The sequence below is a fragment of the Engystomops pustulosus genome, chromosome 2 (assembly GCF_040894005.1).
Source record: "Engystomops pustulosus chromosome 2, aEngPut4.maternal, whole genome shotgun sequence".
Classification (NCBI taxonomy): domain Eukaryota; kingdom Metazoa; phylum Chordata; class Amphibia; order Anura; family Leptodactylidae; genus Engystomops; species Engystomops pustulosus.
This window is the reverse complement of record NC_092412.1, coordinates 107,182,310-107,241,021: the sequence shown is the minus strand read 5'-3', so window position 1 is coordinate 107,241,021 and position 58,712 is coordinate 107,182,310. Positions and strand designations below refer to the sequence as shown.

General features: G+C 43.6%; 2 protein-coding genes across 2 annotated transcripts; both read left to right on the top strand.

Moving 5' to 3' along the window:
• The first annotated feature begins 20,269 nt into the window (after positions 1–20,269).
• TASL (TLR adaptor interacting with endolysosomal SLC15A4) lies at positions 20,270–31,967 on the top strand. The gene is made up of 2 exons (XM_072135901.1): positions 20,270–20,382; positions 28,927–31,967. The coding sequence occupies exon 2, from the start codon at positions 28,929–28,931 to the stop codon at positions 29,802–29,804; it is 876 nt and encodes a 291-aa protein (XP_071992002.1). The 5' UTR covers positions 20,270–20,382; positions 28,927–28,928; the 3' UTR covers positions 29,805–31,967.
• Positions 31,968–51,056: 19,089 nt separating this feature from the next.
• Positions 51,057–55,617, top strand: CHAMP1 (chromosome alignment maintaining phosphoprotein 1). The gene is made up of 2 exons (XM_072135900.1): positions 51,057–51,347; positions 52,833–55,617. The coding sequence occupies exon 2, from the start codon at positions 52,875–52,877 to the stop codon at positions 54,801–54,803; it is 1,929 nt and encodes a 642-aa protein (XP_071992001.1). The 5' UTR covers positions 51,057–51,347; positions 52,833–52,874; the 3' UTR covers positions 54,804–55,617.
• Positions 55,618–58,712: the final 3,095 nt, after the last annotated feature.

Genomic DNA, 58,712 nt, shown 5'->3' with positions numbered 1-58,712 from the left:
GTTCCTCCCCTGCTGCCCCCATTTCTAGTCCCCCCCTCCCTCCCCCCCGCTGCGTCCAGTTCTAGTCCCTTCCCCCCCTGCTTCCCCCAAGTTTTAGTTCCCTTCCTTCCCGCCCCCCTTCCAGTTCTGGTTCCTTCCCCTGCTGCCCCCAGTTCTAGTCCCCCATTGCTGCCCCCATTTCTAGTCCCTCCCCCCCCCCCCCGCTGCGTCCAGTTCTAGTCCCTTCCCCCCCTGCTGCCCCCATTTCTAGTCCCCCCCCCTGCTTCATCCAGTTCTAGTCCCCCCCTGCTGCATCCAGTTCTAGTCCCCCCCCTGCTGCGTCCAGTTTTGCCCCCCCCCTGCCGCATCCAGTTCTAGTCCCCCCCCCCTGCTGCGTCCAGTTTTGGCCCCCCTGCTCCCCCCAGTTCTAGCCCCCCTGCTTCCTCCATTTGCTGCCCCAGTTGAAGCGCCCCTCTCCTGCCCCCCAGTTCCACCCCCCCCCTCCTATCCCCAGTTTTGGCCCCCCCAGTTCTAGCCCCCCCTGCTTCCTCTATTTGCTGCCCCAGTTGTAGTGCCCCTCTCCTGCCCCCAGTTCCACCCCCCCCTCCCCGCGCTGCCCCGAGTTTTGGTTCCTCTGTTTGCTGCCCCCAGTTCTAGTCCCTTCTCCCCCTGCTGCCCACAGTTTTAGTGCCCTCCTTCCTACCCCCAGGTCTAGTGCCCCCCTTCCTGAGCAGAAAACTTTTCTCCATTGGCATGAATAAACAGATTATTACCTATCCTAGGCCTAATCTATAACCAACTTTTTATATTGGAAACTGGACATAACAGAAAGTCAACTAATCTAGCCAATTTAATAACACAACCATGCCACACTGATCCGTTTTAGATTGTCGAAGCAAAATTCGTACAAAAAGAGGGCACCAAGAAAAGAGGGCACAAACAGAGATTACACACAAATAAGAGTGCACAGATGAGCAGGCAAGGTATCCCCGATTCTTCTGCCTCTGGGACTAGACTCTTGAACTTAAGGTAGAGATAGTACCGCACGTCCACCACACATGCAGCATAGTGCCTTTTTCCTTTCCGCATCTCCAGCATGTGTCCTGAATCAAAGGGTATATGGAGTGTAAGAGGGCTGGTACTCTGTACCATCTAGTGAGGATTTTGTAGTTGCGCTCCTGAGACACGCAGACAACTGAAATCTTGTGAGTGTACAAGAATGCCTTATCCCAATCTTCCGCGGATATTGACATACCTAAGTCTCTCTCCCACCCCGCCACATATGGTAGAGGTGTGGTGTCATATTCCTTCAGTAGCAGGCTATAGATTTGAGAAATACAGTGATCCGGAGGGGATTCTGATGCAAAAAGGTCTTCGAACGGAGTACGTTGGGAGTTATAAGCCGCTAACACTTACGGGCGTTTGAGGAATGCTTCCAGCTGGGACATTTCCAACCATGATAAGTTGGATGAGGTTGCGAGCTCTATCAATTCTTGATGTGATGGTATCGGGGCTTCACCTAACATGTCATGCATGCGTATGTCTTCATGGTTATATCGACCCAAAAATTCTATTTTGCTGGACGCCGGCGGAAAGTCAGGGTTATAAAATAGAGGTGTAAGCGGGCTCAGTGGTCGGGACAACTTCCCTTTTTGGATTAATGACCTCCAGAGTTTCAATGTTTGGGCTAAAAACATTTGCGGTTCCACCTCTATGCGCTGAAAGGGATCGGGGAGCTATATTGTTCCAATCGGACCCATTGCTTAGCAGCCAGATGATAGTGCCAGTCTATCAAACGCACCAGGACTGAGGCTTGGTGGTAAAGTTTAAAGTCGGGAACACCCCCTCCTCGAATTCCACTGTTTCAGGTAGCCCCCTCACCCTTATATTATTCCTTCTACTCCTATTTTCTGAGTCATCCAATTGATCCGATAGGTGTTTTATTTGGTGGGCTTGTGTCGCCAGCATGGCTGCGTGTGCATCTGTTCTGTCTTGTATGGCCATCTGCGCCACTTCAGTTGCCGCCGCTTTGGCTTGTAGCTGTTGGACCTCCTCTCTCAGTGTAGCCACTTCAGCTCCATAAGACTGTTCAAGGCGGGAAACATAACATTCCATATCTTCTCTTGTGGGTATCGCTTTGAGATGGGCTTTGAAGTTGCGCAGTTCGGCCAAGCCCTCCAAGACTTGTGCCAATATTGTGGCTTCAAAAACCAATTCCTGATAGAAAAGATCAGAGATTTGAAATTATGGTCAAGACCTGTTAAAGATCAATATATTTACTCAATTTGCATTTCTGCAAGCAAAGGTCTTTAGACCAAATTGGGAAAATGGAAAAAATATATATATAAAATTGAACTTTTATTGTATTAGTTTTTTAAAACCAGAGTAAAGTCTGTGTCTATCACTTTTCTGGGGTATATGTGCTGAACCGAACAGTCTTAAAAGTTTTTGTGGTGGTAGTGGGTTAGTGATAATAAGTGTTATGACACTTTATGGGGAGAACGTACTGTGCTGTAACGATAGAGTGTGTGTTAGTGACCACTCTTTTGCCTCTACCAGGGAGGGGAGATGCCTCTCCGACTCTGGTTGTGGGTACTGCTGGGCTAATATGGACCTCTAAGAATATCACAAAAGTCAGTGGTATCCACAAAGGGAACCACTGGTTGATGAGATGTATTACTTGTCCTCTCTATAATTAGCAGTCACGCAGTTGGTGGTACATATTGCTCAACCTCTCTATGGCTCGCAGTCACACATGCTCAATTGTTAGAGGTGATTCAGAGTTCACATACACACATAAGTAAACTTGCTAGCAAGTAGCTAACTCCAATCCTGCTGCTATTATTATCCCTAACTGGTACGGGATAAAGGTCTTGGAATCTAGCACTACGTCTCCTGAAGTGTCCAACTAACTGTATGAGTTCTTGGTCAGATCCTATTATATGTCGCTGCAGTCCGACACATTTGGACCATTGGACAATATTGTGGCTTGTTGTGTATCCACTGATGGAGACATAAAGACTGGCGAATCAGGTGGAGAGCCTGAGGAGCTGGCCATGTACGAAGTTGGCGTGGCCATAAGCACGGGAGACAGTGTAGCCACAAATAAACTGGGAAAAATGGTTGGTGAGCATGTAACATATGTCTGTGCTCTACAGTCCCATGGCACCGATAGGAGTGGAGGTGATGTGAGCGGCCGAGCAGGGGACAGCAGCTCCGGAATCAGGGCAGTTGTGTTAGAAGGTGGAAAATCCTGAGGTGACGCTGACCCGTCTCCAGATCCAACCGCGGCTATTTCCAGCGAGTCTGGGGTAGCTGTGTATTAAGTTGGCTAAAGATCCTTCCCAGGGACCTTTGTGTACCCCTGGACTCGGCATAACGGGGCAATATGTCCCTTGTGGCTGCACAGGAGGTAGTGAGGGGGCTTCCCTGGGGGCTGGGTGATGGACTACAGCCTGGACCATAATATGGTGCCTGTGCTGCATCTGAGAAGCAGGTGTGCCTGTCTGTTACTGTGTTGCCGTGCTTCCAACCTGGGTGCTGCTCAGTGAGAGGTGCGGGGGCTCTGTCATGGGGAGGATGGGGGAGCTCGGCCTGCCGACTCCTCCACTATCCCACTCCTGGGTCTCCGCGGCATCCCCTCTGTGTTATCTCCACCAACCTGTGGCTGTGTGCTGTGCTGCCCGGAATCTGCAGACGCCAGCTTGCAGTCTGCTTCGGGCGGGCTATCACCTTCCAGCGCTGCTGCAGGGGGTATCGCGGCGTGCGTGTCTGTCTCCCCGTCATGCGCTTCAGCAGCATTGAGCCCCGCCGGTGCCGTCTTCTTCTGTCCCGGACCTTGCTGTGAGCCGTGGTGAGTATTCGCGGGACCCGGAGTCCCGCGGCAGGTCGCAGGTGAGGAGGTCTGCGGAGTCCCAGGTCCATTGCTGCGGGCCGCGTTGGTCGCCGCCATGTTGGCGCCAGAGAGCCTCGTGGCGGCCGGAGGACAGGGTGACAAAAATCTGCCGATACCTCTGGTTGTTGCTCGAGGCACGGGTACTGGGGTACTCGGGGGCTCCCTCTTCTTCTTGGGGCCCATTTCTGCTGGCTGATGGCGCTGGGTTAAGCATATGGCAAGGGAGTACCTGGGATCTTGCAGGAGCTAGTGTGAGACGCGTCCTCTCGCCTCCATAGCCCCCTTGACGGTATAGTTAGTCGATAACACAGCATGGTGGCGACATAGTGACCAAGTTCCATAACGTATCTGGTGAAACACCCGAAAAATGAGCCTGACACAGCTCGTTTGATAAGGGGACGACATGTGGAGGCAGCCATGGAGACGACTTCCATGATTAAGAGTGACAGTATGGGGCATCCATATTGCGCTGCTATGATTGAGACTTCAGGTCTCTAGCATGGCGGCGACAGATGCGCCGAGTTCCATTATGTATCTGGTGAAACACCTGAAAATTCTGCCTGAAACAGCTCGTTTGATAAGGGGATGATGTGCTGTATATCCTCTCTCGCTCCAGCGTCTGTGGTATAGAGAGTTGAAAGGAAACAGCAGGGGCAGTATGCATGGATTCCTCTGAGGCTGCCTAATCTTGGGATGGAGCTGGCGGTCCGCTGCCAGGCGAGCTTTCGCCTGTCCAAGCCCCTGTCTCTCGGCTCCTCCCCACCCAAAATGGGCCTGGGGGCCAGAAACGTTAACTTTGAAAAAATTATAATTTTCAAAGCAGGCGGGGTCATTTGAATATTTCATCTAGGAATAGCATAGCGGTTCTATTTTTAATTGTTTTTTCGGAAATTTTTTTTCCGCTGCTATGATTGCATTTTCAGGTCTCCAGCATGGCGGCGACAGATGGGCCGAGTTCCATTATGTATCTGGTGAAACACCCGAAAATTCTGCCTGACACAGCTCGTTTGATCAGGGGACGATGTATGGAGGCAGTAAGGTAGTAGTAGATTAAAGGTGCTGCAGTTAAAACTATGTTAGTTGGATCTTGGGAAGGAGCTGGCGGTCCGCTGCCAGGCGAGCTTTTGCCTGTCCAAGCCCCTGTCTCTCTGCTCCTTCCCACCCAAAATGGGCCTGGGGGCCAGAAGCGTTTACTTTGAAAAAATTATAATTTTCAAGGCAGGCGGGGGCTACAAACAGAGGAAGAAAAGTGGAAAAAGATATCCACTCTGTCCACACTGGTGTAAGGTTAAAAAATGTTCAAAACGATATATTCAGTTCATCAAAAAAGTTAAAAACAGCACAACATCACAAGGAAAAAAAGCATGAGATGACGCGTTTCGGACAAAACAAGGTGTCAGTCCTTAATCATACCTAACATGACATGGATGTGAGGTTGTATATGAAGGAAAAGAGGAAACCGGAAAGGGGGAACTCCCAATGGAATGAACAGCTGTGTGTGAGGAGGAGAAAGAGTTAAGGTACCTGAGGTAGAGAGTGAAGAATCATGTGATATGGGTGCACGTGATCTGGAGGGAAAACCTCCCAGAAACATGCAAAACCGCAGTAACCGAGCAACCGCGGACACCATGTTGTGTACAGGTACAAAGATTCTATATATCAGAATAATGCGATAATGCATAAACGAGGGGGCTCAGAGAGGAAAGAGAAAGGATATAATAAGAATGAGATGAAATATAAAACATAAGAGTAAAAGTAAAATAGTGGTAGATGAGTAGAAATTAGTCAGTAAACACCTCAATAAATGTACATTAAATCATTTTTAAAGTTCATACCCTTTGGAAATCTAGTATCAAGGCGCATGATCCAATATGCCTCACGTATGTGTAAACGTTTTTCTCGATTACCACCTCTCTTGTCATGGGAAATGTGTTCAATAGCTATGATACTCATGTGGCGTACCGAGCCTTTATGTAAATCTCGGAAGTGTTTGGAGATGCCAGAAACACTGCGGACGCTGTTACCGCTATTAGTATTAGCACCACTGATGTGTTCTGCAATACGTGTTTTCAACTTGCGGGTGGTGCAGCCCACATATTGTACTTTACATGCTGTACAGGTAATGAGATAAATAACAAAAGTGGATTCACAGTTGAGATAAATGTTGATGGGGAAGGTGAGGTTATTGACACAGGAGGTGAATTTGGTGGTTTTACACATATATTGGCAGATGTTGCATCTGGTGCCGCCACAGCAGACATTGCCTTTGTAAGAAAGCCAATTGGAATTGGTATTCGTTCTGTGAAATAAATTGGGAGAAAGGGTGCTACCTAAGGTAGGTGCCTTGGTGGACACACACTGTATGCCATTATGTAGAATAGAAGCTAATGTAGTGTCACGATTCAGGATAGGTAGATACTTTCTGATGATATGTGAAATCTCCACGAAATCTGTACTGTATTGAGTGGTGAATGTGAGTCTGTTAACTTCGGATTCTTTGTGTCGTTTGTGAAACAGGTAATGCGACCTTTCTTGAGATTCAACTATATTTCGGGCTCTGTTACATAGTCTGGTGTTATAGCCTCTTTTTTGTAGCCGTTTGGTAATGTTACTACATTCGGCTATGTAAGCGGCTTCACTTGATGAGGCTCTCTTAGCCCTATTAAATTCACCCATGGGTAAATTTTTCGTGGTGTGGTTGGGGTGGCAACTATCTGCTCGTAAGGTGGTGTTACCGGAGGTAGGTTTCCTGTAGAGTTTGGTATGAATTGTGCCTGAGATAAAATCTCCCTGGATATAAAAGAATATCCAGAAAGGGTATGGTGGTAGAATTATGTTCGTGCGTGAAAGATAAATTGAACTGATTGTGGTTAAGGTATGACAGGTAATCGGCGACCGCCTCCCCATCCCCGCACCAGATGAGGAGGCAGTCGTCGATATACCTGCCATACCATTGTATAGAAGACAAGAAGGGGTTGTTAACAGAAAAAAGGTGGTCTTCTTCCCACATGGCCATGTAAATGTTGGCCAGGGTGTGTGAGAAGCGAGCACCCATGGGGCATCCAACCTTGTGTAAGAAGTAATAGTTGTCGAACATAAAAAAATTATTATTCAAAAGAAAAATAAGTACATCCAAAATGAAGTTCTGCAAAACCACAGAGAAATTGCTGTATCTGGCCAAGTGGGATGCCACGGCCCTGCACGCTCCCGCATGGGGAATGGATGTGTACAGGGCCGCGACATCACACGTGAGCCAGCTATTGTTCTCAGTCCAAGTGAGTTGGCTCATGGCACATAACACAGTTTTGCTGTCCTGTATAAATCCCGGCAATCTCGTGACAAAAGGTTGTAACAGAGTGTCCAGCCATGAGCCCAAACGTTCCAAGGGTGACCCAATGCCTGAAACTTTAGGACGAAATTTGGGTGGAAATGTGTCCTTATGCGTTTTGGGCAGTAAGTAAAAATGAGGAGAAATGGGGTCTGAAGGGACGAGGGATGCAGCAGTGGTTTCGTTGAAGATGTCCAGGTAAATGCCTTCTTCTGTAAGCTTTGTAAGTTCCCTGATGATCTGAGGAGTGGGATCATTTTTAAGTTTTATATATGTGGTATTGTCCTGCAGCATTTTTAAGGCCTCTAGATAGTAGAATTCCTTGTCCAAAATTACAACAGAACCCCCTTTATCAGAGGGGCATATAACAATGCGGTCATTTTTCTTAGGCTAGAGATGGCTTTCTTTTCGTAGATGGATAAATTGGACGTGGGTGTATAATAACCGCAGTTTCCTCATGCAATTTTCTGAGATCTTTTTCCACCAATTGCTGGAAGAGATCCATTTCTGGAGTTCTGGAATTGACCGGATAAAAGCATGGATTTTTTGTTTGTACAATGTCAGAGGTATCATGAACTATTCTTTGTGAGTCAATGGCATTGGTGTTTTGATCCTGCAGATGCATTAATTGACACAAAGTGTATTGTGTTTTAAAGTCCATGAAAACTTCAAAAGAGTTATTCCCAAGCTCATTAATGAATATCTTATCCGGATCTGTCCTCGAGTTGACATTAGCGACATTATCCATTTGAAAAAAGTGGCGTTTAATGGTGAGTAATCTGATGAATTTATTGACGTCACACAGAGTGTTGAAGAGGTTAAAACGTCTTGAAGGGGCAAATCCCAAGCCTTTTGATAAGACTGTGAGTTGGTGAGAATCCAAGATAGTGGCAGATAAATTAATGACACTAAGCGTGTTTTGGTGTTCTGGATTCATTTTCTTTGTGTCTGTCTCGTTGTGTATTGGTATTCCTGACCGGTGTGTTTTCTCTGCTTTTTCCCCGCCCTCCTCATTTTCCTCCCGTGCTTCTTAGAAAGGAGGGGGGGACCGGGCAGTTTTTTGGAATACTATTGTTGTCTCCCATGTTGGTCATTGGGTTGTTTGTAGTCTCGCCATTGTCTGATTCGTATTCAGATGAGGAAAAGGTTACATGATTTTCCCCAGTGTTTCTGCGTCTCCTACTACGGGCTCTGTGCCTTTGAGACCTTCTTTCCTCTCTGATGTATACGGTGTTTGTGGCGTAATCTTGGGAGTCACGGCTGAATTTACTTCTTTTAATTTGTATGATTTCAGCCTCCAATTTTTCCAAATTTTGTTCAATTTTGTGTACGATTTCTTTTAATTTCAACGAGGTTGTGACACTTGACAATTGTTGTTTAATAATGTTGATGTTTTCCTGGGTTTTTTTCCATGAGTGTTTTTTCTTGTGAAATGATAAGTGTCATTAATTTCAAGGAACACTCGGAGAGAATGTTATTCCATGCCTCAATGAAAGTGGGATCATATTCCGCCGTGGGATATTTTTTGATCCGCAGTCCTCTTGGGATCATATTGCGATCTAGGTAATTTTGTAAAGTTGTGGAGTCCCACCATAGTTTGAGGCGATGAGTTAGAGCTTTGTCCAGTTCTTTAGTAAGAGTGTGAACAGAGTTCTCGGAAACATCATTGGTGTTGTTTTGAGAAAAACTCATTTGTGCTTTATTGAGACGTACTGGGTTTAGAAAATCCTCCTCTTGAGAGTAAGGAGTGTTGGAATTTTCCGTATTATCCATAATGTTGAGTGCGAGAGAACTTAAATCAGAAGAAGTTTTTTTAGGTAGTATATGCACGACATGCAAAAATAAGTGAAAAAACAAAGTCTCTACATGTGAACAACTTGAATGTAGGAGGTGGGGAGCAAAAAAAGCATAAAGCTAGAGCATAGCAAAACAATACAGAAAAAGTAAAAAGAAGAAATGCTTATGCTCACCCACAAAAATGCATGTTGAAGGTTGCTCCGTGCTGGATAGAAGATGGATTGCGCTTGGTCTAGATCCAAGGTAAGTAGCAGAGGAAGAAAAGAGGAAAAAGATATCCACTCTGTCCGCACTGGTGTAAGGTTAAAAAATGTTCAAAACAGCACTTCTAAGAACCTTTTGTATAAGATCAAGTGTAGTAGTGTTCTTATAAGTTTGAGTTATGGCGGGTGAGGGGAATGTAAACAGATGCGCAAGAAGCGCTGAAATAATATCGGTAAATGATAAAAGTTTGCCAGTATATTTTGTGGATAACACAGCAGAGTGGCGACAAAGTTAACAAGTTTGATGTGGAAGCCATGAAAATAACCGAAAATTCTGCCTGACACAGCTCGTTTGATAAGGGGACGATGTATGCAGGCAGCTATATGGACGACTTTGGGAGGCAGCTATGGAGATGATGTGTGGAGGTAACAATGGAGACAACCTGTGGAGGCAGCTATAAAGACAACGTGTGGAGGCTGCTATGGAGACAATTAAATTTGGATAGTGCCTGTATGTGGCAGTCCAAAAAAGTTTTCAAACCAGAGGACCGGGTAGGTGGCCCTCCAGAAAAATTAAATACATAGATAGCTAGAGCCAGTTGGCCCTGGCAAAATATAGCCAATTTCCTTTGCTTTAGTCTACAAAGAGGAGGAGGAGTGCATAAATTATTCAGGTTGAGCTTCCTTCACCTCGTGGAGAATGGAAATCCTGAGAAATCCAGGCTTTATTCATCTTGATAAGCATCAGCCTGTCAGCGCTGTCAGTCGACAGGTGTGTACGCTTATTGGTGATGATGCCACCAGCTGCACTGAAAACCCGCTCAGACAACACGCTAGCGGCAGGGCAGGCAAGAACCTCCAAGGCGTACAGCGCCAGTTCGGGCCACATGTCCAGCTTTGAAACCCAGTAGTTGTAGGGAGCTGTGTGATCATTTAGGACGATGGTATGGTCAGCTACGTACTCCCTCACCATCTTCCTGTAAAGATCAGCCCTACTGTGCCGAGACTGGGGACAGGTGACAGTGTCTTGCTGGGGTGACATAAAACTGGCAAAGGCCTTGTAAAGCGTACCCCTGCCACTGCTGGACAAGCTGCCTGTTTGCCTACTCTCCCTCGCTACTTGTCCCGCAGAAGTACGCCCTCTGCCGCTAGCGCTGTCAGAAATACTGTTTCAGCTTGTGCACCAGGGCCTGCTGGTATTCATGCATTCTAACACTCCTTTCCTCTCCAGGGATGAGAGTGGAAAGATTTTGCTTGTACCGTGGGTCCAGGAGAGTGAATACCCAGTAATCGGTGCTGGAATAAATTCTTTGAACGCGAGGGTCACAGGATAGGCAGCCTAGCATGAAATCTGCCATATGCGCCAGAGTCCCAAATCGCAAGAATTCACTCCCCTCGCTGGCCTGACTGTCCATTTCCTCCTCCTCCAACTCCTCTTCTTATGCCCATACACGCTGAACAGTGAAGGACTGAGCAATGCTCCCCTCTCCTGTCTCGCCAACATTCTCCTCCTCTTCCTCCTCATCCTCCTCCACCTCCTCCGATATGCGCTGAGAAACAGACCTGAGGGTGCTTTGGCTATCAACAAGGGAATCTTCTTCCCCCGTCTCTTGTGACGAGTGCAAAGCTTCTGACTTCATGCTGACCAGAGAGTTTTTCAACAGGCCAAGCAGCGGGATGGTGAGGCTGATGATGGCGGCATCGCCACTGACCATCTGTGTTGACTCCTCAAAGTTACTCAGCACCTGAACAGATATCAGACATCCACGTCCACTCCTCATTGTAGACTTGAGGAAGCTGACTGACCGGACTACCAGTTCTGGTGGAAGTTGACATCTGGCAGTCTACAATCGCTCTGCGCTGCTGGTAAACTCTGGATAACATGGTTAATGTTGAATTCGGTGAGCGGGCAGTTGGAGGCGGCGCTGCGCTGCCCTGAGAGTGGCAGCATCTGTGCTGGACTTCCTGAAATGCGCACAGATGCGGCGCACCTTCGTGAGCAAATCAGACAGATTGGGGTATGTCTTGAGGAACCGCTGAACTATGAGATTTAACACATGGGCCAGGCATGGCACATGTGTCAGTCTGCCGAGTTGCAGAGCCGCCACCTGGTTACAGCCGTTGTCACACACAACCATGCCTGGCTTCAGGTTCAGCCCTGTAATAGCTCTTGGGCGGTGTGCCTTTTATCGCCTGGGCTCAGCAGTTTGAGCACCGCCTGCTGTCGCTTAGCGACGGCACTGCTGCTGTGCCTAGAGCTACCGACTGATCGCGCCATGCCCACGGATGGTAATTCGGAGGAGGTGGAGGAGGGGTGGGAGGAGGAGGAGGCATAGTAGGCCTGAGAGACCAGGGCCGAAGCAGGACCAGCAATCCTCGGCGTCCGCAGTATATGAGCAGCCCTAGGGTCAGACTCGGTCCCAGCCTCCACCAAGTTAACCCAAGTTGACCTTGTCAGAAACGGCATTGGTCAAGGCACGGATGATGTTGTCTGACATGTGCTGGTGCAGGGCTCGGTCTCTACCAGCCTATAGGGCAGCATCTCCAGGCTAAGTAATTTGGAGATGTGGAAGTTGAGGGCTTGGGCGTGTGGGTGGGTTGCACTGTACTTCCTCTTGCGCTCCAGCGTCTGGAGTATGGAGAGCTGAACGCTGCGCATGGAGACATTGGTGGATGCTGTGGAGGATCGTGGAGGCGAAGGTGTGGTTTTCGCACAGGAGATGTTTGGGCCGGGGTCCTGGGCAGGGGGCTGACTAGCAGAGGCAGCAGATGACACAGGGGAAGGAGCAGTGGTGTGCCCGGCCGGAGGTGAACGGCCTTGTTTCCATTGAGTGGGGTGTTTAGCATTCATATGCCTGCGCATACTGGTGGTGGTTAAGCTGGTAGTGGTGGAACCCCTGCTGATCCTGGTGTGGCACAGGTTGCACACCACAGTCCGTCGGTCATCCGGGGGTTTCTTTAAAGAACCTCCAGACAAAATCTAGCCCTCGCCACGGGAGCTTCACTACATGAAACATTTGGCGCTGATGCACCAGATCTGGCCCTGCCTCTCCGTCTGGCCCCACCACTGCCTCTTCCAACCTGTTCTCGTCGAGGACTCGCCTCCGTCTCAGAAGCACCGTGTTCACCCGGCATATCAACCCAGCTTGGGTCTGTCACCTCATCATCCTCCGATCCCTCAGTCTGCTCCCCCCTTGGACTTCCTGCCCTGACAACAACTTCACCACTGTCTGACAACCGTGTCATCGTCCGACGCTTCTTTACACACTTCTTCCACTACGTCAACAATGTCATCATCACCCACAGACTGCGACCGGTGCAAAACATGGGCATCGGAAAACAGCTCAGCAGCAACCGGAAGGAGGCTGAGGTGGAGGAGCTGGAGGAGTGCTGATTTCGGTGAAATGGGTGGACTCCGTGGAAGACTGACTGGCGGACAAATTGCTAGAAGCATTGTCCGCAATCCACGACATCACCTGTTCGCACTGTTCTGGCCTCAACAGCTCTACTACGAGTCCCAGTAACTTGAGACATGAACCTAGGGAGTGTAGCTCTGTGGCGTCCCCCTGCTCCCTCATCAGCAGGTGGTGTCTCACCCTGCCCAGGACCATGGCCTCTGACCCCTGCAGGAGTTGGACACCCACGCTCTCGTCCTCTACCCCTAGCCCTCGGGTTCAAGATTTTCAAAATTAAAGTGTAAACAGTAAAAAAAATGTTTTTGTTTTTTTTGTGTTTTTTTGTTTTTTTAACAAAACGATGCTATCCTATTGCTATGGCTACAACAGGATTTTGTGCTGTGCCTGATGACTTTTAGTTTTGAAAAAAAAAAAAGAAAAGAAAAAGCAGACTGTGCCTAATTCCATCAAACCCCTAATAAATTGTCCCACTTAGGTGTTTGAGATGGATATGTGTGTCACTTAAGAGCTAAACAGAACGTTCGCAAGTCTCCCTGCAAATTCGTCACAATATGGTACTAGCTGCACTACTAGTGCCAGCAAGCCCTGCCACAAGCAAAGAAAAAAAATATATTCTAGCCCTAACAAGGGCTGTTGGGTTCTTGTAGACTCACTCCTGCCTAACAGTAAGCTAATATAACACCCTAACGCTATCCCTGCAGCAGCAGCTCTCTCCCTAACGGCATCCAGACAGAGAATGATCCGAGCAGCGTGGGCAGGAACTAGTCTATTCCAGGGTCACCTGATCAGGCCAGCCAACCACTGCTATCGACGTGTAAGGGTACCACGTCATGCTGGGTGGAGTGCAGAGTCTCCTGGCTTGTGATTGGCTTTGTTTCTGGCCGCCAAAAATCAAAACTGTGGGAGATGCCATTTTCTCGAGCTGGCGAAATATTAGTCCGAGCAATGAGCAGCTTAGAGTACGCTAATGCTCGAACGAGCATCAAGCTCGGACGAGTGTGTTCGCTCATCTCTAGTGCCTTAGCTTTACCTTCAAAATACCTTGCCTTCAACCAAATGTTGCATTACAAACAATTAAGCAATAAATGTCTAAGTAAACAAACTACCAAGGCGCATTTAGATGATAAAGAATTGATTGCAAACACCACCCCTTTATTATCAGAAAACAATAAAATTCTCCTATTTTCAAAATAATCTCCCCAAATCACTATGCTTCCACTACAGGGAATAGTTCTAACAAAACTTTATTCTTTGTCACTTTGTTCAAATGCCAAGATTCCGGCTACCATTCTGCAGACCATTGCTTATTAAAATAAACCCATAACCACCACTACCTGCTGCATCAGTAAATAACGATAATGCATCAGAATCAATAAAATCTGACTGCAAACTACTGTGTCCGTTAAACTTATCCAAAAATTCCAGCCAAAAATAATGCTGACCTGACAGAATTTTGTCACAGTTTTCTGGTATAAAATAAGCCAACTGCAACATCCCCCACCGGGGCCTAGCCTTTTCTTGGGGCCTGGAGGCAACAGGGGCCCGGAATATCGGAGTGGCTGGCGGTTGCGGCCTAGGCACGCTAATGTCACGATGCTTGGTATGGGGACCGGAAGGCTGGTCAGGTGGTAGCACCTCTCCAATCACACTCCAGTTTACAGTGCAGAAAATCATTGGTCAATAACTTAACTATCCATTTAACTATTGCCTATTCAGGCAGAATCTACAGCTGCTATTACCTGAGATCTCCCTGCATTATCCCTTGGGTCAGTTGTGCAGGCTCACCAGATGGATCCTGACAGGTAGAGGGCCTTATTCGCAACTACTCCCTTGCCTATACATTGGTAAGGGTTTTGCATACATGGACCGGATGGGAAGAGACAACCAAAGGTGGCCAGCAGCATATGACCTTCAGATGATCCATGCACACTACAGCATGTAGGGGAGCGGGTGGTAAAGTGCACTTTTTGGGAAGTACAGGCTATGTGCAGTGTAGGGGAAGACAAACCGCGCATGGTCCTGGCTACAGGCACTGGGGTTGGTGTCGGACTGAGTACATAGAAATGAGGACTGTACTGTTGGTAGCTAACGCTCTTAAACCACACAAATACGAAGCTTTGGTTTGTGGCGTAAACCTGCGGTCAGGATTTGACAACCACAAATGCAAAGATGGTCCGACACAGTCATACCTGCAAAGCCTGACAAAAGTTAAATGCAAACTTACATATAGTATGAATACTATAGTAGTACAAATCATAATGGTCGCATTGGCTTAGACAGCCCAATGGGTACTCCGCTTTAAACGTTACATAACATTACTTGCAGCCTGGCTACCTTGGGTAGAGGATTAGCAATGTTCATTTTCCTAGAAAGAAAAGGGCCTATAATGCAAATAGAATGTCCATTTCTAGAAAGGAGAAGCATTAAGTGCAAAAGATACAAAACTTTTTACTTTGAGTATCCTAAAAGTCTCTCACAGAGCTCTTGCAGGTAGAGTCCATTCTCTGGGCTCAATCCTTGAGGCAGGAGAAAGCATGGTAACAACAAAGGGTCTCCTCTTCGGATGAGGGACAGAGTCCTTTGGTGAGGTAGCTCTGCGTCAGGAGAGGTGGGTGCTATCATAACACAAATGGGGTAAAAGTTGAGGACAGTTTCTGACTTTTAATAAATAAGGGGAGAGTCCCAGGATATTCTCTGGCTCTTTAAGCGCTAATAGGCGCAGCCTAACTGGGAGAAATTAGTAGGAAAATATCATATTTACAATGTACCTGTTATGGGCCTCAGTCCATCAGGGGTTTTCTCTTGCTGTTTTGGAACAATAGCTGCAGGCACGGGAGCAGGAACTGCAGCATGGACTTAATCAGCCTTGATGGAATCAGCAGTGTTGGGATCTGTCACCTGGACACCTGGTGGTGGAAACTGGAACTGCAGAGGTAGGTTCAAAAGCAGCCGGGATGTCATCTGGCGCAGCTGTAGCAAGGACGCAGGTCGCAGGAACAGATGCTATAGTGGGAACGGGTGATGCTGGAACACATTTCGATGTACCATGCTGGAAAGAGAGCATGCTCATGAGAAGGAGCATGAGGTCCAAGAGGCCGTGCTCCTCCCTTCCCAGGGGTTTTATGACCCTGGTCAGGGGGTGGCACCTCTCCAGTCACACTCCAGTTTACAATGCAGCAACATCATTGGTCAATAACTTACAACCACTTAACTATTGCTTGTTCAAGCAGAATCTACAGCTGCTATTACCTGAGATCTCCCTGCATTATCCCTTGGGTGAGTTGCGCAGGCTCACCAGATGGATCCTGACAGGTAGAGGGCCTTATTCGCAACTACTCCCTTGCCTATACGTTGGCAGGGGTGTTTCACAACTAATAGTAGGTGCACAGTAGGACTAGACCGTCTTATACTGCAACAAATTTATCATCTAGCACCAGACACTTATATGAATCTTGGGCAGCATAAAACTTTCTTACCTCACAACTCTTTTCATAAATCTGCCTCATTCCCTGCAGGGACAGAGAGGTCTGTATCCACCATCAGCATCATACCATCTGTGGAGGGACATTGTGGCTAGTGTAGTGTTATTATCTTAATCCTAGCTAGCGCCATGTACTCTCATATGTTCGGACAATGAATTATAATCTGGGGGGCAACCATATTCTCAGTAGGAGGAAACAGTTGGACAAGTTGGCAACTGTCCTCATTAGTAGATACTTCCACTTAGTCTCTGGAGAACTCCTAATGGGTCGCTCCCAATCGTACCCCGAGCAAAAGAGAAGGGTGCCACAATCCTCACTTACCCTTGTTACCTCCATTCTGTGTAATAGCAGTTATTTGATGCATACAGTCACATACTAAATGCACTGGGCTGATAAAAAATCATCTTGGTGTCTCCACTGACATCTAGTGGTAGACCTGGAGAATTACCATCCAATTTCATTAGTTGCATTTAACTTCTTAACGGAAACCTACCACTTCCGATGGTGCTTCTGAGCTGCAAATGCCATGCACCAGCTCAGGGTGAGCTGTTGCCGGCACTTATTTTCGTTATGTTTTTAAACAGATGTAAAGCGTTTAAATGCTTTTGTAATCTTTATATACCAAGTAAATTCACCACACTGTGGTCCAGGCTCTCTTGAAAAAAATTTTTAAAAAAGCTATAACTTCCGTCTTTTCCCGGCCCCGCAGCTTTGTCTTCTCCTCGTCTCCGTCTTCTCTGTCTTCCGGCCCGGGCGCAATACTATGACGGAGCAGTATTGTGGGCCGCGTGACATCATAGTGTAAAGGCCCACGCGGCACATAAACTATGACGTCATTCGGCCGTGACACCGCTGCATCATAGTGAAGCGCCCCGACCGGAAGAGCAGAAGACAGAGCTGCGGGGCTGAGGAGAAGAAGCCGGAGGGTGTCTTACCAGATGGTGTTTTTCTTGCATTTTTTAAAGCATCCAAAAAGTGGGAGGGGGGGGGGGTTGCCTGAAGCACATGCGATCCATTGCAAACGCATATGCGTTTTGGTCAAACCCCCTCCCACTTTCCTTTTGGATGTGTTTAAAAACACAGGGAAAACGCCACATGGGAAGGCACCCGGAAGGTGAGCATATTTTTTTTTTTTAAGGCTGATGGCAGATCTTCATATTGGGCCCGGGTACCGCCCCATACCGCCTATATGAAGATCCACCATTGGGTATCATGTTCAAATATAGATACATAGGAAGCCACGCTAATTCATTAAGCTAGATATCAACAAGTAAAAAGATTGTCCTATACCTGTTATCAACAAGGTATTCAATATTCCATGCCTTGTACTGCGAAGTGGTAAAAAATTCCAAATGCAGTGAAATTGGTGAAAAAATGCATTTGTGCCATTTTCTTGTTGGTTTGGTTTTTTCAGCTTCCACTGTACGCCCCAAATGATATGTCTTGAGGATTGTAAATTTATATAGGATTTATAATGCTTTCAAGCATATACAAAAATTAAAACCTCCAGTAGATACTTCAGTCATTGGTGTCATTTTTTGCAAGCTGAGATGATATTACCATATTGATGACAGTAAGGCACTTTTTATTACAATTTTTATTTATTTTTTTATTGGAAAATGGCAAAAGTGCCATTTTCAACTTTGGCCGCTATTTTCTGTTAAGAAGTTAAACGTTGGGAATAATCGTTATTATACCTCCAGTTTCCTCCCGCACTCCCATGGGGACAGGGACTGATGTGGCAAGCTCTGTGCACCTAACAGATACCTAACATATTTATGATCTTTACTGTTTATTTTTATAACTATTCTAGGGAAAGGGGGGTGATTTGAATTTTTATGGGTTTTTTTAAGAAAAATATACAAACCTTATTTGGGTTAGCGTCCATTGCTATAAGTTTCCACACGCCTACACAGCTGCCTAAATTGTCGGTCTCCATAAGGAGAACTCTTACTTCCCAACCCCTTTTTTTCATTTACCGTATATACTCGAGTATAAGCCGAGTTTTTCAGCACAAAAAATGTGCTGAAAAACACAAACTCGGCTTACACTCGAGTCAAACAAGACAGCAGAAAAAAAAAAGGAAAAAAAATCAAAACTCACCTTTCCGGCGGCCCCTTTGGGTCTTCTGTGCGATCCGTCGGTCAGCGGCCAGTCCGTGCGATGTCACAAGCACTGACATCAGCCGCCGCCGCTGCAATAGTATTGTGTGTGCCAGCCGCCGCTGACTGCGGGATCACACAGAAGACCCGAGGGGGCCGCCGGAAAGGTGAGTTTTGATTATTTTTTCTTTTACATCAACAGTGCGGGGTCAGGCTCGGTAACGGGGCACAGGGGCTGGCAGGCTATTGACCGGGGCACAGGGGCTGGCAGGCTATTGACCAGGGCACAGGAGCCGGCAGGCTATTGACTAGGGCACAGGGGCTGGCAGGCTATTGACCAGGGCACAGGGGCTGGCAGGCTATTGACCGGGGCACAGGGGCTGGCAGGCTATTGACCGGGGCACAGGGGCTGGCAGGCTATTGACCAGGGCACAGGGGCTGGCAGGCTACTGACCGGGGCACAGGGGCTGGCAGGTGGTATACCTGGGCACAGGGGCTGGCAGGTGGTATACCGGGGCACAGGGGCTGGCAGGCTGTATACTGGGGCAGAGGGGCTGGCAGGCTATATACTGGGGCACAGGGGCTGGCAGGCTGTATACTGGGGCACAAGGGCTGGCAGCCTGTATACTGTGGTACAGGGGCTGGCAGGCTGTATACTGGGGCACAGGGGCTAGCACGCTATATACTGTGGCACAGGGGCTGGCTGGCTATGTACTGGGGCAGGGGCTGGCTGGCTATGTACTGGGGGGCAGGGGCTGGCAGGGTATATACTGGGGGGCATGGGCTGGCAGGGTATATACTGGGGGGCAGGGGCACTGCTGGCTATATACTACTGGGGCACTGCTGGCTATATACTACTGGGGGCTGCTTACTATATACTACTGGGGGCTGCTGGCTATATACTACTGGGGGCTGCTGGCTATATACTTGGGGGAAGAGGCTGTGACCAGTGCATTTCCCACTCTCGGCTTATACTCGAGTCAATAGGTTTTACCAGGTTTTTGTGGTAAAATTGGGGGTCTCGGCTTATACTTGGGTCGGCTTATACTCGAGTATATACAGTATTTTATTTTTTTTTTTACTTTTTTTTCACATTTTAAAACTATTTTTTAGACCCCCTTTGGTACTTTAACCCTAGGTTGTCTGATTGATCCTACCATATACTGCCATACTACAGAATGGCAGTATATAGCGATTTTACTGACCATTTTTTACAATGTGCCACTGGCAGAGCAGGGCACTATGCAGTGACTTTGTATTGTGTGTTAAGTAGAAGGACAAGAGAGAGGTCCTTGTATTAACAACGATACATGGGCACACCAGCATCCCTGTCTCAGTACAAGGTACAAGTACAGAAGCCCACAAACCTGACTGCATACTGGATTATTACAAGTACATGGGAAAGGTTGACTTGTCTGACCAGGTGCTTCAGCCATACATTGTTAACTCATGTGTTAACATCTTGTTAATGCAGTGTTTAACGCATGTGTTAACACCCACATCAGGAATAGCTGAATCTGAGGGTGCAACCACACGTTCAGTTTTTCAGATGCAGTTTTTGAAGCCAAAAGCAGGTGTGGATGATAATGGGTGAGGATTTATCATTAAGAAGTGCTGCTCCACTACTGGTTTGGGCTTCAAAAACTAGATCTGAAAGACTGAACTTGCGGCTGCGCCCTGAATCTAATGTTAAATCTAAAAGAAATATCTCTGGAAGAAGCCAGCAGAATGATACAGATATTGTTTGAATTGTTGTCAAAGTGTCTTTCCAGCTGTGCTAAAACTAAAGTGCAACTGTAAAATTACTGACAAAAAATAAAGTATAGACTAATTTGTTTCGTGGCTACGTGCATGAAATGAACATAGATGGGCTTAGGTTTTTTTTTTTTAAAAAGGAAGGCAGTTTAGAAAATGAAATCTGAATTCAAGTTTAATAGTTTTAAACATCTTTATCCTGTGTCCCTCTTTTTAAAAATCCCCTTGTGTGTATCGTGTTTAAAAAAGAGGAAGTAGAAAATTTCACTTCATATAGCTAGGATATCAGCGTTAGGTTTATAACGTGAACACTTCCCCTTCAGCAATTAGACTAGAAGGTTGTCAGCTTCAGATCAGAACATTTGTTACAAGGGCAAGTCGGCCATTTAATATTAGTTTTCTACTGAAGTAACTACAATATCAAGGTAAGAATAAAAATTACGCTGTTATCCTCAAATCTCATTGAGAGAGTACGGTACAGTGTAATTTCCAAGAATAACTTTGTAATATTCTTTATTTTCAATATTCTAGAGAAGTATATATACCTTTCAAAGGCTGGGTGCATGATGCATTGCAAAGGTTACATTTGGCACTAAGGCTGTGTTCACACGTGGCATTTACATTGTGTTTTGAAATGCAATACAACCGCTGAGGAGAGGAGATTTGCCTAATTGCATCACACACACCATGGTATCAGCAGCTTGCCGACATAATAGTTTGTGCCCCGCCATCGGCACACACTATGATGTCAGCAAGCGGCTGACGTCATGGTGTATGTGACGGGACCACACAGGGAGCCAAAGACAGAAGAGGACCTGCAGGGGCGGGGGTAGGGTGTCGTAAAGGTGAGTACAGAGGTTTTTTTTTTTCTTATTAATTCTGGGCATGGGGCTGCAGGATATATACAGGGGGCAGGCACTGGCTATATACAGAGGGACAGGCACTGGCTATGCACAAGGGGCAGGCACTGGCTATGCACAAGGGGCAGGCACTGGCTATGCACTAATGGGCTGCTGGCTATATACTGGGGGCAGGCCCTGGCTATATACTGGGGGGAGGGGCTGGCTATATACTGGGGGGGCTGCTAGCTATAAACTGGGGGGCAAGTGACCAATGCATTCCCCACCCTTTGCTTATACTACAGTCAATAGACTTTCCTAGTTTTTGTGTTAAAATTAGGTACCTCAGCTTATACTCTAGTCGGCTTAAACTTAAGTATATATGGTGTATAATACTGTAGTGCTGTACTGTGTTGTAATGTTAAGGAAATAAGAAATATCTAACTCTCCATGCATGAAATGACTTGCACTGGTTGCCCATTTTCCACAAATAAATGTTGTTTGTATAATGAAACGTTATATAATTATGTAATATGTTGTATGTGTCAGTTCCCTATTATTTTCAAGATCTTGCATAGAGCCACAGACTGAGAAGATTAACCGTCATCTTGTGTTTATTCCATTTCCTAATAAATGCCCTTACAGTTGTGGCCTACTCACTAAGCTGTTTATATATTTAAAGCGTAACTGTAAAGCTAGTGCTATTTTTACCAAATTATTATATGTGATTCCTCAGGCACAAACAGAACAGTGCCTACTTTGTGCTGCTCGTCCTTTTCTTTCCAAAATTATGGTATTTTCTATTATGAAAATATTTGACAAAAATCTTTCTCATCAGAGGTGAAGTGGGCAGAGACTAAAGTCAGTCTATGCCCTCAGGCTGAGGCCACCTAGTTCACCCACACATCTCATGATGCCTTGTGTTCTCTCTAAAAGTGATTTAGCAGTAAATCCATTTAGTTTCCCACAAGTAAATCCACTGAACACTGTACAGTGCACATACAGGATGTATATGGTGACTAGCCTGGCAGCTTCCATCACATGGAGGAGCAGGAAACATGTAATAAGTGGTAGAAATCATAAGTAAACCAGTTACATGAAGTCTATAGCCTGTGCTATGTGACCACTAAAGGTTAATCGCTTACCTGCAGAGAGCTGATACTGACGGTGACAAGCATAAGGAGAGGAGAGAGACAGAGAAAGTTCTATAGAATCACAGACTGGGATGGAGGGATTGATGGAGAACAGGGAGATCTGGTACCTCACTATTCTGTGTAGAAGACATCTGCATTCCCTGTTCTGTACACATCCAGCCTGCTACATACACAGAGAGAGCTCAGTCACATGACCTCCTCCTCCATGAGCAGGGAGCAGCAGCTTCTCCCCTATCATGAAATCAACAGAGAAACAAAATGTAAACAAAGTACAGTTCAATAGGGCTTGTCAGCACATGGAGAGGAAGCAGCAATTGCAGCTATGAGGTAATCTGAGGGGGATAGCAAAGAAACTGCTGCATGTAGGTAACAAACATACCATATTTACTCAAGTATAATCCGAGTTTTTCAGCACAATACCAAAAAAACAAAATGGGGCTCATTCACTAAGGGTCCGCGGATCGCATTTTCGTCGGGCTTCCCGACGATTAGCGTTTTGCGCTGCATCACGTCAGGGATTGTGTCGCACGGGATCGGATTTTGGCCCATCGGCGGCAGAATCGGGCCGTCGGAAAAGCTGACGGATTTGGACAACACGTGGGATTTAATATTTAGAATTGTGTCACGAGACACGCACTTACATGCACCGGGAAGAAGTACGTGAACTCCGGCGGACCTCGGCAGGGAAGCGACGGATGCAGGAACTTGGGCGCACGATCTTCATGAATCACACCTGACTTCATCCCAGTCAGACCGTCCGAATTGGGGATTGCGACTCGACCAGGTAAGTAAATTTGCCCCAATGTGTACTCACCTTCCAACATCCACCCCAACCCCCCCACCAGGTCCTCTTCTTTTCAGCGATGTCTGACGCATCATGATGTCAGCCATTCACTGACATTATAGCCGATGAGCCGATGTCGGACAATGATGAAAAGAAGAGGACCTACCAGATTGAAGACGACAGAAGGTGAGTACACATTTTGTTTTTTTTCCTTCAGGCTATATACTGGGGTGGAGGGGCAGGGGCTGCTTACTATATACTGGAGGGAGAGGGATGCAGGCTATAAACTGGTGGAGCTGGGGCTGCAGGGGGGCTGTTGCTGCAGGCTCTAAACTGGGGGGGAAGGGCTGCAGGCTGTAAACTTGGGGGGGGGGGTAGGGGCTTAAGGCTATATACTGGGGGCAGGGGCTGGAGGCTATATACTGATGCCAAATGCCTGGCTATATAATGGGAGCAAAGGGCTGGCTGTATACTGGGGCCAAAGGACTGGCTGTATACTGGGGCCAAAGGACTGGCTGTATACTGAGGGCAAAGGACTGGCTGTATACTGAGGGTAAAGGACTGGCTGTATACTGGGGCAAAGGGCTGGCTTTCTATATACTGAGAGAAAGGGGCTTCTGGCTATATACTGGGACCATGAATTGGCATGCTATATACTAGGCTTATACTGGAGTCAATAGGTTTTCCCAGTTTTTTTGTGTTAAAATGAAGGAGTCTGAGCTTATACTAGGGTCCGCTTATAGTTGAATATATACGGTAATAGGCAATGTTGTTTTACATCCCAAGAGCTATTAATTTGTTGGAAAAAAAAATCCTTTACAGTTACTCTTTAACTATATTACAGATTTAGGGGAAAAAATGTAAGCTTCTTATACTGCATTACCCTGTGTCAACAGCAGGGTTTTAGGACTGGAGCCTTTCACAATCTTGACAACTTGTCAAGTTGACCAGACTTGAGTTATTAAAAATACTGTTTATTTGATATTTAAAAAGGAATCAAAGTTACCGTATATACTCGTGTATAAGCCGAGTTTTTCAGCACAAAAAATGTGCTGAAAAACGTCCCCTCGGCTTATACACGAGTCAATACTCGTGTCAGGCAACTAAAATTGACTAAAAAAATAATAAACTTATATACTCACCCTCCGGTGGCCCCGATGCGCAGCGCTGCTCCCCCGATGTCATCGCGGCTCCTCTTCTGGCTTCCCGGCTGTTCTTCCTTCAGCGTGCTGGGCGCCGCCATGCTCTTCTCGCGGGCGGCGCCTAGTATGACGTCAGCAGCGGCGCGTCATACTAGGCGCCGCCCGCGAGAAGAACAAGACGGCGCCCAGCAAGCTGAAGCAAGAATAGGAGCCGCGATGACATCGGGGGAGCAGCGCTGCGCATCGGGACGCACGGTGAGTATATAACTTTATTTTTTTATTCTGCTGGGGGCACGACTGTATACTACTGGGGGCACGGCTGTGCTGTATACTACTGGGGGCACGGCTGTGCTGTATACTACTGGGGGCAGGCTGTGCTGTATACTACTGGGGGCAGGCTGTGCTGTATACTACTGGGGGCAGGCTGTGCTGTATACTACTGGGGGCAGGCTGTGCTGTATACTACTGGGGGCAGGCTGTGCTGTATACTACAGCGGGCAGGCTGTGCTGTATACTACTGGGGGCAGGCTGTGCTGTATACTACTGGGGGCTGGCTGGGCTGTATACTACTGGGGGCTGGCTGGGCTGTATACTACTGGGGGCTGGCTGGGCTGTATACTACTGGGGGCTGGCTGGGCTGTATACTACTGGGGGCTGGCTGGGCTGTATACTGGGGGGTCTGTGACCAATGCATTTCCCACCCTCGGCTTATACTCGAGTCAATAGGTTTTCCCAGTTTTTTGTGGTAAAATTAGGGGTCTCGGCTTATACTCGGGTCGGCTTATACTCGAGTATATACGGTATATAATTAAAAGGGGAAGTGAGAATTTAGCTCTTTTGATAACTGTCATGTATCTATCTAATAAGCTATGTTTACATCCTCATTGTTATTTCTGTACAGGAACATAAATGTATTATTGCACCAAATGGGAAATCCACCCATTCAACTTTTCACTCCAGATCTGATAGACAGATTTCAGTGCAAATCCACTCTGGTATGAAAAAAACATTAGAATTAGTTGGTTGCTACAAAATGTCATTATTTTTAGTCAACAAGTTGCAAATGCTCTGCAGTCATTAACCCTTTCCCAACGCAGAACACCATCGTTCTAAATTCAGTAAATAAAGAGAGAGTTCCCAAAACACCACTATTCCACCCGCCACCATCACATTTCACATATTTGGTATTGCCACATCTGTAACCAGCTGTATAATTCAAAACATTTTTGGACCTGAATACCATAACATGTTCTAAAACAATTATCAAAAATGATACCATAGAATAGAAGAACCCATCATGCTGTCAATAAAAAAAATACTAAATGCTAAAAATACTAAAGTTTTTCCAAAAAATTTACTTCTGCTTTCAGACACTTCTGATAAGTCACCCCCAACGTGCCTCGAGAAAATCACCTCAAAATCACCTGATCAAAAGTTAGAACCATTTGAGCTACTCTTGAAAAACGTCCCATGTCACTAAGGTTCAAAACGGCCAAGTCATTAAGGGGTTAACAGATTTATCAAGTTGTCCTATCAGAAATCTGATATGCAAAACTCCATAGAGCTCCTAAAACACTTTACAAACTGGAGAAAGATAACTGCCTAATGATAAATCTGTCCAATTATCTGCCATCTCTCAGGTTCTGCATGAGGTTTGTCATTTTACCAGACAAAATAGGGCAACAAAAAAAGGTAGTTTCATTGTAAAACTACTGGCCGGAACCAAACTTCTAATTTCGTTTCATGTTTTTTCATTTTTGTACGCATAAGTGTATTACCTCCTGCTTGCATTGCACAATTATTTCCTGTTTCATTTATCTATACATAACTGTACAAGTTCCATTGAAAAAGATATATTTTCTAATCTTATCTTTTTTTCTACAGTAATATAAGAGCTCATTATATTTTTGCAAAAGTTAGGTTTTGCACTGTGAAATTATGCATACATTAAGAAATAAAACTGTATTAATACTTTTGGGATACAGGCAGTTTATAGCTTAAAGAGGACTTATCAGGTCAATAAAATACTTTAGCTACTCATACTAAAGGAAGCAGCTCCCTCGCCCTTCCCCAGTTATAGCACTGGTAAATCTCTAGCTTTATTCGAACATACCGTAAAGCTACGAAACACTGACCGATCTATGGACCTAGCTTACAGCGGTCCCTGGTATTCATGAGGGGGTGGTCTGAGGTACTCCCTCTCTTCAGATCCTCTTCAGGGGGTGCCACCCACATACCATAGGTGACTCCCAGACTCGATGCTGTAGTCACCGCCTCCTCAGACCGACCCCTTATGAATACATCGGACCGCTGTAAGCAGGGGCTGACTGGGAATTTAAAGTGGCCCTGGAAAAAAATGTAAAAGTGGCCCCATTCTGTGGGCATAGACAAAACAAGTTTACGTGATCATGTGATGTGAGAAGAAACTGTTTATGGATGGTCTAAATTAACATGTACAGCGCAGCAAAAGAGGCTCATACTGGCTCCTTGTACAGGAATAAAGCCTCTTTTTAAAAAGAACACAACTTGATACTGAATATACACAATATATACACAAAAAAAAAAAACTACTATAATACCTTCTCTGTTAAACAAGAATATAACTCCTATAATACTGCCCCTTAGGTACAGGAATATAACGACTATAATACTTCCCCCTATGTACAAGAATATAACTGCTATAATGCTGCCCCCTAAGTACAAGAATATAACTACTGTAATACTGCCCCCTATGTACAAGAATATAACTACTATAATACTGCCCCCTATGTACAGGAATATAACTACTATGCCAGTGATAACGAACCTATGGCACTGGTGCCAGAGGCGGCACTCAGAGCCCTTTCTGTGGGCCATCAGCCCAGGATAGAGTCCACCAAACAGGAACAAATCCATTAAATCTTCCTGCAGTCCTAGGCAACTTATGAGATGCTGCGCTCAGCACTATTTTACAGCGACACTTCATTGACTGTTTGGAACTGCGGGAAAAGTGAGAAGGTGTTGAAAGAACTGAATTATCTTTGGAGGTCCTCCTGCTGGACCAACCATTCTTCCTAAACAGAGAGACCCTGTAGAGAAGCAATGACAGTCCGAATTTGCCCACCTTCTTTCAACTGTATTGGTGGCTTCAGGGAGCCTGATACAATTGAAGATGTGGAAGAACAGGAAGCAATAAGCTACTACTTAAAATGGCACGTTGGCACTTCATGGTAAATAAGTGGGTTTGGGTTGTAGTTTGGGCACTCGGTCTCTAAAAGGTTCGCCATCACTGTACTATGCTATATAACACCGCCAGCCAGCCCCCCTCCCAGTATATAGCTAGCCCCCCCGCCCCCAGTATATAGCCAACCAGTCCCCCTGTATATTGCCAGCCAGCCCACCCTGTATATAGCCAATCACTTCCCCCAAATATACAGCCAGCCCCCCCCCTGTATATAGCCAGAAAGGCCCCTCCCCCTGCAGTATATGGCCAGCCAGCCCCCCAGTATATTGTCCCTCCAGTATACAGATAGCCCCCCCCCCTTGTAAATAGCCAGAAATCCCCCTCCTCCTGCAGTACATGGCCAGCCAGCCTCTCTCCAGTAAATAGCCAGCTTGCGCTACCCCCAGCATACAGCGTGCTGCCCCCCCTCACTGTATACGTCCAGCCCTCCCCCACCCCTCTCACTGTATACAGCCAGCCGCCCCCCAGCCCTCCTCACTGTATACAGCCAGCCAGTCCAGCACATTAAATTAATAAACCATGAACTCCCCTTTCGGACATTCCCCCAAAGCTCCGCTACTTTATGCACTCCGTCCGGCGGTGACAGCTCTGTGACATCAGTCGCTTGCTCACGTCATAGTCAGTGCAACACCGGCACACCCGGAGTTGTGTACCTTGTTAGATTTATTCTATGGGTCAATACGATTGCAATGATATCAGACATTTGTATCACCATTATATCGAGTGCCAACACTCTTTTAATTAATGGTTTATACAGCTTTTTGCAGTACATGTTTATTACATTTTATGTGGGACAAGATAAGGAAGAAAAATCATAACTTTTTGTGTTTTTTTTTCTAATTGTGCAGGTTTATTACTAATTTGTTTTATTATACGGGTCATTTTGGACATGGAGATACTATATATGTCGAGTTTGTATGGTGATTTTTAACTTAAAAAAAGTTATAAGTTGATTTTGTATATAATGGGGCTTTGGGGATTTTTATTTAATTTATTTGTTTATTTAGAAACATTTTCTTTTATTATTCTACTTGTCCTACTATGAGACATGAACAAGCTATTGTACAATGGCTTGTTCATTATAATGCCCTGCATTACTGATGACGCAAAGGTTGACACACTGCCTGTAAGGTCCTGTCACAGACAGGATTTCATAGGCATTTACTATGAACATTCCCAGGGTCTTAACTCAGACCACATAGATGCCATAGAGCCGATCAGAGCCCCCTGATTTCCGTGGCCTTGTTGACCGTAGCATTTGAAGGGTTAACGCCCTCGACTGAAGCTAGCTCCCACCGCAGTTGTTTCACGGGGGTGGCAGCTTCAATGACTTGGTGATATAGCATGCAGAGCGCCAAGAGGTTAACGGTGTGGTGTTTTCATTTTTTTTTAAATTAGAAGAAATTGTTTAAAAATATTTCTTACCTGACTTTCAACTCTATTTGCAGAATATTTCTAAACATAATACTTTTGGTGTCATTTTTTTATTTACAACAAGCAGAAAAAAGTTCCAATTTTTATTTATTATTTTGCTTTCACCAGTAACTTACTTTTGTACTATGAGATTATTGGCAAACATATACACAGAAACCGGTGAGACCCTTATAACAGCTATTCGGAATGTATCCACAAGAAAAATAGTATACAAAAGTGACATACTCTACACTATCTTTTGATGTCCTGTGGTATTAAAAGGAGGTCATTTATTTCAGTAAGGATTTACACAAATGTGATGACATCACTTCTGTAAAGAGTAAATTGATGGATGGACAGAAAAAGTTTTTAATGTTTGTAATAAATATTTCTTATATGTTTTGCATTATACAGATATGCTCTCCGAGGGATACCTATGTAAAATCCAAGCCTGCTATAACAATGATATCAGCTTGTTGCATGGAAACAAGGGGACTACCGAGCCAAAAGAAGTGGCTGGTGTATGCACCAAAAATTACTTATCTGCACATGAGACACGGAGCAGAAGGATTTTCAGGAAATTTGGTTCATTTGAAAAGCATAATGCTAAAATAACAAATCAGGATGCTGAGGGCTTCACCCAGGGAATGGAAAAGGGAATTATGTATGAATGTCAAGAAAAATGTTTATCCAGCATAAGTGGTAACTCAAATTCAAGTAAAGAAACCTATTTGGTTCCATCATCTTGTAAACATATCTGTAGAGACTATAATGACTTGCATATAGCTGGGGATCAGGTGATGGCTATCAACTCAACCATGAGTGATTTTACTTGTGATAGCAGCTCTGAGTTTTGTGAGGGCCCATTTTTGCAGTCTTATGAAATCCCATCTCATATGGACTCTTTAGGTGTCCAAGCAAATAATTTAACCAAAAAAAATAGTAAACGGTACTCTTGGAAAATACTCAGTGAAAAAGATAAAAGCATCGTGAACCATGAACAACCAATGTCAAATTCAGAGCTCAATGAGTACCTGGAAAGAAAAGTCATTGAGCTATATAAGCAATATATGATGGATATAAGCTACAATGCATCTACAAACCATATTATGACTTCAGAGGTTATCATGAACAACATCCAGCAGATAAGCATGCAACTTTCACGTGAACAAAACATGGAAACAAACAAAGCCAAAGACATGGTCATTAGTTACTTGCTGAGGCTTGCAAGTGAAAGACAATCTAATGTTATAAGCACCCCAGATCTTCAGATCTCATCGAATCTTGCTTAGGAAGTCAAATCTAATATGTAAAGCTAAATGTGTGTTTGTGTGTGTGTGTATGTTCTCATTGGAATGAGACTGCCGACGACAGACCGTCACTGGAATGAGACTGCAGGCGACAGACAGTCACTGGAATGACTGTCATGACAATGAACTGGTTGGATACCTACCTTAATACCTAAATGCTTATTCAAAATTAATTTAAAATAAAGTATGTAGGATGCCCGATCATAACAATGGGGTTATTTGTGTGAATGGACCAGTAGTGTAATATGGTGACAAGGCTCACATCACTTCTGACTGACGGAGATACCTAATTTTTTAAACCTAATAAGGGAGATTTGGTCATGCATACAAATCTAATGTTATAAGCACCTCAGATCTTCAGATTTCATTGAATCTTGCTTAGGAAGTCAAATCTAATATATAAAGCTAAATGTGTGTGTGTGTGTGTGTATGTTCTCACTGGAATGAGGCTGCCAGCGAAAGACAGTCACTGGAATGAGACTGCCTGCGACAGACAGTTACTGGAATGACAGTCATGACAATGAACTGGTTGGATACCTACCTTAATACCTAAATGCTAATTCAAAATTTATTTAAAATAAAGTATGTAGGATGCCGATCATAACAATGGGGTTATTTGTGTGAATGGACCAGTAGTGTAATATGGTGACCAAGGCTCACATCACTTCTGACTGACGGAGATACCTACGTTTTTAAACCTAATAAGGGAGATTTGGTCATGCATACAAATCTAATGTTATAAGCACCCCAGATCTTCAGATTTCATTGAATCTTGCTTAGGAAGTCAAATCTAATATATAAAGCTAAATGTGTGTGTGTATGTGTGTATGTGTGTGTGTGTATGTTCTCACTGGAATGAGACTGCTGGCGGCAGACAGTCACTGGAATGAGACTGCCTGCGACAGACAGTCACTGGAATGACAGTCATGACAATGAACTGGTTGGATACCTACCTTAATACCTAAATGCTTATTCAAAATGTATTTAAAATAAAGTATGTAGGATGCCCGATCATAACAATGGGGTTATTTGTGTGAATGGACCAGTAGTGTAATATGGTGACCAAGGCTCACATCACTTCTGACTGACGGAGATACCTACGTTTTTAAACTTAATAAGGGAGATTTGGTCATGCATACAAATCTAATGTTATAAGCACCCCAGATCTTCAGATTTCATCGAATCTTGCTTAGGAAGTCAAATCTAATATATAAAGCTAAATGTGTGTGTGTGTGTGTGTGTGTGTATGTTCTCACTGGAATGAGACTGCCGGCGACAGACAGTCACTGGAATGAGACTGCCTGCGACAGACAGTCACTGGAATGACAGTCATGACAATGAACTGGTTGGATACCTACCTTAATACCTAAATGCTTATTCAAAATGTATTTAAAATAAAGTATGTAGGATGCCCGATCATAACAATGGGGTTATTTGTGTGAATGTAGTGTAAAATGGTGACCAAGGCTCACTTCACTTCTGACTGACGGAGATACCTAAGTTTTTAAACCTAATAAGGGAGATTTGGTCATGCATACAAATTACTGCTGTACAAATGAGACTTCCAATGATAAGGCATCAATAGCCTGTCATGTGGATAAATATTAGAGAGAAAATCCATTTAAAAAGCCTGTTCATCTAATAACTCAAATGCAAGAGCCATTGCCAATGCTGATTCTTTTTATTTCCTCTGCATTGATTTATTTTGTTGTTTTGTGATTTTACAGAGTTGTCAATAGACCATTTACATTATATTTAGCTAGCCATTTCTTCCAAAGTTGTTTTAAAATGGGGTTATAATCTGCCATAACTGTGTGTTCATTTATTGTGTCAGAGGCTGGGCCCACTGGAAAATCTCCTAGTACAGTGCTAGTTCAAGCCTGAAAAAAAGCTTCCCTGTATACCTGGGAAACAGAGAGAGGTCACATTCATACGACCATTGTGAGCATTTTTGGAGAGACATGAAAATGGCTTCCACCAACATTCACCATCCGACTTGAGGGAACTGGAGAGGATCTGCAAGAAATAATAGCATGGACTTAAGGTGGAGTCTATTATTTGGGGTAATGAAGCGTTCCTTTGTGTTTGAGTAGCCCAGTGGCATCCAAAAGCACGGATAAATTGTAAGTACCCCTAATAAAGTATGCGCCAATTCGGCTCAACATCCAATTACATATAACCGATTGTGTCTCCAGAGGGAGATCGGGCCAAATTATGCACGTCTAGATTGAATAACAAACAATGATAAATTTTATTAATTTTAGTTAAAAACATAGACAAAACAAGTTAAAAGGGTTCATTACAGCGGTGGATGGGATACACAGGAAAAGGAACTCCGGGAGGTCACGACATACTATTGCACATATACATAAATAAACAGGTCAAACATATTGCCTGAAAAAAGAATGTCTTATTAAAGTGTGTATGGAGTAACGTGCTTACCCATGTGGATAATCAAGGTTAACGTAACCCAGGTAGCTCCTGCCCCAGGAGCTACCTGGGTTACGTTAACCTTGATTATCCACATGGGTAAGCACGTTACTCCATACACACTTTAATAAGACATTCTTTTTTCAGGCAATATGTTTGACCTGTTTATTTATGTATATGTGCAATAGTATGTCGTGACCTCCCGGAGTTCCTTTTCCTGTGTATCCCATCCACCGCGGTAATGAACCCTTTTAACTTGTTTTGTCTATGTTTTTAACTAAAATTAATAAAATTTATCATTGTTTGTTATTCAATCTAGACGTGCATAATTTGGCCCGATCTCCCTCTGGAGACACAATCGGTTATAAGAAATAATAGCAGAGGATCCCCAAAACTTGTTGTGCCATTCACAAGAAGACTCATGGCTGTACTAGCTCAAAGGTGCTTCTACTCAAAGGGTCTGAATACTTATGACCATGTGATATTTCAGTTTTTCTTGTTTAATAGCTCAAAATGCGGTTTATGACGTTCCCTGAGTCTCAGGCACTACCTGAGTCATTTTGATGTGGATAAGCTCATTCAGTTTGATGTGGATTAAAAGAATGACTTAATCCACATCAAACTGAATCTTATCAGATTTGTGTCAATTTTCTACCCATGTTCCTTTCATAGACAATGAAAAGTACCAAATAGAAGCACTAAAGCTTCTGTATTTCGCTTTTTTTTAACTTTTGTAAAAATGTTATTTGTGTTATATTCAATAATTTTTGTATGTATTAAGCACAGTACCTTTTATATATTAAAATCTTTTCTTTTGTTGCTAAATGGAGCCCTATTTACCTCCATAGAGTTCAGCTGAAGTTTTGAATTAATATCACTTGTTTACCACTAGACTGCAGTTAAAAACTGTGAGTAATTTAAAAGACTGTAATACGGCTTTAACAGATCTTTGCTGTGCTGTGTCATAATGGCAGTTTTATACAGTAAGGAAAATCAAGGTTTATATTTGTTAAACACAGTTTATATGTTCTTCCGTGAATTAATATGTTATATTCACCTCTCTGTGCTAAATTCAGATAGCTGTAATGTGTCTGTATTACATATACAGATTGCTATTGAGGGTCAAATTACTTAAAGATTAACAGTTACTGACAAAAAAATAGTTTTAGCACAGCTGGAGAGAGCCTTTGACAGTTATTCCAACAATATCTGTATCATGCTACAGGTTTCTTCCTAGCCTGAGATATACCTGGTATATTTAACATAATTTCTTAAGATTTAGCATGTTTGTAATTGGTCCATCTGAAGCATGTGCATTAATGAAGGTCTTTTGCCAGAACAATAAGGACTTTCAAATGATGCAGGACAGCATGTTTGTGCAACATTCTCCACCGGGGCCTAGCCTTTTCTTGTGGCCTGGATGCACCGGAGTGGCTGGCTAGTGCGGCCTTGGGCACGCTGCTGTCACGGAGCTTGGTATTGGGACCGGAGGGCTGTCCTACAGCATGGCAGGTCTCCAGCAGGTGGTGTGTGCAAGAAATATGGAGGGAGAGGCCGATGCAGTGGCAACCCCTGAGGTGTCTGGATGAATCCCTCGTTGATGGATGGGGAAGCCCATGGTGGAAAGGAGCCTGGATCCAGGGATTAGACGGTGGCAACATTGTGCAAATTAACTTACAGTTCTTTATTTAACAGCAGGCAACAGCCAAATGGTAAACAGATTTGCAAGCTGGAAGAGTCATGAGCCGGTCCACAGGAAGGTTACACGCAGCCTGGTAGTAAGCCCAGGCTGGGCTGGTAAAGATGGAGTCCGGGTGGTGGATCTCAGTTCTGGGCTTAGGTCTCCGGATTAGCCTGTAGTTCCTGGAATTTGGACCGTGGCTGTGGCAGACAGACCATGAGGTCTGGTTCTCTTAGAAGACCATGACTAAAACAGACCCTGTGCTTCTGCCCAGCAGGGGTTTATATACTCCCTGGTCAGGTGGAAGCACTTCTCCAATCAGCTTCCAGTTTGTATTACAAGAACATAAATGGACAGTCACATATCACAGTGTTAACTGTTGCCTCTAGTTCTCCTAGAGGTAGCATCTGGATGAGTTGAGCAGGCTCACCAGATAGCTTCTTGACAGGAGAGAGGGCTACTTACAACAACCACCTTGCCTTTTCATTGGCAGGAATATTGCATTTGTTATTGGAGGACCTGAAGCATGTGATAAGTCACATGCTTGTGACATCACTAAAGGTCCTACAGCACTTCCTAACAAGCCTCCTGTTGTCTCTAGCTGTTCTATACAGTTTCCCATGGTTGCCAAACAGCATGGCAAATGGAGATTAGCCTCGGGGCAAGGTAAAACTGCTGCTAGCTGCTAAACACTAAGGTAGCTAACATCCTATAACATCCTAGAAACTTATTTGCATGTTTTCCCAGAATCCCCTAGTGGAGGGTCAATAGCTATAATTCTCCACAACCTGCAGATAGCTAATTAGAGTAAATTAGATAATTGCTTGTTTTTGCTTAGTGCAAAGTTAGGAAAAAGTCTTTATACTTTACAGTTGTCCTTTAAGCTTAGAACATACTCCATATGATACAACCATATTAAAAAATCCATGATCTGTATTTTATTGATCATAACTATATAGTTTATGTGAAAGGAGAAAAATGAAGGAAGTTTTTCACAGCCAAGAGTAGGCTAGGAGGTGTGAATGTCGCCTTCAGCCTTTATTCCTAGTAATATACGATACGATAATACGTATCATTAACGTATATAGTTGCTTACATACATTACGAGAGGAATATCATTCCTGCATGTTGCTTGTTACTTAGTTTCTAGTTCCTTAGTTCAGTGATGGGCAACCTTTTGAGCTTGGTGTGTCAAAATTCGCAAAAAAAACGAGCATAACTCGGGTGGTGTGTCACCTTGACATAATTTTGTGATATTTATAGTTTAAATAACAAATATGTATAATTATTTAACTTCTAGGGTACTTTAATCCTAGGTTATGTGATTGATCCTACGATGTACTGCCATACTACAGTATAGCAGTATATGGGGATTTTCCACATTTATAACAATGTGCTGGACAATCTCTCAGCCTCCCGGCTACTGCACCTGGCCGCGTAGGAGCCGAGGATGAAATTTAACTCTCTGGCAGCAGCGTGTCACTGAAAATGGCTATGCGTGTCAGCACTGACACGCGTGTCATAGGTTGGCCATCACTGCCTTAGTTGCATACAGACATAGTTACAGAACATTGTGATACAGCACAATACAGGTTAACATGACCACATTACATAACATATGGGGGAACGATTATGGTATGATAATATACTAGTGACAATAACAGACACAGGCTACATACTTGGGCATTATTTCAACCGGGGTGCCACTGCAATGCTAACGGTGTTGTGGTGAAACAACAGCTTTTGTCAGAATGGACAATGCCCATGGCTCCACTTTTGCCAGGTACCAGCGCTTAAGCTGCCTGGTGCCAGCTACCACTGAAGTCATTATTTAAATAATGTATATTATTAATCAATATACATATTTCATAGTATTCAATAGAATATTGCTAACTATATATACATACCTCCAACTTCTGTATGAGAGATGCGGTGCAGAAATTTTTATAGCCCCTCTGATATTGTGCCCCAAGCTCCCCCTCTTATAATGCCCTCAGAAGTCCCCCCTCTTATAGTGCCCCCCAGCAGTCTCCCCAATTATAATACCTTCTGATGTTCTGAACTGGACTGTCCCGCTGGATCCGGGAAGCTTGTGGGGGCTACCATGTTCATACGGGAAGCGTGTATGTACCTTTTCAGGATATATACACATTAACTGTACGGCTGCCCCTGAACATAAAGCCTGACCCCATCTCCTGTAATGGGTATATGAGCACTGCTAGGGGAAATCCAGCGCCATCTTGCTGAAAACTAGCAGTACTACTAGCTGTAGAGGAGCGTCCTATGGAGTGAATATACTGGGAAGGGGAGGCCTACCATGTTAGTGAGGAAGCTGCTGTGCGAAGACTTCAGGGACAGCACACAGCCTCACAGAGATGTCAGAGCTGGAGCTCCAGGCAGTGTGTCAGCTGTGCCTCAGGAGATAGCAGGGTTATCCTCCCAGGAGTTGTTACCCTCCCAGGAGTTGTTACCCTCCCAGGTGTGTTATCCTCCCAGGAGTATTACCCTCCCAGGAGTGTTTATCTACAATAGTCATAAATCAGGCAGATGCAGAGGGAAAGGGGAGGAATTGTTTAACCCCATCTTGTACTTCATATGGTTCTTTGTGTTTTTTCCCTGCTTCTCCCAAAATTCACACACAGTAATCTGCATTTACACCTTGTCACAAACCACCATCACATGAAGCGTTGCACCGCTTTTCTTGATGCATTTTTGACACACACCAAAGGCTACAGCCTTGATCACATGCCAAGGTTACATTGCGTTTCAGCAGATGCAGTGGAAACACAATGGGGCAGATTTACTTACCCGGTCCTGTCACGATCCAGCGGCGCGTTCTATGTGGAGGATTCGGATCTTCCGGTGATTCACTAAGGTAGTGTGCACGATGTCCACTAGGTGTCGCTGCTGCGCAGAATTCCATTGGAGTTCACTGAAGTTCACCGTCCTATCATGGGTGCAGGTAAGCGCGTGTCAAGCGAACTTTTTTTAAAAAAAATACGGCGGTTTTTCCGAATCCGTCAGGTTTTCTTACGGCCACGCCTCCCTATTTCCGTCGCTTGTATGCCGGCGCCGATGCGCCACAATCCGATCACGTGGCAATGACCTGGATCGGATCGGATGATCAGGGCAATTCAGGGAAAATCGGCGCAAATCTGAAATATTCGGGTGACGCGACGGAAAAACGCAAATCGGGCCCTTAGTAAGTGACCCCCAATGTACCATAGCATGTGATCAAGACTGTAGCCTTTGGAATGCGTCAAAAACACATTGAAAAATGCAACGCATTGTGTGAACGCGCCCCGATAGTATATTGGTAAATGGGGCACATTGCAGCGAACGCCTGTGGGTAATACGCATGATTGTGGGTGTTAACCCGTTAAATGCCTCTGGTTATGCCCGGAGTCTAATAATATAATAACCCCTCGTAGCTGTACGGTGCAGAGGTGCGTGGAGGTGTATGACGAGGGCTCAATTTTTTTGTACATTTATTAAACCACAATAAAACCTGTATGAATTTGATATCACCGCGATCGCACCGAACCAAAGAATAAACTAGAGGTGTTATTTAGAGCAATGAGTGAAAGTTGTAAAAACTGAGCCCACAAGAACGTGAAGTGAATGTGTTTTTTTTCCAAATTTTCCACATTTGGAATTTTTTTCCAGCTTAACAGTACACGGCATGGTATAATAAATAATGTGACGGAGAAGTAAAATTTGCCATGCACAAAATAAGCCCTCACACAGCTTTATACACGGAGAAATGAAAAAGTTATGGATTTTTGAAGGTGGAGAGCGAGAAATAATCTTTATATATAGAGGGACGATACAAATAAAATAAAAACAAATAAGCTTGCAAGAGCTTACATTTGGAGGGTATAAGACTATATAAGGAGTCTACTGTATATAAGACTACAGATCCTGTCATTTATGCAGATCTGTCACAATGTGCTGGTGACCCATCGTTATAGATGTGTAACAAAACTGCCATTACTCCAATACAGTAGTATTTCAGTATATGGTAGGAATGATCACTTCCAATGGGAGACGCTGAAAAGCAGTAAAAAAATATTCAAATTATCCTTCTTTTCCTAGAATTGATTTAAAATAAACAAAAAATCATACATATGTTAGGTATCAATGTGTCCCAATCTATCAAAACCCTGTTATGGAAAATAGCGCCTAAATGTCTGTTTCACCACTTTCCACCATTTTGCAACACAAACATTTTTTATAAAAAGTGATCAATAGGTCGTAGAGGCCCTAAAATGGTAGCAATGAAAACGGCATATTGTCCCACAACATTTTTTTTTTACCGTATATACTCGAGTAAAAGTTGACCCAAGTATAAGCCGTGACCCCTAAGTTTACCACCAAAACTGGGAAAACCTATTGACTCGAGTATAAGCCGAGGGTAGTATACAGCCAGCCAGCTAGCCCCCAGTAGTATACAGCGAGTCTCAATTAGTATACAGCCAGTCAGCCCCCAGTAGTATGCTTTTTAGTAGACTTGGATCCAGCTACAGGATTTGGACATCAATGCTTGAAAGTTTAAAACTTCATGCTTTTATTAACGGACCTTGGTCTCGAATACAAAAAGAATCTCTTTCAGCGTAACAGTTTAAAAGGTATATACATCAGCAACGCGTTTCAAACGCACTATGCGTCCTTCCTCATGGCTGTATAATATACAAAAGACAAACTCACAGACTTAAAAAGAGGGAAGTGGGTTGTGATTGGATTATCATCACCTGTTACATTGTTAACCCTTTTCTTCCCGTATATTTAACAACAAGCTTAAGATTCAAAAAATAAACACATATAAACACTTATAAACATGTTAAAAACATAGCATAAGCTATATGTTGTACTCAACTGTCTTGCTACAATTATAGTATGGAATAATCTCTCAAATAATGGGGGATACATTTAATGTCTAATCTGAACATGCGATAATAAAACATCCGTGGTGGGTATAGCAAGTGTGATCGTAAACCAACTACGTTTGTATATCGTGGTTGTTCAATAGAACTAATGCAATCGCAGTCTCATTTGTGTGTGTGTACACGGTCCTAATGAAACTAACATGTCCATATTAAACGTTATAGTGGTTACCTAATGCTGTCAGCTGGAGAGAAGACGGCCGCGCGTGCGCGGCAGTCTCCCCTCGCAGGATCCAGCAACACACATAAACCGATGAATACCACCTCTACTCAAAAATTCCTAATGGGAAATACATTTAATATATAATCTGAACATGCAATAATAAAACATCCGTGGTGGGTATAGCAAGTATGATCGTGAACCAGCTACGTTTATCTATCATGATTGTCTAATAAAACTAATGCAATCGCAGTCTCATTTGTGTGTGTGAACACGGTCCTAATGAAACTAACATGTCCATATTAAACGTTATAGTGGTTACCTAATGCTGTCAGCTGGAGAGAGACGGCAGCAGTGCGCGGCAGTCTCCCCTCGCAGGATCCAGCAACACACATAAGCCGATGAATCCTACCTCTACTCAAAAATTCCTGATGGGAAATACATTTAATATATAATCTGAACATGCAATAATAAAACATCCGTGGTGGGTATAGCAAGTGTGATCGTGAACCAGCTACGTTTATATATCATGATTGTCTAATAAAACTAATGCAATCGCAGTCTCATTTGTGTGTGTGTACACGGTCCTAATGAGACTAACATATCCATATTAAACGACATAGTGGTTACCTATTGCTGTCAGCTGGAGAGAGACGGCAGCAGTGCGCGGCAGTCTCCCCTCACAGGATCCAGCAACACACATAAGCCAATGAATCCTACCTCTACTCAAGAACCCAAAAATGGACAACATCCATCGGACCATGACAGCCCCAATCGACCCATGTCAACCAGCAGACACAATGCATGAACGAGCGTACAACGAAACTAATCGACCAGACAGCGGCAGCATCAATCGCACATCGGTAAGAAATATCATATCCCACTGACATAAGAGTGGATATCCCGGTATAGCTAACAATGTTATATGGCCTTAGAAAGATTTCAGGATAATTATGAGGAAAAAAAACAACAAGCATACAGGATTCCATCATCACACCTAAAAATGTACTGCTCAATAATGAAACATCATCTCATTTTTGAAATTAAGTCCTGCAGGGAATCTGGTGTTGAGATGGAATATCCAGAAAAATTCTCGATCCCTCAATAACCTTTCTTTATCCCCACCCCTAGTATTCATGTGTATTTGCTCAATGGCAAATACTTCTAAACTATTAGTATTGCCATCATGTTGTTCAAAGGCGTGTTTTGCCACATTGGATACCGCTTTCGTTGACTGCTCTAGATTAGAAACTGCATTTCTTTTCTTTAGGTAATTGATATCATTTAGATGTTCCAAAAATCTCTTTTTAAGCTGTCTGATCGTGCTACCCACATACATTTTATTGCATATGGTGCACTTGATTACATATACCACAAAGGTGCTATTACAGTTGATATATCCTTTTATATTGAATGATTGTGTATCTCCTGTATTCTGAAATGTGCGGGTAATTTTTGCATATCGACAAGTTTTACAGGGGTGTCCCCCACATCTAAAAAAACCTTTATGGTGTAACCAAGACTGTGGTCTGTTGGAAGACACAAAATAGCTAGGTGAGATTCGATTCCCGATGGTAGTAGAGCGTCTGGATACTATCTTGCATCCTTCATCCAAGATCTCACGTAATTTCTCATCCTCCCACAAAATAGGTATACACTTATGTACCAGTGTTTTGATTTGTGTAAACTGGTTACTATAGTCTAACACTAGATATGGCGTATTGTTATTATTGTTTTTATTTTTGGGGAATTTTTTAATTAACATTTCTTCCCTATTTTTGTGTTTGACAATTGTTTCAGCTCTATCAAGTAACCCTGAGGAGTAGCCTCTTTTACGCAGCCTCTGTTTAATTTCCGAGGCTTCTTTAATATAATCCTCCGTGTGGGTACAATTTCTTTTTGATCTCATCAATTCTCCAACAGGGATAGCACGTATAGTGTGCTTTGGATGAGAACTACCGGCATGGAGTATGGTGTTACCCGCTGTGCTTTTCCTGTGAGTACTAGTTCTAACAATTTCACCTTCTTGTGTCTGTAACAGTAAATCCAAAAATACAATCTTATCTCTACAAAATGAGTAGGTGAATTTCAGATTGATGGTGTTATTGTTGATGTAGGAGACAAATTCCGGCACGGCAGGCACATCTCCCGACCATATAATCAATATGTCGTCGATGTACCTGCCGTACCAGAAGATGTCCCCCACAAACGGATTGTGTACAGTGTATATGGTATTTTCTTCCCACCATGCCATGACTAAATTAGCCAAGGATGGCGAGAATAAACGAATAAACAGTCTGAACATCTTATCAAATCCAATCCAGTGACCCCCATACTACATGCACTTCCCAAGGTACATAAGGGCATAATCCCCCCCCCAATGCGCCCGATAGTCTCGGGAATAGGCTCTGTAAATGAGGCCTTGAGTGAATGGCTAGACTCTCAATTGCAACCATTGGTACGCAGAACTCCGGGTTATCTGCAGGACACAGGGGACGTCTTAAGAAACATGAGTGGCATCACGTGGACGCCAGATTTCGTATGGCTGACATGTGATGTCACTTCTTTATATACCTCTATTCCACAACAAGCAGCAATGGAGGCTGTTACACACCATCTAGATAAATACAGTGGATATGATAAGGATAAACAAAACTTCATTAAAGAGGTACTATGGTATCTCCTGAATCACAATTATTTTTTATTTGACAATAAATATTATTTGCAGATATCTGGAGTATCAATGGGGGCCAAGTTCTCGCCATCCTTGGCTAATTTAGTCATGGCATGGTGGGAAGAAAATACCATATACACTGTACACAATCCGTTTGTGGGGGACATCTTCTGGTACGGCAGGTACATCGACGACATATTGATTATATGGTCGGGAGATGTGCCTGCCGTGCCGGAATTTGTCTCCTACATCAACAATAACACCATCAATCTGAAATTCACCTACTCATTTTGTAGAGATAAGATTGTATTTTTGGATTTACTGTTACAGACACAAGAAGGTGAAATTGTTAGAACTAGTACCCACAGGAAAAGCACAGCGGGTAACACCATACTCCATGCCGGTAGTTCTCATCCAAAGCACACTATACGTGCTATCCCTGTTGGAGAATTGATGAGATCAAAAAGAAATTGTACCCACACGGAGGATTATATTAAAGAAGCCTCGGAAATTAAACAGAGGCTGCGTAAAAGAGGCTACTCCTCAGGGTTACTTGATAGAGCTGAAACAATTGTCAAACACAAAAATAGGGAAGAAATGTTAATTAAAAAATTCCCCAAAAATAAAAACAATAATAACAATACGCCATATCTAGTGTTAGACTATAGTAACCAGTTTACACAAATCAAAACACTGGTACATAAGTGTATACCTATTTTGTGGGAGGATGAGAAATTACGTGAGATCTTGGATGAAGGATGCAAGATAGTATCCAGACGCTCTACTACCATCGGGAATCGAATCTCACCTAGCTATTTTGTGTCTTCCAACAGACCACAGTCTTGGTTACACCCAGGGGCGCACCTGCCATGAGGCGAGTTGAGAATCTCGCCTCAGGCGGCACGCCTCCTGCTGAACCGAGGGGGCGGCACCGTGCTCCCACCAGCCGCCCGCACCGTTCTCCTGCCCTCCCCATTCTCCGACCCGCGCTCCGGCCGTCACCAAGGCTCCCTGTGCCAGCCGGCACAGAGCTGCTGCCCGTCCCTTCTGCCGGCCGACACCGGGTTCCCGGCCGACAGGCACCGAGCTCCCGTCCGCATGGCCTCCGGCCAGCACCATCCTCCCGCCCGCGCTCTGGCCGCCCACTCCCCCTTGCCTGCCGGAACCAAGCTGCGGGCCGCACATGCTACTGCCCGTCGGCCGTAACCATGCGACCAGGCCTGTCTGTGCTCCTGCCGGGACCGAGCTCCTGGCCAGCACGCACCAATCTTCAGGCCGTCCAGCACCGAGCTCCCGTCCACACGCTGGCCTGTCCGCTGGCACCCTGGGACTGTCCGCTGGCCTGCACCGAGTGCCCGGCCACCGGTCTCCCCCACTGTCAGGACCATAAAGGAAGGTAAAGTAACTTTATCTGTGCTTACATATATGTGTTTGTGTATATATGTGTGTGTGTATGTATGTGTTTATGGGTATATATGTGTATGTGTGTATATATGTGTATGTGTATAGATGTTTATGTGTATATATTTGTGTGTATATATTTGTATGTATATATATGTGTGTATATATGTGTATGTGTGTATATATGTGTGTATATATGTGTATGTGTGTATATATGTGTATGTGTGTATGTGTATATATATGTGTATGTGTGTGTATAGATGTTTATGTGTATATATGTGTATGTATATATGTGTATGTGTGTAAATATGTGTATATATATATGTATGTGTATATATGTGTATGTGTGTGTATATGTGTATGTATGTGTTTGTGTATATAAGTGCATATGCTGTATGAGTGTTATGTATATTCTATATATGTGTGTGTGTATATGTATATTTGCTGTATGTATGTGCAGTGTGTGTTTATGCTATATATACTGTTTGTATATATGCTGTATGTATATGCAGTATTTGTGATATTTATCAGGGCTTCTATTTGTTACTACATGGCGGTACGCTGTATACATTTTATACTACATGGCGGCATGCTGTATGCATTTTATACTACATGGCGGTACACTGTATGCATTTTATACTACACAGCAGTATGCTGTATGCATTTTATACTACATGGCGGTACGCTGTATGCATTTTATACTACATGGGGGTACACTGTATGCATTTTATACTACACGGCGGTATGCTGTATGTATTTTATACTACATGGTGGTACGTTGAATGCATTTTATACTACATGGTGGTACGTTGAATGCATTTTTTATTACATGGCGGTACGCTGAATGCATTTTTTACTACACGGTGGTACGCCAAATGCATTTTATACTACATGGTGACACCCAGTATGCATTTTATACTACATGGCGGTATGCTGTATGCATTTTATACTACATGGCGATATGCTGTATGCATTTTATACTACATGGCGGTACGCTGTATGCATTTTATACTACATGGCAGTACGCTGTATGCATTTTATACTACATGGCGGTACGCTGAATGCATTTTTTACGACACGGTGGTACGCCAAATGCATTTTATACGACATGGTGACATGCTGTATGCATTTTATACTACATGGTGGTATGCTGTATGCATTTTATACTACATGGCGGTACGCTGTATGCATTTTATACTACATGGCGGTACGCTGAATGCATTTTTTACTACACGGTGGTACGCCGAATGCATTTTATACTACACGGTGACATGCTGTATGCATTTTATACTATATGGCGGCACGCTGTATTCATTTTGCGGTGCTTTATTTTAACACCAAATCAATATGATGGATCTTGTTCTGACACTCCCAGATATATTACATTACATATATGGGGGGGGGGGGGGGCGTCTCTCTATGGCTCGCCTCAGGCAGCAGAAAGGCTTGGTTCACCCCTGGTTACACCATAAAGGTTTTTTTAGATGTGGGGGACACCCCTGTAAAACTTGTCGATATGCAAAAATTACCCGCACATTTCAGAATACAGGAGATACACAATCATTCAATATAAAAGGATATATCAACTGTAATAGCACCTTTGTGGTATATGTAATCAAGTGCACCATATGCAATAAAATGTATGTGGGTAGCACGATCAGACAGCTTAAAAAGAGATTTTTGGAACATCTAAATGATATCAATTACCTAAAGAAAAGAAATGCAGTTTCTAATCTAGAGCAGTCAACGAAAGCGGTATCCAATGTGGCAAAACACGCCTTTGAACAACATGATGGCAATACTAATAGTTTAGAAGTATTTGCCATTGAGCAAATACACATGAATACTAGGGGTGGGGATAAAGAAAGGTTATTGAGGGATCGAGAATTTTTCTGGATATTCCATCTCAACACCAGATTCCCTGCAGGACTTAATTTCAAAAATGAGATGATGTTTCATTATTGAGCAGTACATTTTTAGGTGTGATGATGGAATCCTGTATGCTTGTTGTTTTTTTCCTCATAATTATCCTGAAATCTTTCTAAGGCCATATAACATTGTTAGCTATACCGGGATATCCACTCTTATGTCAGTGGGATATGATATTTCTTACCGATGTGCGATTGATGCTGCCGCTGTCTGGTCGATTAGTTTCGTTGTACGCTCGTTCATGCATTGTGTCTGCTGGTTGACATGGGTCGATTGGGGCTGTCATGGTCCGATGGATGTTGTCCATTTTTGGGTTCTTGAGTAGAGGTAGGATTCATTGGCTTATGTGTGTTGCTGGATCCTGTGAGGGGAGACTGCCGCGCACTGCTGCCGTCTCTCTCCAGCTGACAGCAATAGGTAACCACTATGTCGTTTAATATGGATATGTTAGTCTCATTAGGACCGTGTACACACACACAAATGAGACTGCGATTGCATTAGTTTTATTAGACAATCATGATATATAAACGTAGCTGGTTCACGATCACACTTGCTATACCCACCACGGATGTTTTATTATTGCATGTTCAGATTATATATTAAATGTATTTCCCATCAGGAATTTTTGAGTAGAGGTAGGATTCATCGGCTTATGTGTGTTGCTGGATCCTGCGAGGGGAGACTGCCGCGCACTGCTGCCGTCTCTCTCCAGCTGACAGCATTAGGTAACCACTATAACGTTTAATATGGACATGTTAGTTTCATTAGGACCGTGTACACACACACAAATGAGACTGCGATTGCATTAGTTTTATTAGACAATCATGATAGATAAACGTAGCTGGTTCACGATCATACTTGCTATACCCACCACGGATGTTTTATTATTGCATGTTCAGATTATATATTAAATGTATTTCCCATTAGGAATTTTTGAGTAGAGGTGGTATTCATCGGTTTATGTGTGTTGCTGGATCCTGCGAGGGGAGACTGCCGCGCACGCGCTGCCGTCTTCTCTCCAGCTGACAGCATTAGGTAACCACTATAACGTTTAATATGGACATGTTAGTTTCATTAGGACCGTGTACACACACACAAATGAGACTGCGATTGCATTAGTTCTATTGAACAACCACGATATACAAACGTAGTTGGTTTACGATCACACTTGCTATACCTACCACGGATGTTTTATTATCGCATGTTCAGATTAGACATTAAATGTATCCCCCATTATTTGAGAGATTATTCCATACTATAATTGTAGCAAGACAGTTGAGTACAACATATAGCTTATGCTATGTTTTTAACATGTTTATAAGTGTTTATATGTGTTTATTTTTTGAATCTTAAGCTTGTTGTTAAATATACGGGAAGAAAAGGGTTAACAATGTAACAGGTGATGATAATCCAATCACAACCCACTTCCCTCTTTTTAAGTCTGTGAGTTTGTCTTTTGTATATTATACAGCCATGAGGAAGGACGCATAGTGCGTTTGAAACGCGTTGCTGATGTATATACCTTTTAAACTGTTACGCTGAAAGAGATTCTTTTTGTATTCGAGACCAAGGTCCGTTAATAAAAGCATGAAGTTTTAAACTTTCAAGCATTGATGTCCAAATCCTGTAGCTGGATCCAAGTCTACTAAAAAGTATGCAGCAAATCCTCCTGGTCCAGGAGGGGATTTTCAGCACGGAAAAGACATCTACATGCAACACTCGGTGAGCAGATTTTGTACTTTTTATCAGCCCCCAGTAGTATACAGCCAGCCAGTCTCAAGTAGTATACAGCCAGCCCCAAGTAGTATACAGCCAGCCAGCCCCAAGAAGTATACAGCCAGCCAGTCCCAAGTAGTATACAGCCAGCCATTTCCTAGTAGTATACAGCCAGCCAGTCCCCAGTAGTATACAGCCAGCCCCAAGTAGTATACAGCCTTCCAGCCTCCATGTAGTATACAGCCTGCCAGCCTCCATGTAGTATGCAGCCAGCCAGCCCCCAGTAGTATACAGCCAGCCAGCCCCCAGTAGTATACAGCCAGCCACCCCCCAGTAGTATACAGCCAGCCAGCCCCAAGTAGTATACAGCCAGCCCCAAGTAGTATACAGACAGACAGCCCCAAGTAGTATACAGCCAGCCCCAAATAGTATACAGCCACCCAGCTCCAAGTAGTATACAGCCAGCCAGCCCCCAGTAGTATACGGCCAGCCAGCCCCAAGTAGTATACAGCCAGCCAGCCCAAAGTAGTATACAGCCAGCCAGCCCCCAGTAGTATACAGCCAGCCCCCAGTAGTATACAGCCTGCCAGCCCCCATGTAGTATACAGCCTTCCAGCCTTAATGTAGTATACAGCCAGCCCCCAGTCGTATACAGCCAGCCAGCTCCCAGTAGTATACAGCCAGCCCCCAGTAGTATACAGCCAGCCAGCCCCCAGTAGTATACAGCCAGCCCCCAGTAGTATACAGCCAGCTAGCCCCAGTAGAATACAGCCAATCAGCCCCAAGTAGTATACAGCCAGCCCCAAGTAGTATACAGCCATCCAGCCCCAAGTAGTATACAGCCAGCCAGCCTCAAGTAGTATACAGCCAGCCAGTCCCAAGTAATATACAGCCAACCAGCCCCAAGTAGTATACAGACATCCAGCCAGCCCCCAGTAGTATACAGCCAGCCCCCATTAGAATACAGCCAGACAGTCCCCAGTAGTATACAACCATCCAGCCCCCAGTAGTATACAGCCAGCCCCCAGTAGTATACAGCCTGCCAGCCCCCATGTAGTAAACAGCCAGCCCCCAGTAGTATACAGCCAGTCCCAAGTAGTATACAGCCAGCTCCAAGTAGTATACAGCCAGCCAGCCCTAATTAGTATACAGCCAGCCAGTCCCAAGTAGTATACAGCCAGACAGCCAGCCCCAAGTAGTAAACAGCCAGCCAGCCCCCAGTAGTAAACAGCCAGCCAGCCCCCAGTAGTAAACAGCCAGCCAGCCCCAAGTAGTATACAGCCAGCCCCATGCCAAGCACATACAAAAAACCAAACTTACATACTCACGAAGCTATGGCTTTTTAAAGGAGCGGAGCAAAAAACATAATCACAGGAGCTAATTTAAAAACATTTTTTACTGAAATGTAAACCAATGTATTTATAATATATATTTTTTCATCAACAGCGTTCACCTACTGTAATCCATTGTAGTCCTCTGCAGGCACGGACACAGAACTTCTCAGTTTGCTAGAAAGTTGCAACAATTGCCCCCAAAAAACCATGCCATAAAATGATAAATCCCCACTTATTGCCAATAGGAGTTATTGAGGAACTTGTTTCGTCCTTATATTTTACTGTTGAGAGGACCTAACTCCACTTCTTAAACTTTTATGTCCTCATGGCAAAAGAAATTAGTTAGTATATTTGAAAGTTTTGCCCTTAGGATTTACCAAGGCACTGTATGATTTACGCCTTCCCACGTGGTGTTTTTCTCATGTTTTTAAACGCATCCAAAACAAAATTGGGAGGGGTTTGACCAAAACGCATACGTGTTTGCAATGGTGGTTACTAATTGCATGCGTTTTCATGGAAACTCTTAGGGTGATGCCACACATGGCCTTTTGAACCCGTTTTTGGTTAGTTTCGGTTTTTTGAAAACGCATCTGTTTTTGACCAGTTTTAACGAAGATAATTGGTAAAATCTGTCAAAAACGGATGCGTTTTCAAAAAACCCATGCGTTTTTTAACGGACTGCTTTAAACTGGCCAAAAATGGGTTCAAAATGCCATGTGTGGCATCACCCTTATGCAGTCAGGCCGAACTCTGCCCCTTCGCGTTTGCACTGTGTTTGTAACGCAATACAAACTCCATGCGTAACTGCCCACTCCATGCGTAACTGCTCTGTACATCAAATGTACTGATTTCTTTTGCCATGAGGGCATCAAGGTTTGACAAGTGGCGCTAGGGCCCCCTCAACGGACCAGTAAAATACAAGAACAAAACCAGTAACTTAATGTTTTCGTATACTGACATATCCCTACATGTGGTCAGTAACAGCCACCATTGTTTGCATGCAGAATATATGGGGGGAGATTTATCGTGCTCTGGCGTATGGTAAAGGCCCACGCCCCGCCAGATACATCATAAGGCTCAGACCTGCCGTATCTGTGTATCTGCCGGCTGTGCTGCACTAGTGGACAAGACTGTGCCAGGTCTGACCTAGCATTGTATAAAAACCTGCAAACTTTCAGCTATAAATGTTTGTAGGTTTTTAGAAAATACACAAGCACGGGGCAGAAACACGGTGTCCTGGCCCACCCCACCGGCAGCTGCCCCTACACTCCCCTGCCATGCCATGGAGGTGGCGTAGTCACATAATTATCACAATTTCTTCTATACCACAAAACTAACATAGAAGCACTGATAAATGTCCCCTGTGGTGCTCATTCGCCATTGTACTGTACGTTTCAGTAGAAAGCCATATAAGATTGGGCCAGGCCCCTCCCTGTTGCCAAACTCTATTCAAATGCAACATGTGAACGTAGCCTAGACACCTACCCTTTGAATAGCAATTTGGCAAGCTCTGTGCAGCGCTGCGTAATCTGTCTGTGTTAAATAAATAAATAAATTATTATAGGAAAACAGTGTCACCCTACAGCATAACTCTCCATATATACTGACTAACTTCTGACATGAGAACATAAAAGCTTCAAAAGTAAAGTTAGGAGCGTTCCAGAACAACCACTGCCATTGGGTGAGTTGCGAATCTATTGCACGTGACACTTTTGGATCTTATAGACACTTTATTTATATATATTTTGTTCAAACAACTTTTCCACTTTCCCCCTGTGTAGGGATCCTCAATTACAAACAGATACAAGCTGACATACATTGTATAGTGACATCTAGTGGTTGCTTGTGGTATCATCTCTGTCTTTTTGCTGCACCTCTGTTTATTGTTAAACTACATACATCCTGTTTATCATTATTCCTTTTATTATTTTTTATGGAAATTATGTCGTTATTGATTGTTTGGGGAGATATATCTCTCCATGGAGATTAAAAGTAAAGTTAGGCCCTCTCAACAGACCCTCTACAAGAACTGGTTCCTCAGTAATTCATACTGGCGCTTCATGTCCTAGCATACTAATGTATCCATGATGCTTAAAATAATATATACAATTCCAAATATACTGTACGGACATAGGAACACCACTCATAGGGATGACTTTATTTATAGTGACTGATGTCTTGGTGCATGAAGATATACATGCAAAAGGAAAAACACTCAGCGCATCAGATATCCATGAGTGACATTTCAAAGAATTAGTGTCATAACAATGTTTCAGTAGTGGTGATGGTGAGGGATGAGATTCCACCGGTGACACATGTGGCGTTTTTGTAGCATTTCTGCTGCGATTTCAAACGCATTGAAAATGCAATTGTTTTGAAAAACACAATGCCTGATGTGCATTAACTGCATGCAGCTGTGTCTCTTGGAATTAGTTAAAAACGCAGTGATCTTCTCCCTGCTGTTTGTGCAAGTGATCACATGCGTTTCAAAACACAACCCCTTTTGAAAAACGCAGACAAAAATAATGCAGGGCAGAAAAAGCCAAGTTAAGACACTTTAACCTAAAACCCATTGAAAAAGCCCATGTGCAAATATGATGCGTTTTTTAAGGATGCAAAAACGCAATGAAAAGAAACGCAACAAAAACACCACTTATGTCACCGGCCTGCACTAACAGCCTGCACTAATTGTGGTAACAGCCTGCACTAATGTGTTGGTCAATTGTGGCAAATTACAATATAGAATTAATTAATATTTCCTTTAATAGGAAAATTTCAAAAAATTATATACACAAAAACATTTTAAAAATGACATAGTATACAATCTCGTTATTACTGCACTGTGCTCCCCGCGGATTAATTCCTCATCTCTCACAAGGAGCCCTCCCTCCTCCCTTTGTGGGGGTGTGGTGATTGGCCAACACCCACCCCTTATCTAACCTATCACAACCTCCATGGGCTTATCGGGGGCGGGGCTCTTGCAGGCACTGTGTTGAGAGCATGATATTCCTCCCTCCTGTGTGCTGCTGGAGGTGTCTGCATCTGCAGCCATCTTCTTGTAGACTGTGTGTTCACTGGTCTCCAGAAGTGACATCACAGGTTCCCGGGTTCCTCTTCCTCCAGCATGAGAGGAGTGCGCCATGACCTGGATTTGAACACAGGCATTGCCTCCCACTAATGTAGCCCTCTGGCCTCCTTGAGTAAGCGGGAGGTTATTGCCACCAACCTGCCTAACATCTAACGGCTCCGCATCACCGGTGAGTCACAGCACCTTATGTAATTCTTTGGTTATGATTTATTTTGGCTTCAGATGACAAGTGGTTTATGGTGGACTAAGAGGGCGGTATCATTTGGACATATCCCCTGTGGTGACATTTCAGATCTCTGTACATGTTCTAGGTGTTGTGATGATCGGACCTAGTTAGGGTAAGATTTACATACTAATTATAGTAATAATACTTTCTTCTTCTTTACTGAGTCTGAGAGTTTATACATTTGACTTGTTTGTCTGCTTTTTCACCTGGGTAGGCTATTCCTCTGCTTTTGTGATTAAGTCCCCGGCAGGGGCAAAACATGCCTTGTCAGGGGGGAATCTGACATCACACGATTTGTGTAACCTATCCCACTGCCTAGGGCCAGGTTTTGACAGCGACAGGTTCTAGTTGGGGTGGTAGCTGTTTTAGGGCTGTGGCTCAGGGCACAAGAGGCTGGAATTTGGGACATAATTGGGTTAGTCGCCACATAAATTAGTTGATTTTCCTTGTGTGTCTTTTCCTAGCCTCTAAATGGCCTTTGGGTATTATCTATACATTCCTGTACACACTCCTTTTTTCATAAAAACAAGTTGTATGAAAATCATGTACAACAGGACCGATGTATACTCAGCGTGCTCCACGCTGGGTGAGGGAAATAAAACTTGATTGCATATCATTCTGTTAAAGGAAACCTACCACTTGTAGTGGCAGGTTTCCGATGGCAATACCGGGCACCAGCTCAGGGTGAGCTGGTGCCCGAGCTTATTTTAGTTAGTGTTTTAAACCGCGGTATCGCGGTTTAAAACACTTTTTAAACGTTATAGCCGGCGCAGGCAGGTACGCGCTCGGCGCTTACCGTGCACGCGGCTACATAGCAAGTGAATGAGAGCCGCGTGCACGGTAAGCGCCGAGCGCGTACCTGCCTGCGCCGGCTATAACGTTTAAAAAGTGTTTTAAACCGCGATACCGCGGTTTAAAACACTAACTAAAATAAGCTCGGGCACCAGCTCACCTTGAGCTGGTGCCCGGTATTGCCATCGGAAACCTGCCACTATAAGTGGTAGGTTTCCTTTAACACTCTCCCATTCAGCGCCTAGATGTTTAAATATATACGACTATAGCCAATGTATTTGCTTTTTAGCCTGGTTTGACAGGATTAAAAGTTATGTTTTAAGCCATATTTTCACCATTTCATGATTTTGTTTACTATTTGGTATTGTTTTTGGGGAAAGTGCCAAAGAAGATTAACATAGTCATAGTGCCTCAGTATATCAGCAAGTGTCCCTAATTTATCATGCTGCATGTGGATAGTAGATTTCCTTAAAGAGTACTTTTTAGTAAGTGCGAGTATATGTACTTGCTATGAGTGAGCTCATGGCAACAAAAGTGATCATTTTTCATGGTGCCGAGAGACTACAAATGGGAAAATAAAGTCTGCTGTAAAATCTTTGCACTATACATCTGTTAATACTCTTTTCTTTTTTGCAGATTGCTGACATACGTCACTTGTGGGAGAGAAGGAGTCGAAAGATGGAAATCCTTCAAAAGCACAATGAGCTGGACTGCAACCGATGCAACTTCCATGGTACAGACTACAAGAGTGTGCAGATACACATGGGAACTATACATCCTGAGTTTTGTGAAGAAATTGATACTGGCGGCTTAGGAAAACTGGTGTTCTACCAGAAAAGTGCAAGACTGTTCCATTGTCATAGATGTTTTTTCACAAGTAAATTGTTCTCCAATGTGTATCATCATATTTTGGGTCAGCATGGAGAACCGGACAGGTCTCTCAATACACCAAAACCTCTCACAGAACCTAAATTAGAACAGGGTTCTGAAAAAAAGTGTCCCTCAAGTGTAGTCAGCGAAGATGAAAAATCTGTGGATGAGAAGTTCACATTGAAAGAAGTAAAATCTGAAGAAAATGACACACTTACTTCTTGGCCAGAAAATGTGCCATCCCAGGTTACTCAGGATAATTCTGACATTGAACTTAAAAGCAGCAGCAGCAGCCGCAGCAGCATGGAGAAGGCAAGAGCCATTTTTCCCAAAACTAAAGACTCCAGTTGTGACCCTGACTCTAGCAGCAGTAGTGATAACATCAGTGTGGAGAAAGCCACACAACCAGATGTTGGAGTCCCGTTTTCTGATAATGATGTCCATTCTTCCCCTTCAAAAGATATTCCAGAGTTTTCAGATGAAGATGATGTACCAGCCTTGCCTGGTGGTATACCACATTTTTCTGATGACGAACCTGTGACCCAGTCAAAAGATGTTAATGAGTCTTCAGAGGACAATGTGTTATGTGACCAGTCTAGAGGGATTGAGGATATTTCTGAAGATGAGATGCCCCTGGACGAAAAACCTATTGATAATATATCTGAAGATGAAAGTCCTCAAATTCCGTCAAAGCCAGAATACTCTTCAGAGGAAGAGAAAAGGTCAACTAAACTTAAAGAAATGGAGTTTTCCGATGATGAGGAAGATAATACGGTATTATCAAAGGAAGACATGGAGTATTCTGAAGAGGAGAAGGGGGCAGTTGAAAAAAGTAAAGTTGCAGAGACCACAAATACCTCTAAAAATGTCATGGATTTTTCTGAAGAGGAGGAAACCACAAATGCATCAAGAAATGTGATGGAGTTCTCAGAAGATGAAGAAACCCCAGGTTTATCAAAAGATATAATGGAGTTTTCAGATGATGATGATGATGATTCAGCCCCAGCAATGTCAAAGAGCATTATGGAGTTTTCAGAAGAAGAGGACATTTCACCACAACCAAAAGATATGCCCAAATATTTAGAGGGTAACTCAACACCAACTCAGGTGAAAGACTCAGAAGATGCTGATGCATCTCCCTATAAGGGTTCATCACCATTTACAGAAGATGGGTCTACAACAATGCGTCCAAGGGACTTTGTAGATAAATCTAAGGGTCTCGCTGGTACGGAACATTTGGCAGGAGCTGCACATTTTTCAGAGTTTTCAGGTACTTCATCATGGTCCAAAGATGGACTTGAGACTTCAGACTCTGGTGACATTTCTCTCAGTGCTCCAGACCCTTTGGATGCATCAGATGATAAAGATGGTTTTCTGAAAGATGAGGAAATCCTGAAGCATGTGAAACGTGTTAAAGGTAGATATCACTGTATGCTGTGTGAGTGCAGACCTCTGAAAAGAGGGCCTATTCTGCACCATCTCATCATAAGACATAACATGCCTAGTCCCTTTGTATGTAAAACGTGTGGGAAGACCTTCATCATGGAAACCCATCTGAAAAACCATCTTACTTCTCACACAAAAGGTTTGTATAAATGTCACAGATGTAACTTTCAAACTGATCATCCCAGGGGTTTCAAAAAACACCAAACACATTGTGAAAACCGCCACAAAGAAGAGGCAAGCAAGCCTGCCGTGGGACTGCAGGAAGAGGGCCACGAAGAGCACGGACTTTAGGGGGTTTTTTTCCTAGTAAATTTCAACATTGCAATCGGCACTAGAAAATGTAGTTATCCTACTGTGTCATCATGTGCTCTTCAAAGCCTCACAGAACAAGAGCTGTCGGTGGCATAATGGTAAAAGATGGACCATCAATGGTGTAGTGGAAAGGATGCAGAGGGCCGTCTGGTTTAAAAGCAAAGGTGTCACCTTTTTGCAGATATCTGCATGATCCAGCATTTAGAATAGCTACCTCCAATCTGAGTTGGCATGTAGTATACAAAGATGTATATTAAATCTGTTAGTGTAATCTCTGATAGAAAACATGATGCTTTGGATTGATTTTTCTTCTCACCAATCGTGAAAGATTTATTGTGTTATTCTTCAAAACACTGGGTATTATTTATGGAGACTAAAACTGGTAAAAAAAAAAACCTTCATTTTCATTGTTGTGAATATTTTCTTATTCCCTGAAGTATTTTTGCAAAAAAAAAAAAAAAAGCCTCATTGTACTGTGAATGTTTCCTGTATCGTGTCCTGGTCGTGCAGTTCACTATTATACAGTGCTTTATTCTGCCAATGTTTAGCTAGATCTAGAAATGTAGAATCTGTTATTGGCTTTTTCTTTGTACACTCAGCTGTCTTACTAGAATGGTACATATTTGTGCTGAAACGTGGTTGTATTTATCCTATGAATTGTTTGTATTTATAGTCGGATGGTTTAACATTTCTCTTCACTTTTAGACTAAGCTCACACTGTTCTCTTTAGCATGCTGGTTTCCAATACAGCAGCCTGAAGCCATATGAAATAAAATTACAATTTTCAAACACATTACTTGCATAAATAACCTTTTTAATTCTGAGGCTTGATGTGGTGGTTTTGCATCAGCTCAATACATTTTTTTTTTTTTTGGGCCAATGTGGGGGGGGGGGAGGGGGTTTGTATGTTATTTTTCAATGTGTGTAAACTTTATTCACAGGGGTGTGTATGTAATGCTTTAACATTTATGAAACAATCTAAAAACACAGCCAAATTCAGACAGGGGTCTGCACACTGTTCAAGGCTAGAATGGCTTTCCTGAGCAGTGTGCAGAATGTCCCACCTTCTTCGTAAGATCAGATTGGTCAGTGTGTACTGACCAACCAAAGTGATCTGGGGGTGGCATGATGGTATACTCAATTCTCCCCCCCCCCCCCTCAATGTCTTATCTTTACACTGCTGCAATTGGCTGGTCTGCATAGCCCAGCCAATTGCAGAGATTGGCCGTGTGTGGGGGGGGGGGGGGTTCTCAACCTTTCTAATGCTGTGACCCCACAATACAGTTCCTCATACTGTGGTAACCCCAAACCATGTACAAGAATATAACTACTAAAATAGTGCCCCCCTACATACAAGATACAAAATTCCCTCCCTGATCTGCCCTTTTTCCTTCACAGAACAAACCCCTCCAAAATCTGACCCCTTCCTCCACAACAGAATCCCCTCCCAGCGCTTGCCCAGGGCCCTACAGGATTACATCATCACAGGTGCTTTAAGCAGCAGGTTGTTGGAGCTTTATTTCTGTATAGAAATACAATTGCTATCGTGGCCCCTGCACCGAGACCTTACATGATGTAATTCAAGATCCCCCTGCAACTAGTGTGTGTTTCGCGGCAAAAACGCAATAAAATCATGGCTCCGATAGCTTTTGGCGACCCCTGTGCTTTGGTCATTCGACCCTCCCAGGTTGAGAACCGCTACCCTAGACCATGTAATACAACAGCCATCTTGCCTCATCCTCTTCTCTGCTTCTGTTAATCTGAAACTGCTACAGCAGAACTCATTCATTTGTGCAGTTGTCTAGTCCGAATTGACGAGCCGATTGCACCAATCGTTGAGAGGGGGAGATGGTCTGGTGTCTGGGCTCCATCCTCAGTTAATTATACTCGCCTTCATTCCAGCTTTCTCCATCCTCAGCCAGAGAGCTGGTGACATCAGCTAGCTTTTGGCAATTTCTTCCTGTGTGGCTCATGATCATTTGCAAATTTTTAAACCTCTTCACGGATCATGACCGAGGATGCACACACCAACATGTAAGTGTGCTTGGTTTACAATGGCTGATTTTGATGGTAGATGTTATTAAAATCTGTTTCACATCTGTATCACATGTCTAATGTATCATTTTGAAAGGAAACCTTTTGCTTTCATTTCAACGGTCTGATGGCGGCTACACCGCATGTCCAGTAAAAGGATCTGTAAGTATTTTTTCAGATATTGGTAAAACCCTTCAGTATTGGTTTTCTGAGTAAAAAGAGTTGATAGGTCTCCAAAAGTAAACCATAAGTGGTGGCCTCTCGGTGGATGTCTACCTGCACTGGACTGAAAAAAGCTTGATTTTGAGGTTTTCTCTCTAGCTGTAGAAGCTGTTATGATGCATACAAATGTCATCAGCTGTATCCCACTCAAAAAAACAACGCCCCAGTAAACTAGGCCGGAGCGAAGAAGGCAAAAAGTCTCTCAAGCTATAATAATACTGGGACAGCATTCCATTCTAAAGAATATATTCACCTGTTGTTATTTTCTTTATGGATTGAACTTGTAGAAGGTAGATTATTTCACTTTCCATTAGGGGGCATTGTTTCCACATCCACCACCCTCATGCCTCTGTGTAAAGCCTTAACCTGCAAGCAATTGATGACTTGCTGTCTACTTTTGCAGATTCTTTAGGTTTTCTTTGGTTCTTCTCGTAAATATTAGGCTTCCAGCCATGTATGCCCAGTTTTCTTCTAGCTGGATAGATCTGATCCCAGTTCTCTGTTCCTCTGTACCTGTCCAATGTACCTAATAAGAAAGAATGTATCATGCTTACGTCCAGCTCAGGAAGATTTCACAACTGATGCTACCATATGACACCAAATAATTTCTATAGAAAGTTAGTTAGGCCCAGTTCACACCTGCATTCAGACCTCCGTTATTTTCTTCTGTTAATGGACTTTCAATCAATAGGTATTTTTATGGATCAATGGGTCATTGATCCATAAAAATACCTATTGATTGAAAGTCTATTAAATTTAAAACATCTGGTAGGCAGATATGGCTGAAGTAGTTTTTTCAGGTGCCAGGGTGCATTTTGAAATCCCCTGAGTCTCGGGACACTGAGTAATTTACAGTATAGTGGTACATTTTCACCCCACAGGTGTGTCATAGGAATGGTCTTTTTAAATCATCTTGACCCCAAAGTTTTCTTTTCTATAAGGCGGTGTAGAAGAAATTACACTTCAATTTTATAGTTATTTTTAGCACCACTTGGGGCTAATTAACCCCTTAAGGACGGAGGGTTTGTACAGCTGTGTGAGAGATTATTTTGTGCGTAACAAATTTTACTTCTTGACGTTATTTATCATTCCATAATAAACGCATTTGCGTCACTTTCTTGTGGGCTCAGTTTTTACGAATTTCTCTGTGGCTCCAAATAACACCTTTGCTTTATTCTTTGGTTCTGTACAATGACCGTTTTATAACAAATTTATATACGTTTTATTGCGTTTTAATACATTTTCCAAAATTAAACGATTGTGTACGAAAACGAAAAAAAATACGTTAATAACTTTTCATACTTCAATGTACAGAACTGTGTGAGGGGTCAATTTTTGTGAAATGAGCTGATGTTTTCATTGCTACCATTTTGAGGACTGTGCAACATTTTGATCACTTTATTACATTTTTTATGTGATGTATAATGGTGTAAAAATTGTGTTTTGGGAATTTGGGAGCTATTTTCCATTATGTGGTTCACCGCTGACAATAACAGTTTTTGTATTTTTTGATTGGCATTTTGGGTCACGGTGATACCTAATGTTTGATTTTTTTTTTTACTGTTTATTTCATTTGTATATCAGTTTTAGAGAAAGTTGGTGATTTTCAAATTTAATTTTTTTACATTTTAT

Coding starts and splice junctions, on each gene's coding strand:
- TASL (XM_072135901.1), top strand. CDS start 28,929: ATGCTCTCCGAGGGATACCTATGTAAAATCCAAGCCTGCTATAACAAT.
- CHAMP1 (XM_072135900.1), top strand. CDS start 52,875: ATGGAAATCCTTCAAAAGCACAATGAGCTGGACTGCAACCGATGCAAC.